At 35.7% G+C, this 65,750-nt stretch overlaps 3 protein-coding genes across 9 annotated transcripts; 1 reads left to right on the forward strand and 2 right to left on the reverse strand.

The window, feature by feature from the left end:
* Positions 1–2,027: 2,027 nt before the first annotated feature.
* Positions 2,028–28,468, reverse strand: ranbp3a (RAN binding protein 3a). Of its 7 annotated transcripts, none has more exons than XR_008638572.2 (19): positions 28,280–28,335; positions 27,547–27,634; positions 26,028–26,045; positions 25,870–25,906; positions 25,151–25,219; positions 22,754–22,825; positions 22,593–22,658; positions 22,330–22,422; positions 22,164–22,240; positions 19,479–19,586; positions 19,295–19,374; positions 19,119–19,194; positions 18,898–19,006; positions 18,699–18,823; positions 18,504–18,624; positions 15,085–15,227; positions 14,814–14,994; positions 14,590–14,702; positions 2,028–2,159 (listed from the first exon to the last, which is right to left on the reverse strand). XR_008638572.2 is itself a non-coding variant. In XM_055183638.2 (18 exons), the coding sequence occupies exons 2-18, from the start codon at positions 27,619–27,621 to the stop codon at positions 14,653–14,655; spliced, it is 1,500 nt and encodes a 499-aa protein (XP_055039613.2). In that variant the 5' UTR covers positions 27,622–27,634; positions 28,370–28,468; the 3' UTR covers positions 10,563–14,652. The 7 variants fall into 7 exon arrangements, 5 of the variants coding, with proteins under 5 accessions (XP_055039613.2, XP_055039614.2, XP_055039612.2 ...); XR_008638571.2 differs by lacking the exon at positions 2,028–2,159 and adding an exon at positions 10,563–14,371; XM_055183638.2 differs by lacking the exons at positions 2,028–2,159; positions 28,280–28,335 and adding an exon at positions 28,370–28,468 and having other exon boundaries at positions 10,563–14,702.
* A 1,551-nt stretch (positions 28,469–30,019) lies between these two features.
* Positions 30,020–39,028, reverse strand: ctns (cystinosin, lysosomal cystine transporter). Its single transcript, XM_073875839.1, has 10 exons — positions 38,699–39,028; positions 38,396–38,474; positions 38,213–38,300; positions 35,831–35,934; positions 34,800–34,941; positions 34,619–34,714; positions 31,636–31,755; positions 31,390–31,560; positions 30,881–30,998; positions 30,020–30,467 (listed from the first exon to the last, which is right to left on the reverse strand). The coding sequence occupies exons 1-10, from the start codon at positions 38,760–38,762 to the stop codon at positions 30,322–30,324; spliced, it is 1,128 nt and encodes a 375-aa protein (XP_073731940.1). The 5' UTR covers positions 38,763–39,028; the 3' UTR covers positions 30,020–30,321.
* A 13,574-nt stretch (positions 39,029–52,602) lies between these two features.
* Positions 52,603–54,357, forward strand: ccl25b (chemokine (C-C motif) ligand 25b). The gene is made up of 4 exons (XM_055183672.2): positions 52,603–52,747; positions 52,850–52,935; positions 53,488–53,605; positions 53,746–54,357. The coding sequence occupies exons 2-4, from the start codon at positions 52,872–52,874 to the stop codon at positions 53,843–53,845; spliced, it is 282 nt and encodes a 93-aa protein (XP_055039647.2). The 5' UTR covers positions 52,603–52,747; positions 52,850–52,871; the 3' UTR covers positions 53,846–54,357.
* Positions 54,358–65,750: the final 11,393 nt, after the last annotated feature.

Below are 65,750 nucleotides of genomic sequence, written 5' to 3' on the forward strand. Positions count from 1 at the left end.
ATTTGGTGTCATGATCAAACTATTACTTGTTTTTTTATTCATATTTAGTGTCTTTTGTGTTGTTATTGTTTTGGCGCGAGGTAAAAGTTAATAAAACTATACTCGATTATTATTATTAAACTTTGTTCTTGTCAGTACTATATAAAACGTTTTTTTATAAGTGTCAGAGAGATGTTTTTGCATGCTGCTTATAAATATACCAGTGGCGATATCTCATAACATGTTTTAATAGTCACGTCACGATAAAGTAAATGATCAATGTCCACATTTAAAAGCTGCGGTGCTTACCTGCAGTTCCACGGTGTTTTCGCGTTCTGATAAGAGATATAGCTCCAGAAAAAAACGAGTGTCTATATTCCTCTTTCCAAGTGTTAATCGTCCACACGATGTGACAAGACATTAATCCCATTAACTTTAACGTAACATCCAAGAGCGCTGATCTTTGACGGAATAATAACTTCCGATTGGGGATTCACAGACTGATTTATGAGCTAGTAAACTAATGAGACACACGGAGAGTGATTCAAAACAGGGCGTCTGTGTTTTTCCATTCAGAGATGAGCCTGTTTAGGACCTCCATTCACTAGGTGGCGGAATGATACGAAAGGTGAAGCGGTTACTGTGCCGTTATCAGTACAATATCGTATGGCTCTTAGCCAATCAGATTCGAGAACCAGAAAGAACTGTTGTATAAATAAACAATATCCACCTTTAGTATATAGACAGAATTTTATTGAATTATTTGTGTTGATGGATCCTACCTTAGATCCTCACGTGCAGAATGTTTTTATTATTGTGTTTTTTCAATGGTGATATTTGGCATCTCTATCTAAGTTAGGATCCATCAGTGATTAAACTAAATTTTCTAGCATGTGTTACCACTAACCCTCTGTTTGTTACGATGAACCCCACCTAAGGGATAAGTTGTAACGTTTGCACTCCTGTCACTTTCAGTGTAATTGTACGATAACGGTAGGTCCCACAAACAAACTTTAAGGGCTGTATAATACACCCGGCGCAATGCGCGACGCAAGTGTATTTCGCTAGTTTCAACTCGGCACAATGATCATTTTCATGTTTAGTGCCACGTTATTTAAATAGCAAATGCATTTGCGCCCAATTGTGCGCCCATACGCACAACCAATGCAACGTCATAGAATGTCTCTGAACAGGTTCACGCCCACTTTTGGGGGAAATCAGACTAGACCTTCCATTGACTTCCATTCAAAACAGCGAAACAAAGCAACCTTCGTACACAGCCGGCAGGCGCAAACAACCCACGAAATCACTCAGATCAAACATGTTGAGTAATTATCTGTCCACCCTGCCTGCCATAGAGCGCGAAAGATAAATTAACATATTTAATTTGGTCATAATAAAAACATGTCCCTTTCATTCTCCCAGCGTCAAATTTGTGGAAATTTGTAAAACAATGTATTTTCTGTGTTTTGATGGCTGAATGTCCATCACAGTACAAAGAGAAACACTCAAGATTAAGAAGTCTTTCCACCTAATACCACCTGGCGAGTGCTGTTCTCGGCACCCGCTACCAACAAGCAGCAATTCACAGTTTGTGGTACAGCTAAAGTCTTTAAGACAGATAATAAACCTTTAATTATAAATATCACATAAAAATATCCTTATTTATTAAGACAAAATAGAAAACTTGCCAAACAAAATGACAGAGTTTGAAATCTTACAACCCAATGACCCAGGATTACATACCAACCTATGGTAAAATGTAAAGCATCTCTATAAAATTTCTAGTTCGAAAAAGAGTTTGAACTTTGATCCAGTTGACTCATTCCAGTTGACTAAATCTGTCAAAATACTGCCACATGAATGAGTTAGTTTATTTCTCGATTTGTCTTGAGCATTAGCAGTTATGCCAAAGCTGTCAACAGCAACCGATGCACTTCACAGAGCACGAAACCAGACGTTCAGCTTTGATGAAAGAGAAGGTTGAACTGCATTATATTCATGAGATGAAAGAATATCTGAGATCTTTCTTGTTTAGAAATTTCATTTACCGGCTGTAGATTGTAGCCTCTTGTATATTTTATGTTTCCAAGGTTTCTAATGGTCAATACAAACTTTTCATTTCCAGCTTCCTCTTGTTCTGACTGGTGGATGATGGATGCAAGTTGTGAAACACGCATCTGTGGAGGACAACATATTTCTCATAATCTCCCACAGAGATCCAGCAGTCCTTAAGAAATGTCCAATCCTGACACATCTACTTTAGTAGCAACAGTTGTGCTTATACCAGGCTGGTCTCACTGTTAATACACAGTAATAATACATAACTTTCAAAACACAAAATGTACTTTTTATGCTTAAATAGATTCTGAAGTGTATAGTGTAGATGTATTTGCAACATGTAATTGTAGCATTATTTTTTTACAGAGCGTTTGATATTACCAACATGATCTCACATCATAATATGTGCATAAATGTCTTTTTCGTGACACTTGCACAAATCTCTATAAACAGTTTTTCGTGTCCGTGGCACAACTTTTTTTCGTGTCATTTTATGTATTGTTTTCTCTTTTTCCCCCTATTTTTAAATCACTGTCGCTTGGGGTTAGGGGTTAGATTTGGGGATTGGGTTAGGATGTACTTTTACCGTACTTTCCGGACTATAAACCGCACCAGAGTATAATCCGCATCATTCCAAAATGCGTCATTAAGACAAAATAACATATATACAGTCGTGGCCAAAAATATTAGCACCCTTGGTAAATATAATCAAATAAGGCTGTAAAAAATCATCTGCATTGTTAATCTTTTTGATTTTTGATTTAAAAAATTCACAAAAATGTATCCTTTCATTGGATAATAGGAATTTAAAATGGAGGGGAAATATCATTATGAAATTAATGTTTTTCTCAAATACTCGTTGGACACAATTATTAGCACCCCTAGAAATTCTTATTGGTAAAATATCTCTGAAGTATATTCCCATTCATTTTCACAATTTTCAGAACTCCAGCATGATTGTAAACACAAAATCATTCAGCTCTGGCTTCTGTTTCACAAAAATATAAAGAGGAGGGGAAACAAAGCCTAAATTCCCTTAATCATCCATCACAATGAGAAAAACCAAAAAATATATTTCTGATGTGCAGCAAAAGATAATGGATCTTCAAAAATTGGTGAAGTGGCTTTAAGAAAAGAGCTAGAGCAGTGAAAATGACCATTTCCATTATCAGGGCAATAATAAAAAATTTCCAACCATCAGAAAATGGTACAAAACTGCCTGAAAGAGGACGTGTGCCTATATGGTCCTAATGTGCGGTGAGAAGGAGAGTTTGAGTAGCTAAAGACTCTCTTAGGGTCACAGCTGGAGAATTGCAGAAAATTGTTGAGTCTCTGGTTCAGAAAACCTTTTAAAAAATTGTCAAACAGAACCTACATCAACACATGTTGTTTGGGAGGGTTACAAGAAAAATTCTCCTAGCTCATTCAAAAACAAACTAAAGCATATTCAGTTATCAGTCATGACTGGAACTTTAAATGGGAATGCCTTCTATGGTCAGATGAAACTAAAAAATGAGCTTTTAGCAGCAAACACTCAAGATGGGTTTGGTAAACACAGAGAAAAAAAGTACCCCATGTGTACAATGAAATATACTGCTGTGTTTTTTATGTTCTGGACATCTTGTTAAAATACATGGCATCATGGATTCTATCAAATACCAACAGATAAAAAATCTGTAAGTGACTGACTCTGTTAGAATTCTTATAATGGGCCATGTTTGGATCCTCTAACTGTACAATAACCAAAACACAAACCTCAAAAACAACACAAAAATGGGTCACTGAGCTCAAAACCAAGCTTCTGCTAAAGCCACTCTTCTGACCTGAACCCAACAGAAAATGAGAGGAGTGAACTGAAGAGGAGAAGCACCAACATGTAGCTGGGAATCTAAAAGGTCTGGAGTGATTCTGGATGTAGGAATGGTCTCTGATCTCTTGTTAGGTGTTTTCTTACCTCATCAGGCATTATAGGAGAAACTTTAGACCTGTTAAACTGGCAAATGGAGGTTTTAAAAAGTATTGAATAAAAGGGTGCTAATAATTTTGGACAATGTGTATTAGAGAAAAACATTTATTTCATAATCATATTTCCCCCCCTTTTAAATTCTTATTATCCAATAAAAGAATACATTTTTGTGAATTTTTTTAATGAAAAATCAAAAGGATTAACAATGCAGATGAATTTTCACAGCCTTATTTGATCATATTTACCAAGGGTGCTAATATTTTTGGCCACAACTGTAAGTCGCAGTGGACTATACGTGGCGTTTATTTAGAAAATTATTTCACAAAAACCAAGCTGAAGAACAGACATTTAATCTGGAAAGATAAGTTATTCAACTAAACAATAGCAGACAGAACAGCAGGCTGAATAGATGTTTGTACGTTAAAAGTAATATTATTAGTTATTTAAACGATAAACCATAACATACAAAACTTACCTGGAAGGTTGAAAAAGCTAAATTAACCGAACAAGCCAACTAGCATGAAGTTTGCATTCTTGTCATTCCACATTACTGAACCCATTGAATTACATAAATACAGAAGCAGCATATGGCGGACTCTCGCGGCTGTAGACGGTATGTTGTCTCTTGCCACATAAATGTCAAAATTAATTCATACTGACTTACAAGGCGCACCTGACTATAAGACGCAGCACCAACCAAGTTATTTAAAAAAAAACGCAGCTTATAGACCGAAAAATACGGTATGTATTGGTTTCTACATATTTTTCTTCCGCTTTTAAAACTTTTCTCGGCTGGAGTTACGGGGTTTGGGTTAGGATGTCTAAAAATGTAACAAAAAGTGACTCTAAGCCCAACCCCAAGCGACCATGGTAAGAAAATAGGAAAAAACTATGAGAAAACAATATAAAAAAAGACATGAAAAAGTAAGTCATGCAACGGACACGAAAAACTATTTTTAGAAATTTGTCCAAGTAACACGAAAAAGACATTCGTGCTTAAGGCATGAAAAAAAAGAATTTTGTGCCATGGACATGAATAAATTAATACATTTTTTGTGACTATAACACGACTTTCTGTGAGATCAATCTGGATATCACTGCCGTAAAGCTTCTTGGGGTGCAATATTTGAATTCAAATTCATAACGAATTCGAGATTTGACTTACGATCACTGATGAGAACTGGGATCAAGATCGCTGGATAAAGGGTTGAATTTGGATCTGTTCCTCACAATTGTCACAATGAGTTTTAAAGATGTGGATTACAGCGAAATTAATAAAATGAACATCTTTTGTGAATTATGTTGTGTTTTGACGCAATTATTGTTGCATAGGAGAAAACGTGTTTTGTGTGTAATGGCAAACAAACTAAATATTACAAAATGGTTAAATGATTACAGAAATGTTAATTTTAAGGCATTTAAGGTTTTAAAGTTTAGTCTATTATTTAATTCTCTTAAAGTCATGAACATTTTTTTAGGTAAATGCGTAAACGGACGTAAATACATAAATCAGAATATACAATGATTGAGACACCAATGCGCGCAAAATGAATATTTATGAATATAAATCCGTACAAATTTGTACGTCTGTAAAGCTGTTAATAAGCTGGTAATAATTAACATATTAGTCCTGTCAACAACTTAATATTATAAGTTTCAGTGTATATTCAAACGTAAGAAAATATATTTAACTTTACGTTAAAATACACACGCAATCACGTTGCACGTACAGTATTGTGCAAAATTTTACACCACCAACTTTGCTGTTTTAGCAAAGTTTTAATGATCATCCATGTTTATTTTTTATTCTCTTTTAAGAATACAAATAGAAAAAAACATGAAATATGTACACACATGTAAAAGTCGGGATGTTGAGGAGGGACAATTTTGGCATCTCTAATTCACCTAAACTGCATGTCTTTGGACTGTAAGAGGACACCAGAATCATGAGAATATTTACAGTGAATATATTTTTTATTTCATCTGGTAATTTTGGCCCTGGTGCACTGGGAAAAACTTTTACTTAAAGAGGACATTTATTAAGATGTCAAATAAATTCCCAGAGTGAGTATGTGAAGTTTTAGCTCAAAATATCATATAGATCATTTATAATAACATGTTAAAGTTGCCACTTTGTAGGTGTGAGCAAAAATGTGCCCTTTAAAATGCAAATGAGCTGATCTCTGCACTAAATGACAGTGCCGTGGTTGGATAGTGCAGATTAAGGGGTGGTGTTATCCCCTTCTGACATCACAAGGGGACCCAGATTTCATTGAGCTTTTTTCACATGCTTGCAGAGAATGGTTTACCAAAACTAAGTTACTGAGTTGATCTTTTTTCACAGTTTTTAGGTTGATAGAAGCACTGGGGACCCAATTAATAGTTATTGTTATTAGATTTTCATGATATGTCCCCTTTAAACTTAAATGATACAAAAGTCAGATGCTTTATAAAGGCAACGAGTCTTTACAAAGCCTGGGAGAGCCACTTAAGCCTTGGTCTGTTAAAACCTTTCTATTTTTATCTACAGGTAAAATAGATTCACTTCTTTTCTTATGTGGCTCTGGCTGTGTCCCGCGAGAGCACTAAAGCTATTTGTACTTTAATCTGTACTATAAATTAAACAATTTAGGCTTTATTTCCAAACATTTCAAACACGAGTGTGATGTAACATACGGATTGACTCTTGGCTCTGTGCGCGTTCTGTTGTTCATCTAGAGAAATGCACTCATCTCACTATATAAGCAAATAATGATGTGCTTCCAGGAACAGGTCAGAGACTCAGAGTCATTTGGATAGTAAAGCACATTGACCTGTGTTACGTTATACAGGTATCTCTCATCACACAAATATCATCTATCATTGCCAGGTCACTCTGTTTGGCTTGACTCTAATTTTATCATTACGAGGCTCAAATTCTCATTAAGCATCTGAGTGGAGAGACTAAACATCCCTGATTCATTATTTCCTGTAATAGAGCAGTTTTAAAGTACTTGAAATTAAGGGTTTCTTAACTTGAAGTGATGAGTTTGGTAAGACTTTCAAGCAGAGCGGTCTCATTATAAGCTCAAGTGATTTAGTCTTCCTGTGAATCTTATGACCTTCATTTGCTTAAACAGCAAAGCAGCTGTCCTGTCCTGTTAAATGCTTTTATCAGACTCAAACACTCACGTTCAGTTTTTAGGAAATACATGATTATCCAAGTACACAAACTAGCCAAACCCTATATACAGTAAATAAATAGAAAAATAATTGTCTTTCACCAGATCGGTTTAAGTGGAAAGAGTTGTGACACCGTCACACAAGATACATATTGTGCACTGTAAAAAAATGACTTGCAGCTGTTTGCCAGTACTGTAAATTTAAATTATGTTATTTAATGGCAACATTTTGTTCAAAGTTAAATGAACATTAAACATTAACAAGTCTTTGTCTTTACAGAATAAAACTAAAATAATAGCATCAAGCAAAGCATTCTGGGAAACAAAACCTGGAGCAAAAAACAGAAAAAAGGTGGTTCCCAGAATGCTTTGCATGAGGCTGTTATTGTATATTTTTATTCTGTAAAGATAAAGACTTTGAACAAACTCTTGCTAGTAAATAACATACATTTAAATTTACTGTAAGTAACTGGGAATTACTGTTACTGTAATTTCCAAGCAATTTTTCACAGTGTGTTTGTGACATTAGTTTGTCATTTCTTAAAACTAAAAAGTTAATGTTTTAAACATGAATAAATACTTCAAATCTGTGTAATAAGTGGGATAATGTACAGGCAGCTCTGAAAGAAAACGTATGTGAACCCTTTGGGCTTACTTGGATTTCTTCTTAAATTGGTCATAAAATGTGTTCTGATCTTCATCTAAGTCACAACAATAGAGAAACACAGTCTGTATAAACTAATACCGCACAAACATTATAAGTTTTCATGTTTTTATTGAACACAACATGTAAACATTCATAGTGCAGGGTGGAAATAGTATGTGAAACCCTAGGCTAATGACTTCTCCAAGAGCTAATTGGAGCCAGGAGTCAGCCAACCTGGGGTCCAATCAATGTGATGAGATTGGATGTGTTGATTAAAGCTGCCCTGTCCAATAAAAAACACATACCAGTTTTGAGTTTGCTGTTCTGAAGAAGCATTGTCTGATGTGAACCATGTCTCGCACAAAAGAGCTCTCAGAAGACCTACGATCAAGAATTGTTGACTTACATAAAGCAGGAAAGGGCTACAAAAGTATATCTAAAAGCCTTGATGTCCATGTGTCTACGGTAAGACAGATTGTCTACAAATGGAGAAAGTTCAGCACAGTTGTTACACTCCCTAGGCGTGGTCGTCCTGTAACGATGACTGCAAGAGCACAGCGCAGAATGCTCAATGAGGTGAAGAAGAATCCTAGAGTGTCAGCTAAAGACTTACAGAAATCTCTGGCACATGCTAACATTTGTGTTGACAAATCTACAATAAGGAAAACATTAAACAAGAATGGACTTCATGGGAGAACACCACGGAGGAAGCCACTGCTGTCCAAAAAAAACATTGCAGCACGTTTGAAGTTTGCAAAAGAGCACCTGGATGTTCCACAGCACTACTGGCAAAACATTCTGTAAACAGATGAAACCAAAATTGAGATGTTTGGAAAGAACACACAACGCTATGTGTGGAGAACAAAAGGCACAGCACACCAACATCAAAAACTCATCCCAACTGTGAAATATGGTGGAGGGGGCATCATGGTTTGGGGCTGCTTTGCTGCCTCAGGCCCTGGATGGATTACTGTCATCGATGGAAAAATAAATTTCCAAAGTTTATCAAGACATTTTGCTGGAAAACTTAAGACCATCTGTCCGCCAACTGAAGCTTAACAGAGGATGGACGATGCAACAGGACAACGACCCAAAGCATAGAAGTAAATCAACAACAGAATGGCTTCAACAGAAGAAAATACACCTTCTGGAGTGGCCCAGTCAGAGTCCTGACCTCAACCCGATTGAGATGCTGTGGCATGACCTCAAGAGAGCAATTCGCACCAGACATCCCAAGAACATTGCTGAACTGAAACACTTTTGTAAAGAGGAATGGTCCAAAATTTCTCCTGAAACAGTTGTGCAGGTCTGATCTGCAACTATAGGAAACATTTGGTTGAGGTTATTGCTGCCAAAGGAGGGTCAACCAGTTATTAAACCCAAAGTTTCCCATACTTTTTCCACCCTGCACTATGAATGTTTACATGTTGTGTTCAATAAAAACATGAAAACATATCATGCTTGTGCGGTATTAGTTTAAGCAGACTGTGTTTCTCTATTGTTGTGACTTAGATGAAGATCAGAACACATTTTATGACCAATTTATGAAGAAATCCAAGCAAGCCCAAAGGGTTCACAAACTTTTTCTTTCAACTGTATATTCAAAGAGTAATCTAATAATGTGGACTAAGTTTAAATGTTAGAAAAAGAAATACATTTTAAGACATCTTGACATACCAAAAGTGGACGTTATTTTATGCATATTACACATTTGAATGTTGTTGTTCATGGTCAGGGACTATTTTTTTCTAACGGAAGGAATGCTTTTATTGATTTAACTTCATGAAAGTTGAACTAATTTTTTTTTTACTTTAGTATTGTGTGGTAATCGTTTTATAAACGCAATAAGGTCTCGAGTAACGTTACTTATTCACGATACAGCACAGCCTCTCGTACCTTGCTTACATATGAATTTGTGAATTTGCCAACTCGTAAAATATGTACAAATTCTTGTTAGATAGTGTTGGCATTTTATCATAAAAATACAAGTTTACTTTGTGAATTTGTGTCTGTTTACTATAACTGTAAGAAATATCTAACAGTCTTTTTAGAAGGCAATTTAACATTTTACTTTTTTTCTGAAAAAGGTGACTTCTGTTTCATATTTTTCAGCATATTGATGTTTATCATGTCATAGCTGTTAACACTAGACACTTTCTCCTAAAAAGTTTGGGAGGAAATTATTCCTCAAGGTTCATCTAAACTCTTGCATTTATCACGCCTCAAAAACAGTACCAGAACTCACAGCCCACCAAAGCCGAAATCTCACACCCTCTCTGTTCAAATAAACACAACTGAAGCCTTCCAGATTGAGAGACGAGTTGGAAAAAACACGGAAAATTACATAAAGAGCCACAACGGAAAAGTGTAAAGATGTTTATTACGAGTTTGGTTTCCTAAAGACGAAGGGAGACGGTGATCATGGATCACTGCTAGATCATTGTAAACATTCATTTTACACAGTAACGTTATCTCAGTGTAGATTTTCATACGCTTTAGCTGTGATTTGAACTAAGGTAATCTACGTGTTGTTTATTTTGCTTGTTAACAGAAATAAACGACTCTAAAAGGACTTTGTTGTTATTGATTCTTTGCTTAAGTTTACTGGAAGTTACGTTTGCTCCACGAAAACCGTTTGTTTATGTTGTTACTGCTGAAACCGTCTATAAGCAGCAACAAAACAGCTGTGCAAGGGGTTGAACAGTTTGGATCATAAATACGAACTGTGAGGATATAATAAAAGACAAGATTATTTGCATTTTTCAGGTTTGGGTTTATAACGGTTGTTGGAAAGCATAAATATCCATTACCAATCAAACAGAAATCAACATTTTACAATGAAAACACAATTCAAAAAGTCACAATTACTCAACAGATGCTTTAGTCCAAAAGCAGCCGAATGTAAATCCCATCTCAACACTTTCAACAAGCCCAGTACAGTAAGCACTGGATCAGAAATAGCACCGTGTTCACAGTTTCCATACACAAACAAGCCCAAAACAAACAAAAATCAGGAGTGTCTCCTACAGCTGTAACACACTGAATGTAAACATTTACAGACATTTACAGCACTCTGCAAACATCCGTTTTGTAAACGTTTAGCCCTGCTAGTTTACAGCATGCTTCATATTGATGGGAAACGTCTCGTTCAGAAACCCTTTATGGAAATGTGCATTCATTCTGTGATACAGAACGTGACATTAAGAGGACAACATGTACCACACCAATAGGAAAACACAAAACTATAAATAAATGATATAGATACATACACAACAATCTCAGAAAAAAAAAACTAACTTACAACACTTCTTGGTTAGGCTGTAATAGCAACAACATATCTACATATTTCTCCTTTATTATTTTGTTATTTTAATTAAAATATATGTTTTCACATTAAAAGCATTTTTATCATAAAACTACTAAAGTTAACCTGTAATTTAAACACATCATTGGAGGATTCATTTGAAGTTTTTTGCAGTGTTTTTCACATGGTCGAATGGCCTTTAACTTTATAAAGGTTACATCAATGGCAGGATGGAGCAATAGTTTAACAGCTTTATATACATTTCAAAATGTGTTCAACCAAACAATGATGTGTAACATTATGTCACGGTCCATTTTCACATCAGTATAATCTACTAGAGATAGATAGCTGGCAGTGTATTATGGATATCCAGTAGCAGCAGAGTGACAGAAAGCCCTTTAACTACACAAGTTTGTGTGTAATATGTTTGGCAGAGGCGGACACTACTTGAGTATTTTAAGTAAAAATTTCCAAGCATCTGTGCTTTATTAGAGTGTTTGTCTTGGGAAAAAATTTACTTTACTTTACTAAAAAATGTTCACTACATTCTAAAGCATATATCATACTGTGCATTCCTTTTATATTGCATATTAAAATTGATTTAATACCTAATTACATAAAAATGTGTACTTTTACTTTACTACTTAAGTAAAAATAAAAACAATACTAGATGTTTAATGTACTTAAATATTAAATATAAACCAAAAATTTGAAATTATGAAATGTAGTGGAGTAAAAATTATGATAATATGCTTTGGAATGTATGTTTTCCAAAGAAAAACACTGATAAAATACGAATACTTAAAAATTTACTTTTATGTAGAAAGTAAAAATACTTAAAGGGGCCATGGCATGAAAAGTGTTATAATTGGGTCCCCAGTGCTTCTATCAACCTAGAAAATGTGAAAAAGATCAACCCAGTAACTTAGTTTTGGTAAACCATTCTCTGCAAGCACATGAAAAAATAGGTTGTTGAAATGTGGCTCCCCTTGTGATGTCATAAGGAGTTCTTATTATAATAATACCACCCCTTAATCTGCACTATCCAACCACAGCACTGCCATTTAGTGCAGAGAAAAGCACAATTGAGTTTTAATTGCAACAAACTATCATCATTGTGATCAGTGTTTGAATTTTATCAGCCTATTTGCATTTTAAAGGACACACCCAAAACAGCACATTTTTGCACACACCTACAAAGTGGGAATTTTAACATGTTATAATAAATGATCTGTATGGTATTTTGAGCTAAAACTTCACATATGTGCTCTGGGGACACCAAAGATTTATTTGACATCTTAATAAAGTCTTGTGCCATGGCCCCTTTAAGTAGTGTCCGCCTCTGATGTTTGGCAGTATCGTGCTGTTCAACTGCCTTCAATAACTGAAGATGAACTGATGTAGAAACAGTAAACCTAATAAAGATTGGTACAGGTCATATCTATCCACAATCTATTTTTATACCATTAACAGTTCTGCATTGTACGATTATTAATTAATAAACAAACTTCCAGTAAAATTCTCAGAAATGAAAAACAAATACATTATTATTTTAATTGTAAAGAGAATTATTTTCACGTCTTACTGTATTTTTTAACTTTTAACTTTAATTTTTGAGGTTAAATATAACTTGGACCTTCCTGATAGTTACCCTCAGACATTTACTTTAAAGCTGCACGCTGTCAAAATACAATTCAGTTCCTGTATACACATTGCTCAACCTTGTGAAAACAAAAAATAGCAAAAACTTGCCATTCCAATCTATTCAATGAGAAACATATTAAAGGGTTAAATCACAGAAAAATTAAAATTCTGTCATCATTTACTCATCCCCAAGTTGTTCAAAACCTGGATAAATGTATTTGTTCTGCTGAATACAAAGGAAGATATTTTGAATAATGTTTGTAACCAAATAGATCTGGGGCACCATTGGCTTCAATGTTAAAAAAAATTTACAATTAATTTTAACTTTCTTGACTAGTGAGGAGTCACTATAAATTAGAATTAGCTTAAAGGTGCAATGTGTAATTTTTAGAAGGATCTCTTGACAGAAATGCAAAATAATATAAAAAAACTATATTATAAAGACCTTTCATAATGAACCGTTATATGTTTATTACCTTAGAATGAGACGTTTTATCTACATCCTGAGGGTCCCCTTACATGGAAGTCGCCATTTTGCCCGCCATGTTTTTACAGAAGCTCTTAATGGACAAACTTTTCTACTTAGTTGTCTCTGGCGATGACATGTTTGATCGGTGGCGGCTACCGTAGCTTCTCTATGTGTTTCTAAAGCAAGAGGTGAGCAGTGGACTGAGCCTTTGGTTGCAATTTGCAACCTCGCCACTAGATGCCGCTAAAATTTACACAATGCACCTTTAAGTTATTTGATTTTATTATTTACTCCTCACTGTAATTTGTCATTTTAAATTCAAATTTTAAAAATGTAAGTGCAAAAAGGAATTTTTACACTTTACTGTAGGAAAAAATAATACTATGGAAGTGAATGGTGCCCCAGATCTGTTATTAACCTTTATTTAAATATCTTAATTTGTGTAAAGCAGAACAAAGAAATGTATACAGGTTTGAGACAACCCGAGAGTGAGTAAATGATGACAGAATTCAACCCTTTCGGCGAACCATCCCCTTAATGTTTTGCTCTAGTAAGGTAAGTTTCACAGTAAACCAATATTCAGGGTGAAAAACACTGCACACACTAAACAATCTGTAGCTCTAGTAACAGACAATTATCATTAATAAGACATTTCACTATAAAAGTTTATATCCTAAACTTATATACAATACTACATTAACTCTTAATATACATGACATGTTCATAAAAATATACTGTGTATGAAATAGTACTATTGCATTTACCATGAAGTGTAGAATAAATTACAGTAGTATTTATACAACAGTTTCACGTGTGGTGAGGTTCACTTTTCAAATAACTAGCGGTTACGCTAAATAACAGGAAGTACCGCCACCCCATAATGATGTTTAAGTGCGGCAGATGTTAAATAAAGAGAGGAAATGTGAAGAAAACGAATAAGGTCTTATCTTAATCAGAGCTTCTGATTGTGAAGTATTTATAAAACTCAAGATAAGTGCAGAAACATCTGTTTTGCTGTTTCACAGCGCTGTATGGAGTAATATACATCTCATGATTTAACTGAGGTCATTCTGAGAAGATCACAAGCATTGCAGGAGGAGGTAAGAGATGATTTTACAGATGCAGGAGGAACAGAGCAGAACTGTGATGAAACACGAGATGTAAAAATAAACATGTACTGCATGAATCCGAAACGCACAAACTAAGAAGTTCACATTTAAAATTATAATGTGGCCGTTGAATGAAACAATAAGAGTCTCTCCTTCTCATCAATATGATGATGCAGAGAGCGTTTTATGTGTGTAGTCCTTTTTTGCTGTTAAAAATGAAATAAAAGAGCAGGAGTTTAGAGAGATTCACCTGCATAGTATTTTCTAGAGGGCCTTCCAGTGAGGCATTGTGGGATTGAGATAAGCAGCAGAATCAACACTTTGTGTCCCCTGTGGATGGACACACACCTGCTTCTGGATTACCTGATAAAAATAAACCAAATTTTAAAAAGATAAGCAGTGGTCTTATTTTTATTTTTATTCAGCAGTAGCTGACACACCACACATGCAATATATCAAGGTATAAAAGATCACCTGATGCGGGTGTAGCTGTGGCGGGGGGCGTTCGGGATGCATCATCGTCACTGAAGCGGGCGACTTCACCACCCTCAGGGACAGCCGGCTGCCCCTCCGACTCCTGCCCGCCGGTGCTCCGCAGTGCCAGGGTGCGATGATGTAACGCTGCAAACAGCTGCGCAGCATCCTTAGAGCTAGACTGAGAGATGACAGCCACCGTAAGTTCAAACTTAATCCAAACAGCAGTCCTCTTACGACTCATATCTGTGGTGGTGGACTGTAATCTTACAGCGATGAGGAAGACTTTAACACCCTGCTCCTCTGTGTCCATGGCCGTAATTCTGAGACTCTTCTCACTGGCTTTATCCACCTGCATCTGAGGCCAGATCTTTGTGTTGAGAATCACTCGAAGACTTCCTTGAGTCCTCATGACTGCAACCCACAAACAAACACAGGTTTAACAAAAACATACAGGTACAAAAAAAAACACGCCGTCTCTGAAAGACTCAGATCTGAATGACATAAGTTAACGTGTAGGTTTTAAATGTGCTCCTATATACTTCGGTGCTAGAGCATTGTGTTAAACTTATTGGGTTTGAACTCAAGCAAAACACATGCTAATAAACTTGTACATTGTAATGCTTTGAATAAAAGCATCTGCCAAATGCATTGCATACATGACAATATGTGTCTCATAATTTAATAATGAGATTAGGAGCATCAAAGTTTGATTTCAATCTTCAGTCAGTATTAAATATATAAATGTTATATTTACACAGAATGTTCTGTACGTCTGTAGGATGATTTTATGTAGAAAAAAGCACACAAAAAATGATAGCTGGGTTTTTACAGGCAGAATCACATACTGTATGTGCCTGCTTGACTAATTAATAGAAGTGTTGGCGCCCCCTTGTGTTAGTCCAAACATCTGCATGCATTTTTTTCAATAGATTATGCAAGTTTCTGTTTTATAATGTTTAATTTCTCAAGATAAGTGTTAATTTCATGTGAACATTTTTATTTTATAAGATATAATGGACAATTTATACCATCCAGCCTAACCTAAAAGATTGCACGATTGCAATGGATTGTGGGCATCAAAATATCAGGCCTGGAATCAGACAATACAGTATCTATTTTTATATCTGTTTGTTTCAGTATCTATTCGAAATGCTAGGAAACCAACACGTGGAGGCGTAAAGCAGGGGCTTTCAAACTGTGGTCCGAGGACCCCAAGGAGGGCCCCAGAAAATGTTGGCGAAAAAAGACAAAAAGTCAAATTTATTTATTATGTTTATCTCTCATTTCTTACTACAGTATAGGGATGCACGATATATCGGCCGACATATCGTTATCGGCCGACAACTGCTTATTTTTAATATTATCGGTTATCGGATAAATGATGGATATTTTGGTTTGTTGAACCACTTCACTTGCTCATTGCTGGCCATGTGGAGTTTTGATTGGTGCTTTCTGTGACATAGCACGAAGATGACACGTGTTGCGGGCTTAAGAAGAGTATGCTAGTCTAGCGCAAAGACAAGATGTCCGCAGTCTGGGAGTTTTTAATTGTGAAATTAATAGGAATATTTATCGGCCTATATATATAATGAAAATGAAGCATTACTCTAATTGTAGCTAATTATATTGGTTATATAAATAAAAATATGTAAATTGATAGGCTATATAGTTTAATTAGTGGGTCCCTCACAAAAGGTTTATCATATTTGGAGGTCCTTGGCATCATAAAGTTTGAAAACCCCTAGTTTAAAGCGATAGCTCACCCAAAAATTTTAATTCTGTCATCTTTACTCACCCTTATACAAAAGACGATATTTGGATAAATGATGGTAAGCACACAGTTGATAGTAGCCATTGACTTCAATAATATTTGTTTATCCTACTATGGAAGTCAATAATTACAATCAATTGTGTGCTTACCATCATTTTTTAAAATATCTTCATTTCTGTTTATCAGAAAGTTGAGAACAACATGAGGGTAAGAAAATGATGACAGAATTTTTGGGTGAACTATCCCTTTAAGTTAAAATGGATCACGCCCACATTTTGGGACTTTAGCTTATTCACCATATCCCCCAGAGTTAGATAAGTCCATACCCTTTTCATCTCTGTGCGTCCTGTAACTTTGTCGGACGCACCCACCGTTAGCCTAGCTTAGCACAAAGACTAGAAGTAAATGGCTCCAGCTAGCATACTGCTCCCAAAAAGTCACAAAATAACACCAACATTTTCCTATTTATATGTTTTGTATAGTCACAGCGTGTACAAATAACAAGGTCATATGAGATATAGCCATCTTTTAACAGTATACATACTGGGAACTATATTTTCAGAAGGCGAAGCACTGCTACTTGGTCGATGTGATTAGTGCATCACTTGCGCGAACTCTCTGCTCCTCACTAGAGGTCTTCACGGGTCCACTTAGATCCGAAAACCAGAGGTCCGACCCGAGACCCGATCGGGTTCGGGTCTAAAAGTTTCACATGTACCTCGGACACGGGTCGGGTACAATAATAGCGGCATCGGGTCTCGGGTAATTTAAAATAAATGTGTTTTTGCTGAACGGACCCGAGAAGACCCGAACTCTCTCGCGTGTGTGCGTCAATGTCCTTTTCAAATCTCTCATCTGTTTGCCCAGAGCGCTTGAGACATTGCGTGGCTGGCGGTAGGTAATTTTTGTTGAGACAGACATGTCAGTCAATTTTAAATTTATATTTTAGCGGTTACCTTGGTGTCGTCATCAGATAACAAAGTAAAACAAATGGAGTAGCTTGCCAAATTGGTTGCAAGACCACCGGAGTTTCTATCTGTCTGACTTCTGCGTGTGGGTCTACATTTTTTTTTTAAATTGCCACTAGTTCAGGTCAGATCCGGGTCTAATTTTTTTGGGTTTGTCTCAGATCGGGTCTTTCTTTAAAAAAAAAATTATTTATGCACGTCGGGTTCGGGTATAAAGTGATTCCGGTCATTTCAGGTCGGGTACATTTCTTTGGACCCGAGACGACCTCTACTCCTCACCACGGGACTTCTCAGGTGCTACGAGCAAACCACTTCACCCACGTAGCAGTGCTTCGCCTTCTGAAAATAAATAACAATATATAAATAGGAAAATGTTGGCGTTATTTTGTCACTCATCGGGAGCAGCACGCCAGCTGGAGCCATCCACCTCCAGTCCCTGCGCCAAGCCAGGCCAGCGGTGGGTGCGTCAGAGCTACGGCACGCACGGAGATGAAAAGGGTATGTCTGGGGGATAGAGTAAATAAGCCAAAGTCCAAATAAGTCAGCGTGTTCCTTTAAGGTCAACCCTTAAGAGCATTTACAGCACTAAAACTAAGAACAAAGCATAAGTTTTTACTTTCATTTTGACTTGTCATCAATATTCAGTCTTCTGAATCTCAGCATATGTCATCCAAACCCTTTCTTACAGGAAAAGTCAATGTCTACATGTTTTTTTTTTTTACTTAAAAAATGTGTAATTACTGCATTCTGCAACCACACAGCAGCATCATATATTGTGAAGGCACGGGTAGTGTTGAAGTCAAGTGCGAGTCAAAACCAGAGGTCAAATGTCGTGTCCCAAACAAAACTTTATCTCGACTGGGTAATGACTCGGATTTGACACTCGATCTCTGATCTTGGTCATGACTCGACTACAACACTAGTAGGCACTAGGCTGTGTTGTGTTACCCAGTCTGGACTGTAGCATGCCGTCATCAGCGGATGACATGTCATTGAGTCGGAGCACTCCACATCCTCTCTCCACCCATGACTGCGAGACCACCTCAAACACAAACAGCTTACACTGCATCTGAAAACACACAGGCATCATCTTCTCATGTGCTTTGACCAAACGAAATGTTTTGATCTGAGAGCTGCTCTAACCTGTAGCACGTTACTCTCCGACTCCTCTCCCGTTTTGACCTCCACCCGCTCCAATAAACACTTTTGGGTTTTGTGGGCTTCGTGACGTGCTGCAGACTCCTCCAGAGAATCTTTCGTGCTGTCACCTACATACATCACATTATACAAATCAATCACAAACCATTCAAACTTGACTGTTTCATAACTTACAAACACATACCCTTCTCCAAGTTTTGATCGTGTGAGGTGAGAATCTGTCCGAATAGGCTGACGTCCGACTGCTGGTCTCTGCTGCCTCCTGCTGGTTCTGCGCTGAACTGCGGCAGTGTCTGGAATTAATAAATGTGGGTGGGATTGAGGCATTTGATTTCTTGTAAATTGGAAATCAGGGCCAAATTTTTACAAACAAGTCAACGATTAGAGAGGAATTTATTGCTTTACCAGGACTCGATCTGACATGTTCTGGCCAAAAACAAACTTTGCGCTTTTGGCATCGGCGTCATCGGCTTTCTGTGTGCTACGAGAAACAATATTCATGCCAAGAACTGTTACAAGTTTCTGCCTGAGGAGACCTTGAAAACCTTTTTTAAACAGGAAAAACATTTAAACTGCACTACCTGGAAGTGATGTACTGCAAGAAGTAATTTGTTTCCTTTTTGGCCGAAGGACAATTATCCTTAGATGAACGTCTATCCACCTACCCACAAACAACACAAATATATCTTGGAAAAAAAAGACAAAATGACTGTAAAAGAACTATTTAGTTTGAAATAGTTACAAATAACAACAATTCAGTCAAACCTTTACTCGTTCCTTCATATTTTGTCCAAACACAAATGTGGTTTCGACAGGAGCGTCATGTCCTTCAGATTTGCTGCTTGTCTTTTCATCAAAGCTTTTGCTGTTCTTCTTTTCCAGTGTAAAAAACAAAAGACAATTAAGTTGATTGTTTGTTATCTGTTTACTTTCATGGGTACTAAAATCATTGGGGAAGCCAAACATAACAAAGACGTGCAGAACTAGATGTCTTTTTGGAAGCTGAAGACTTGGAAAACAGAAAACGGACTTTGGACGGCAGCCCATGCTGCGTTCAAACTTGCTGACACCGACATTATGTGGAATACAAAAAATGCTGAGTTTAAACATTATGTTAATAAGCAGCTTGTTTGTTTTATAATTATTAAAAATATTTGAGTTACACTATATTTTAAGAGGTCACTGTTACAGTATTATAACACATTTAAGTACAGAGTGCTTAGTATAGGGTTAGGATAAGGTTTGGTTTAGGGTGACTTGCATGTACCTATACCTAATTTACCAGACTGATCTCACGTAAAGTCGTATTATAGTCACGCAAAATTTGATTAATTTATTCATTTCTGGGCATAAAATTCAGCTTTTTTTGTGCCTTGAGCACTAATGTCTTTTTCTATAAATAGTGTTTTTTGTCATATTTTGTAATGTTTTCTCATAGTTTTTTCCCATTTTCTTAACATTGTCGCTTGGGGTTAGAATTTTTAAATTCAATTCAATTTTTCTTATATATCGCTTTTCACAATTGTTAATTGTTTTAAAGCATCTTTACATTAATAGATGTAGGAAAAGCATTGAAAAAGCAAGCGTAGTAATAATGTAACATATTCCAGTGAAGTATTAAGTTAAGCCAATGGTGGCGGACTCTCCAGGGGATGAAAAAACCACCTAGGCGAAAAACCCTAGGGGGCTAGTCCAGGGGGAAAACTCCTAGGAGGAGAAAAAACCGTTAGAGAGATCCATATATATATATATATATATATATAAATACTATCGAGGTATGTGAACAGGTAAGCGGATTAAACTGGTTCCGCCGGTGGTCATTGGTCAGACATTGGCTGGGCATCACGTTGAAGGACAGTCAGTAGATCAGTGGTGTTATGACCTTCACAGCAGCAGAATCACTTTATATTACATTTTTAGACATCTTAACCCAAACCCTAACTCTTACCCCAACTCCAGGTGAGAATAGTTTTAAAAGCGGAAAAAAAACATCTAGAAACCGGGTGTGCCTCATATGTCTTGAAAAGTGAAGCCTCTTGCTCTTTGATCGCCCCCTGGTGACTGGCTGCAGTACAAGTCATAAACCTCGCCCTCTCCATTCAAACGAATGGGACTCTGCTCTAAATAAAAAAAAATTACACTTCCAATAAAAATTTCCGAAAGATGGTTTTGGTCCTTTAAGGTAGTTGTTATCACACTGATATATGTTAAATTGTTCATTTTTGTGATAAGTTTCATTTTACCTAGTAATTTAATGGTATAGAAACAGGGAGTGTCGTTATGATTGGCGTGGTTGAATTAGGCGCGCGAGTGTTTGGGTGGAAGTTTGATACCCTGGCTCCACGGACGATTCCTTCTGACGTTTTTACTTAACATGGCGGCGACCATGGTTGGACATTTTTGCCTTCAATTCATTACAATGGAGGGAGACGACGTCGCGTCGTCCATCTTTTTTACAGTCTATGGTAGAAACCAATACATAAAAGTACATCCTAACCCAAACCCCAAATCTAACCCCAACCCCAAGCGACAATGATTAACAAATAGGGAGGAAAATGAAAAAACAACACATAAAATGACACGAAAAAGAAAGTCGCGCCACAGACTCGAGAAACTATTTATAAAAATTTGTGCAAGTGTCACGAAAAAAATACATTTTGCTCAAGGCACGAAAAAAAGCTGAATTTCGTGCCACGGACACAAATAAATTAATAAAATTTTGCGTGACTATAACAACTTTCTGTGAGATCATGTTGAATTTACTGTTATTACTATAATATTTACATGTAACAAAGACACTGTAAAATAAAGTGTCACCGACATTTGTATTAGGACACTTGGATGTTAGAGGTTAGCAGATCGTATTACACGGCACAATGCTTGATTCTGATTGGCCAGTTATGTTACGGGTATGTTTCTCCGACATGGTAACCCGGATGCTGCAAATCATTTTGACAAGTACATTTTATTATTATTTAAAAATGTATATAAATATGCTGTTTAATAACATATTCAGCAATACATTTACAAATGATTAAACCAAATAGTGTGTTCATGACATTCTTGTCGTCTTATCTTAAAACCGAAATTAAATGTGTTTTCCCCTGGGAAAAATTTGCATTCCTTAAAAATGAGCAAATAATAAAATTTAAAATCTATATATACGGTAATATTCCTTACCTTACTTATGAGGTAAATAGCCGTGTAATAAGCAGGATAATGTACAAGGATCATGTTGTTATTGTGAAATAAGCCCCTTTAGACCCTCCGCATAGTGTCGGGTCCTGATCACACTGTCAGGGCTAACAACCTGCTGCCTATATACATTATCCCTTACATAATGAATGTGATACAGGTCACTCTGGGACACCTTTGTGACTCCTTTTTTATTACAAATGGGTCACATTTATGTGACTTAACTAGTGTTATGAGTAATAAGTGGTGGCTTACAGATGACGGTTGGTTATCCTGTGCAGCAGTACACGAGTCTGCATCTGAGGGCTCATTCAATCCATTTGAGCTTGTATCTGTGATGAGGTGAAAATCTTTAATAAATGATCTAAATTAATTCCTTAAAATAGATTCAGTTTTTTCCAGGCATGTGTCATGTACTTACCGCTCTGAGGCGGGGTTCTGGTTGGAGGAGGCTGCAGGACAGGTGGTCGCAGGATACTGCGTTGCGCTTCTTTGGGTTTAGGACTGGGGACTCCTGGAAGAAATGAATCAACCTTATGGTCACTCTTAACATACCAGGCCTGACAGTGATGTTTTCCTCAGACTGTCAGGCCCCTTGGAGGATCTCAGATTCAGAGTTCACCGTGGCTATCTACTGAATCATGACAAACAACAACTTCATTAAAAACAGATGTTAGGACTTACCAGCACTCGGCGCCTGCCCGTGGATCAGCGTTGGGGGCTTTAAGCGAAACCCCACTGTCTTCTCCTCTGATTAAAGGAGGCAAAGTCAAGACAACAACATTACTTATGTAATATGTCACATTTATCATAGCACAGTTTTGTAGCACACTTGAAGGTCTCACCAGGTTCTGAGTCAGAGTTTGACGTTGGTGACTGACTGATATTGGACGGCATGATAGTATTATTCTTAGACACTGCAAAGAGGGAAAATAAAGTCTGTCAAATACACAATTAACTAAAGAGCGTCCTTTATCTAATGTATCGATTTATCCACTTTATTGTAGATAAGTAGATATTGTGTAAATTTGTACAGTTCTCAGGAATAGTCAATTCTGATTGGTCTGATTTGTGTCTGTCCATATTGAACGCAAAAAAGGGATGTGGCACGACACAAATCAATCACGACATACCAGTCTATGTTTGGTGATTAAAGTGACACTCCACTTTTTTGAAAATATGCTAATTTTCCTGCACCCCTAAAGTTAAACATTTGATTTTTATCGTTTTGGAATCCATTCAGCTGATCTCTGGGTCTGGCGCTAGCACTTTTAGCATAGCTTAGCACAATCCATTGAATCTAATTAGTCCATTAGAATTGTGCTAAAAAATAACCAAAGAGTTTCAATATTTTTCCTATTTAAAACTTGACTCTTCTGTAGTTACATCTTGTACTAAGACTGACAGGAAATTAAAAGTTGCGATTTTCAGGTATGGCTAGGAACTATACTCTCATTCTGGTGTAATAATCAAGAAAGTATAGTTCCTAACCATATCTGTCTAGAAAATCGCAACTTTTAATTTTCCGTTGATCTTAGTACACGATGTAACTAAAGAAGAGTCAGGTTTTAAATAGGAAAAAATATCTAAACTCTTTGGTTATTTTTTAGCGTGATGCTAATGGTCTAATCAGATTCAATGGATTGTGCTAAGCTATGCTAAAAGTGCTAGCGCCAGACCCGGAGATCAGCTGAATGGATTCTAATACGATAAGAATCAAATGTTAACTCTAGGGGAGCTGGAAAATGAGCATATTTTAAAAAAAAAGTGGAATGTCCCTTTATATTATATTCATAATGCGCAGAACTTTCATTGAATGAGATCTCTGTGTAGGAGGAGCTATCAGACGTGACATCCCAGAAATAGTAACCGTTGGCGACAGGAAGTGCAATGACTCAACAAAGTTGAGAAAAGTTTCACTTTTTAACAGCTATCAGGAGTAACTACCAATGCGAACAAAGCAGTGGAGTTCTCATCATCCGTCTCTTGTCAGTTACAACATCTATACCCAACAACCTCATTGAAAGAGATGGACGACACACAGCAAGAGAGTCTCTGTTGGTCTGAACGGGGCGTAACATCAAAAAAATTTTATTGCATGTTGCTGCATTGTGTGTAAAGTGTAAATGTTTGTCACATTGAAGTGTGACAAACATGCAAAAAATAAAATAAAAAATAAGGAAGGGGGCCCACACTTTTTCACACCGATATATCGCTACATCCCCTTTCTTTCATGGTGTTATTAACTTCCCCGCCAGCATCTTTCAAAAAGTTGCCAGCCAGCAAATATATAAATAAGCAATATTTTAAATGAAAGATAGACCCTCTGCTTTTAAACAACAAAAAAAAACATTTCATCCGTCTTTATTTGTTCTCTTTTATCACTTTTTGAACAAAAATAGATAATTGCATTTTTGTAAAGGACTTTTGTTAGAGATCAGATTCAAATCGAAGATCAAAACAAACAAACTTTTTACAGCTTTTGTATCCGTAAATGTTGGTGTGTTTTATAAGGTGGGTAAGAGCACCTAGTGCATAATAGCGGAAATATGGATTGCCTTTTGACATGGAAGCGTTTTCTAGTAGCCTCTTATGGAACGGCTGAAATTCCACAAGGGAGCGTATTTGTTCCTCAGACGTTGCACAATAAACGTGACATCCGAATATATTCATTATAAATCGTGAATGAAAAGTGAGATTCGAGCGAATGTCCGTTAGTGAACTAATTGTATGCACTATTTATATCGTAACTTGGTCAGAAACGTCAAGATTGTGAGATGAACAAATCATTTTGGATTAAAAGGCTTGGATATTCCATTTCCTTGGACTTTTGGGGATTTATGAACAATTTGTTTTGGACAATTTCACCGAAGCGGATAAAGGGAAGATTTTGAAGGTAAGTAAATATCCTAAATCGGCGCCGCCCGGTTCAGGTAACTAACAACTAGATTACAGTTTTATGACTGCTAAAAATCATATTATGCTTTGTGTGCGCGCTTAATGGAATCCCGAAAGTCTAAGCTTTACAACGATGTGCCGCATGACCGTATATTTTGAAGATTTAGTGCTTCAAAGTTACAATGACGTAATGCAGCCTCACGTGCAAGGGACGGGGTGTGCCGTGAACGGCACAGTGTTCCTTATCAGGTTAATTTACAACATTACTGGTCAATGGCGGGACATATTGTCAAATCATTTACATTAAATCCACTGAGTATAGATAAGAATAATGTCAGGATTACCAGAATGTGTAAAAGGTGAAATTCTTCCTCTTTTGGCAGCATGGCAGTAAATGCCATCACCATCAGAGTCTAAAGGCAAATAGAAATATAGACTGTATTAGAAAGATATTACAAGAGACTAAGAAATGAAAAGCGAATAATGTAATACTTCAGTACCACCTTACATAAAGCTTAATAAGTTAACATTAGTAAATGCATTAGCTAACAATGAGCAATATGTTTTTACAGCATTTATTAATCTTTACTGTCAGTTACTACAGATACAATTGTTCAACTGTCATGTTTATTCATTGTGCATCAGCTAATGTTAGTTAATAGATACAAATGTTGATATTAAAAATGCTGAAATTAACATTAACTAAGATTAAAGATCCTATCTGTAACTTCTGCCTCTCTGTCGGCATTGCTGTATAAAACATTACATTAAAAAAGTTAATTATTGAATTATGTTCTACATGGGTTGAAGTTAAACTCATATTATAAATCATAAGCTTACAGTTATGAAATGGTGTATGGTAAGCAGACATTGATTTTTTTAATATACTTGCCTAAAAATTGATTTTTTGTTATTTTTAGTTTTATTAAATGTTGCAGCTTTTATAAAACATTTGCTTATTGTCAGTTTAAGTACCAAATGTGATTAACTAATGTTACCAAATTTAACCTTATTATAAAGTGTTATCACTTTACATCAATCAGTATACTGGAAAAAGTCTCACCCTCTCCATCCTCTGAGCTGGACCTCTCTGCTGACCTCTGCAGACAGATTCAGAATCAGTGTTATAAAATCAGTACTGAAGAGGTATGTACAATATTACACTTAATTCAATATACAGGACTGGAATCACACGAGTAAGTACAGAAATGTTGGTCTTACTTTTTGTGCTTTATCTTTCTGGAAGACAAACACAGAAGAAGCTACAACCGGTTTCTCTGCAAATTAACAGATGCTTAGTGATCATAAAGAACATGATATCATTTCATACATCATTTCCAAACAAGAACCATTTAAAACTTCCTTTTGCATTTACATTTATGCATTTGGCACATGCTTTTATGCATTACAATGTTGTGTGTTGCCCGGGTTTGAACCTGTGACCTTTTGCACTGCAAACGCAATATTCAACCACTGAGCTATAAAGGGGCACACGTCTGCATCATTTTAAGGACAACAAGAACAATCCTTTATCAAAACACAAGCTACCATCAACAATGTTATGGACCTCATTAATATACAAAAAGACTGTTATTTGTCAAATCAGTGTTAATTATCCTACATATATGCAAATAAAAACAAGAACCTATTATTCATCTATGCCTAGGTAAATACCCGGGTGATTCTCACGAAACCATTGAAACACCACGGCATTAATGATTTTAGCTTTAAAATGTGTAATATAGTAACATTAAAAAGCATCAGAATTAACACAATACTGTGTTCTAACCTTGCACAATGTGTGATTTCAACATAAGAATTTATAATTGTAAATTTTATCTCATTTTCTGCTGAAATTCTCATTACCGCAATGTGTCCGGCTGTGTTTGAACATGCGTTATGTTGTAATTTAATCAAATTAACACAAAAATATTAAGAAAAAAATAAATGGATGTTTTGCTAGACTACTTTAGATGACAGAAAAAATATTTACTGAATATTCATGTGTAATAATAATGAAGAAAAAGTAGGAAAATGATGTGTCCATGCCTGATGTTCTCATCCTCCGCAACACTTTTTGAGAACAGTTTAAGCACACATACAGAATTTTAATAAAGTTTGATTTTGAGTGACCAAGCACATGGACCAGTTACTTCAAAATGGCTACCAGGTAAGATCTTTTTTTACAGTTAATTTGAAATATTGTCTCGTCAGAATGCTTACACGACATTTTGATTATCATTACCGCAACAGATGCTTATTAAATGTTAATTTAATTAATAGAAGCATAATACTTTGATTTTAAATGCATGTGCAGAATCTCCAAATTATGTTCTTTCAGGTTTGTCATGTCATTTTGAAAATATGTCAGTGTTGATGTTTTCTGACTGTTGCGGTAATGAGATTTTTTAGGACTAATTTTTTAAATTATGTTACAAAAAGTGTTAAATGATAAGTAAAAGTTTTTAAATTAATGTTCCCATTTACTCCAGACTTCGTTTTTCAATGTCTGGTGGGAAAAAAAGTAAATTTAAGCAATTTTTACATTTTCATGCTTGACATTTTTAAAACCAAGTTTTCGTGAGAATCACTGAAATACAATTTTACATTACACTATACCTTTAAACATGCAAATGTGCTATTACGTAATGGAAATATTTACTTAAAATATCAGGGGCGCTAATGGGGTTTGTATGACAGAAGAGTTTGAAAACATTTTGTTTACATAAACACAACTCACCGTTCTCATCTGCCATCCTGAGTCTGTATCCCTCCTTAAGATGATATCAAGTTGTTCTGAGTACAGTATCACCATCAGAGACACAACACTTCACACAAAAAAAAAATATTTATTTAATGCAATGTCTTAAATCCTTAAGCTATTTATAAACAATGCACATACTGTATGAGCAACTGACATGCTATACTTCATCAAAAACTATTTCAAACAGCATAGTTTTAATCCTTGTACAATTATTAAAGTATTATTTTATTTTTATTCACCTGATATTAAATTAATAGCGCACAAGACATTTTTGTCACAACTCAACTAGTTAAATGCAAGAACCTAGTGACCAAAACTATTAATGTTAATACATTTATAATATATATTATTTTAAATGTATTCGTCAAATAATGTTAAACAGCAGATTAACTAATGATGTTTTAATACATGTTATGAACATGAGGTGTGCTTTTAATAATTTACAACCAACTGTACACATCACAAAAGACAGACACATATTCATCATGGTCCCATATCTAAAACCTGCTAGTACATTGAAAGTCAGTACTGTATATACAAACCAGTAAAATCCAGCAGCACACATAACTTACTAGTAAAATGCAATCAAACAGACGCATGTAAACAAATATAAGCACATCTGTATGTAAACATTGTTCATAGCTCTTAATAATAGCGCTGCGTTTATATGTTGACAAATACGGGGCGATTAAAACCAACACGCACTTACTCAATTTCAAACACTTTAATACTTCCCAATGTCATGAATTACAGAGATTAAATGCGAACTGAGTTAACACACTGGTGTTTTGACACTTACCCTCAGCTGTCAACCCTGCCGCCATCTTACTTCCGCTCTTTCCCACAATCCTCTGCGCTGACATCCACAGCGACACCACGCGACCGACGCGAAATTTCGTTTCGTTTTTTAAAAGACTGGTAATAGCTCTTTTAAAACTCGGTATAAACGCTATTACAGAAAATCCAGTCCAAAGAGAACAAATAAATTACAACAATAGTGAAATAAATTATACTAATGTTGAAACAGCAGAAGTGAAACAATAGTTTCAATGGAAGTGTTACAAATTTAAACCAATATGTATTGTGATTGTATTTTTTTTTTACAAAGATTAGAAAGATTTGTACAATTTAAATTTATGTCCAATAACATTTTTTTTTACAATCAAGGCATTATGATTACAACAATGAATATATACAAAATAAGAGCACAAACTCAACATTGACCAAATTATAGTAAAAAAAAAATGAAATATAAAAATTATAAAAAATAACATCACAAAAACAATATAAGAGATGCTTACTCAAATTAGCTTGTATGTATCACAAAGGAGAATCAATTTAAGAGCTTTTTTATTATTAGCAGCAATTTTAAAGATTTGTTTATAAGTTTAATCTTATTTAACCACTGATTAAAGTTGGGTTTGACTTGTACCATCTACATTTATGAATAAAAAACTTTGCAAAACAGATCAAGAAGTTGATAATCAACTGTAAATCCTTGTTTTTCAAAAATATACCAAATTTGATTAGCTGTATTGTGAGGGGTGAGAACACTTTTAAGACTTATTCATGTTATTTCACAGAAGGGATTGTGGAATTTTGGCGACAGTTCAGCTGATCCGTCAAATATAAGTAACATGATAAAAATGAGTCTGGCATTATCAATAAATGGGTCGGTGACAAAAATGGTTTGGCAAGATGAGAAATTCAAAAATCTTTTTGAAAAACTTGTTTTAAAAGCATGCATCAGGTTTATTTCAATGCACATAGTTTATTTATGTTGATTTTATGCAATAAAAAAATTTATTTGAACCATTTTTATGAAAGTTAAGACTGAATGAATCTGAAAATGTCAACCGCCAATTGTGCCAAAGAATGAGAAATATTAAATATTTTATCCACCTAGATGGCATGTAAGCGTAATCATTAAGAAAACATTTTTAAATATCATTTTATTAGTTATTTCTAAATGTAAATTTTAATGTGTTTTTGTAATATTTGTCCTGACATTTTCTAAATAATCTTTGACAAATGATGTAAAAATGTATGCAAAATAATCATATTACACTAAACTAGATGATTATTTTTTATTTCACATTTTTTATGATTATATTTTCATTAAAAAAATACTAGTTACACCAATTGACACAGACCGGTTACACCACAGCGACATTTTTGCAATTAATCCCCAAATATTTTTTCAAAATGAAATAAAACCAGAAATTTTAGACTGAAAGTGTGCAATTAATCTGCAAATTTATTTTGAAATTTAAACCCTTTTAATTGAACCATATGAACACAAAATAATAAACGTCAGGTCATTGACCCAAATATAATAAAAAAATTAAATGCCCTAATGTCAAATATGCAGTACGGAGGATTCATCTCGTAGTTTATTTTGCATCAACCAGATGTTAGGCAATAAATTCACACATACAATTTTACCCTGTAGTGTTTTATTAAACACTTTATTTAATTCATTGAAATACAAGCGCTAATTGTTTACTAAAGACAGTATTAAATTATGAAATCCATAATACAAATTTACAAATCTATAGACTAATATAAAATTAAATGTGTTTTCTTGCTATTCAAAATGCAAAGGCTTTGGTCAAGCTATTGTTAGCTTTAGTGTAAGTGTTCATAATTCCCTTTTATACAGTAAATAGTTCACACTTTAAGATTTATTAAACATTATTAAAAGTATATACAAAAAAAAACATGATTTAAGGCTAGTGAGGTGCTGATAATCTATTTCTGATTATCCAAGTCATGATACGCTTGATCTCTGTTCCTATACAGACAATAATGCTGTATTATAAAAATAATATCAAAAAAGATGGAGAATATGCCCAGTCCAAACTTTGTGGGATCCCCAAATATAAACTTCCATTTGTCTGTGAAGAAAATACATAAACAGATTAATAGAGGAAATACTAATATATATATACTACTGAACTGAGGCTGGATAACACTCAGACTTCACCTAAAAACTGGACGTCATCTATTGAGAATCACACATTACACAACTGTCAATAAATCACAGTTGTTTGGTGTATGACTTTAGATCTCAACCGTGGAGCATTATATGCCGAGATGTCACTCAGTTGAAAATATTGAACAAACCTGTAATTGAATCTGTACCTGTGAAATCAATCATCTTTGAATGCTTAACTAGATCTGACTTGCCCTGACTGCAAAATGGTGCAGAAGTAGCTTAGTGTAATCCAGCCTTTGGTCTAAAAAAAATCATTTAGGTATATATTGAAAGTGAGTTTGTTAACTATAAGAGTTGTTTGTGTGGTCTTACCGTTGTTGAAGGCCTCAAGAAACATCTGGATTAAACTACAGCTGCCCCCTGTGGAGTCCAGCAAAATACCTCCAATGCTCCATCCCTCAGTGCTCTTTCTGCGGTAGTTCATATAAGCCTAAAAAAATCAATAACAGATGATCACAAACATACTCGTTGGAAACTCTTGCTCAACGTACTTTCACAGGCCATATGTTTAAAAGTGTTTGGAGAAGTCATATATTTCTATTCTTAATACAGGAAGTGTGAAATCAGTGTTATTTATATTGTACAGGATGTCTTTGAAAACATAGGGCTACTGCTCTGGTACAAATGTTTTCAATAAATACATTTTATTCATTAAAATGTAGGAACATTCAATACTATAAATGTAACACCTTTTAAAACTAAGACCACATTAGTATAACTTAATAGTTTAGGTTCAAAGCTTGATGAAAAAGTCCCAGTTGCCATTATTATTCACTGAAACTTCAATGTAAATGAATGCTATTGTAATGTGAGTTCAGTACCTGTGGAATGTATTTGACAAGTGTAACACCCAGTTTAATATAAGAGAAGTAGTACAGATACTCCAGCCAGGTGATCTTCTGTGCCACAGCAACAAAGAGGGAGACGAACGCAAAGGTCCAGGCAATCACCAATAACCCAATGGCTACTTTGGAAACTTTTTGGCCACCTCTCTACACATCAAAAAGCAGAAAGGAATATGAGAATAAGCTTTAAGGAACCTTAAAAGGTGAAACGTTAATACTCACCTCATAGACGACACACTGGCAGATGTAGACGAGAGTAAGAACTACAGCATGAAGGCTGAAGAACACATCGTTGGCGTCGACAGGAATGACTCCGTTTGGATCTTTCTTCAGGAACTCCTCCTGTATAATAGTGTGATATTTATGCATTAATTCAGCACTTTTCCAATATTATGCTTATGAGAACCAAGTTAGTTTATGAAAGGTTTAGTCCTGAAAATCTGTTACGGTTTTCTTTGCTAAAAAGGTTTACTACTGTACCATATGTTTAAAAATAATATAAAGTTATTTTTTATTATTAGCCCAGTTTTATTCTACATGGGATAGGTTACCATATGAGGGTCGACAAGTTGAGATCATACATGACCAGCTAATAATACTACTACTAATTTTATCAGGGTAACTCTCTTTGTTATTGGACACTTGGATAATAAAATGGAGAATAAATGAATAAATTAATGAAAAAGTTAATCCCAAAATGAATATTAGACCATATTTTATTTACACTCATGCTATTCTACACTGTAAAAAATCCTTGTTGCAATTGTTTAACTAACTTGAATTTACAATTCATTTACTTTCTTGATTAGTAAGGAGTTGCTATAAATTATAAAAAAATGCAGTTAAATTAACTTAAGTTTTATAGCAACTCCTCACTAATCAAGAACGTTAAAATGATTGTAATTTCACATTGATTAAAGCTAAAAATGTTAGTGCAACAAGGAATTTTTACAGTGTAGGTGTATATAACTTTCTCCTTTCAACCAAACCCATTGTAAGTTTTATGAAATTATATCCTGGGTCTTTACACATTTATAATTGCATTGGATAGTGTTCAATTTTTAAAGCTCCAGAAATGCGCCCATTCATCAAAAACTAATCCATACATTTATTAAATGTCTTCTGAGGTGAAGCAATGGCCTCAACTCTCTAGTGAACATATGGCCATAGTTTATTAAGTTTAAAGGTCACATATTTCAAGGCTTTTTAGGGTTATATTTTAGGTTTTGATGTCCTTAAGAATATATATTTGCAGTTTACGTGCCAAAAACAAGCTCAAAATTTTTTACAGCTCTTCTTTCAGGAGCTCTGCTAAAAACAGGTCGTTTTGGCCTGTAATAAGTAATACGAGTAAAATACGCAGTTGAAATAATGTTACCCATGGAAGTACACAAGTGTTCATTTCTGTAAACTAATACATGTTAGGTTAGTAAACCAACAGACACAGAGACTAAGAGATTTTAACATATAAATGTTTAACTCGTCTCTTTGCCTAGAAAGATATTTAATAAACATATAATTCGTTTTTAAGGACACTGTGTGTGCCATTAACATTTAAGCAATGGGTGACTATCCGTGAAGCCAACACAGAAGTGCAATTCATCAACTGGTCGCTAGAGACTGGCTCCAAAAGAGAATCAATCCCCATATACCCCTACAGTATGTTAAAATGCCTAACTTTACCGCAGATATAAATATGTACAAAAATGTACCAGGCTAATCTATATAACTAATTTTACCCTTCGTGACAACTGTGAAGGGGGTGAATTCTTTTTTATAACCCATCCATTGAAATTAAATCAAACCTTAAAGTTCTGCATAATTAAGGGCGTGGCCACTTGAGTGAGAGGTGAACTGCGACTGCTGTCACTACTGTCGAGCTAGGTGGGCATGGTTACAGCAGCCAGGCACCTCAGCTCTACCCGCGTCCCACCTTTTTGCCATTTTCGGTTATCGAGTGATGCATGGTGACCAGTGGCGGCTAGTGATTGCTCATCCGAGGGGCGCAAATTCAGAATATGTGTTCAGGGTGTCATGTGTGTTGCTCATGTTTTCAAAATGTGTGTTTGTTGCGCCATGCCAACCATGTGCACCACGTGTCCCGTCAAAACAAGTGCCCGCTGCACACGCGCCAAAACCGTTTGTGATAAAAGAGACGCTCACGTTCACAAAATACTCACTTAACTCATTCACCGCCAGCCTTTTGAGAAAAGTTGCCCATCTGCATTTTTGTGATTTTAACAAAATTTTCACAAAATTCCTTGCAGGAAAAATTATTTTCTATAAATATATAAACATACAAATTATATCAAATTAAAGAACACACCCTCTGCTTTCAAACAAACAAACAAACAAACAAAATGGGGAAAAAACGTTTCATTATATATTTACTTTTTCTACTTAATTTAACCACTGATATATGGATATTTCTCTTCAAAAATACAACATTTTGAACAAAAAGCCTAAAAAATTGCGTTTTTGTAAAGAAATTTATGTCAGAGATCAGACTCAGAATGACTATAAAAAATAAAGGCAGTTAAAATAAATCATTACATCTTTTAAACTTCCATTTTTGATCAATTCGGTTTGGTGCCATCTGGTGGATAAAAGCGGTATTACACTTTCACTTTGAAATTCGTCCAGAAAGGCATATTTATTAGCTAAATATGAACTCATAAATGACGAGATAACTAGTCAATGGCGGTGAATGAGTTAACAGTAAACTCTGATAACGCATGAGATTATGCGAGACTCTGGCAAACGCGAGCATCTCTTTTATCATAAACCCTTTAGACGCGTCTGCAGCAGGCACTTATTTTGACAAGACACGTGATGCACATGGTTCACATGATGCGTTGAACACATATTTTGAAATGATGAAACAAACACTTGACGGGCTACATACATGTTGTGACAAGCTTCACATCATGCGCCCTCGAAATAGAAGTCACCGGCCGCCACTGATGGTGACATGCTGCCAAGATGCCAACGGCAGGCCCAGCCAACTATTGGCTTCCCAAAAGCTCTCCACAAACCTATGGGTGATGTCACTAACACTACGCCCATATTTTTTTTACAGTCTATGCATATAAAACTAAACAAAAACTTTACCAGTGTCACATACTAAACTGTAAGTACACAATATTGCAATACAGCAGGTCGACAGATCTAAGACAAATTAATGTAACATTACGTCAACTCTCACCTGTATATATGGCACCCAGAACAAGCCAACATTGAATACGCTGTAGGCAATGAATCCGGTTAGGTTGAGAACGATGAAATCAAAATTGAGCCCCACCACACTGTGCGGGAAAAAAAGTGTGTTATTTCTTTAATCATTTTTATTTGTTTATTTATTCTTAAGTCTCAAAGAGAAAACGCCTCACACTGCGTCGCCTCCAGTTCTCATATGCTTGTGGGTAAAATGACACAGACCAGGCCAGAAAGTAAATCCAGCCAATAACCTGGTTAATGATGAAGAGTACTGTGCTCCTCACAATCAAGAATCTGATTCGAGTTTCAAAGCTAAAAGAAAAAGATTTTGTGTTAAGAAAAAGATTTTGTGTTAAATGCTAAAATACCAAACATCATGTATAGCTCAGTGGTAGACTATTGCAAAACGCCATGGGAAGACACATAACGAAAAAATTTATGTACTTAAGGCTGGGTTGGATAAAAGCGACTGCCAAATGCATAAATTTTAATGTAAATATACCCTTGGGCTCACAAATGGTTTCCAGGAACTGGATTTTTTTAGCATACGTTTTATAGCCGTAGGCTATGTATGAAATATGCAGCTTCTTCTGGGGCTAAAATTTTACATATGATTTTAATGGCAAAATGGGACTTAATGTTGGACTCTAGTTCTTAAAATCTGACCTGCTTTAAACCTGGCACAGTGTTTATTGATGCAAGTGTTAAGAAATGCAAAACAGGCGCAGCAGAGACAACAATAATGAAACTGATGTAGTAAATTTCTTGTAGTGTATTTCGCCACCTGTGAGATCCTAAAGCTTGTGTTCTGTTACTTTGGTGGGGTGACGTACATTTTGGAACACAAAAATATTTTTAACAAACGTTGAAAATCCCTGATCTACATGTAAAAAAAAAGACATGTTATTATAAAGTATTAGGATTTTGACAAGAAAGATGTGCTTCATTCAGCGGGTGACAGGTGCCGGCCCCTCTAGCTGTTATTTTAAGAACACTGAATACATCTTGTCGGTTAACACACATCTGAGACTTACAGTTTATTGGGAAATAACATCAACAGAACTTGTTTTGCAAAATCCTGATGCATGAACCATGAACCATGTTAACCACACCATACACAATCTGAAACCACTGCTGTATCTTCTTGCTATAAATAAAATAAAGCTATAGGACAAGATTGATGAGTTAGTACAAAACGCACCTTTTAACACGAGTGTCATTGCTAAAAAGGTAAGTTGACACCTGCCCGACCCCCTTCGCCTGCACTTCAAAAGTTACAGATGTGTTTCCTGCAGGCACAAGAATCTGGGGAAGATGAGAAAGACAAATGTAGCTGCTTACCCTTGCTTACATTGACAAGGAGACTATTCATCACATTCAAATGAGCGATTAATCTCTAAAACATTCATTTAAGCTCTATAATCATTCATGACCAAAAAAAAAACAAGATGATGCCTGTAGGCTACATTAGAAACCATTAGAGGTAACAGAGATTGATTGCTATTTGACACAAACTAAGATTATGGATGCTTTGGATTAGGGATCTTAATGTTGAAAAATATAAGAATTTATGACTGATTAATATTATCAGTTAAAACAAACAAAAAAATTGTGTGTATAGACACGTGCCTACAGACATTTTGCCACTTTTCTATCCTTAATTCGTGAATGGCCTGTAAATGGGGCAGATTGCTGCCCTAACGGTCTGGTAAAGTAATATTTTTTTATGAGAAATCATTTGTAATTGTACTGAATATATATCCATGCTTGACTATGGTTTTGAAGCTGTACGGATATGTGCGTAAAATTACGCGTCCGTCTTGCGTGCGTCCGGACAGATCTTCACTGATTGCCTCTGTCCTAGACCCTGACCATAAACATCTCTCTTTTTGCACAAACAAAGAAAGAAAAACTTTTTTTTTAAATGTGCCCTGCATAAGAAATGGCCACTGTGGTAGATGAAAAAGAGACAATCTGCCCTCTTTGGGTATTAATACTCTGGACTGATCGTGTGCTTTTTGATAATGTAATGTTGCGTGAAAATTTGATAATGTATGAATCCTGGTTCTGTTCAGGGCTCCAGACTTTTTTGCCACCAAAATTTGAGAGTGTGCCACTGAATTTTACATCCAGTCGCACATGTGCGACCAGTGAATTTTACCTTTCTTTGTAATGCGACACGGAATTTGAAACAGCACATTGTACTTTCTGCATCTATCATCAAAGTATTTATTAGTAATACAGTGGAAATTAGTAGAAATTTGAATATTTGGTTAGCATGTTGATTTACAGTGTGTGCCCCTAAATTTTCTGGTTGTGGCCCTAAAATTTTCAGTTGGGGCCACTGTGCTCCTAATGAAAAAAGTTAGTCTGGAGCCCTACTGTTGTTGATCTGTTTGCATGTTCAAATTAAATTAAATGTTTGTATTGTTATTATTGTTAATGTTTGGTTTAACAAGCTGCGGTTGTCAGTCGGTAAATTAACTAAAATTAAAGGTGCTCTAAGCGAATTCACGTGTTTTAGACCATAAACATTTTTTTGTTACATCTCCTCACTATCTGCTTGCTACCTGACCGCTGATCACACTGTAAAAAATGTGATCGCTGTAGAGAGCCCACAAATTCCACAAACGGCAATAACTACACAGTGGCCAAATCTAGCGCCACGAAACAAAACAAAGCGTTCCAGCCAATAAACGACAAGAAGGATTTGAGGGTGGGGGTTGGGCGCATTCATGAAAGCACGGAAGGGAGAGGGAGGAGTTAGCTACGCTCCGTTTGTTTGAAAACAGTTCAAACATCAACAAAAAGTGACGTCGCACAGATTCGCTTAGAGCGCCTTTAACTTTTTTAAATATCTAGAAATTTATATTGCAAGTAAAGGTTAGGGAATAAGCTAGAAGTTGCTGGAATGTGTTTTTGTAGGTTAGAAAATACCAACTAATTCAGACCACAGGAAATCATGATTTTCAGCTATAGACGGTTTTATCGGACGCACGTGCAGTGACGCGATTACGCGTCTGGTCAGAACTTTACTTCCGGTTTCTGTTTGTTTAAAGGTCTGGCTAGTTGCTAAACTGAACTCTTGAACAAATACCTCGTCGAAAATAACAAATGTTTTGGTTTGCTAGGTAATATACACATTGTTTATTTTGCTTGTTATATAAATAAACTACTTTAAAAAGGACTTTGATGTTATTTATTCTTAGCGGATTTTACCAAAAGTTAGGTGTTTTCCACGAAAGCCGCTTGTTTATGTTGTTACTGCTGAAACCGTCTATATAAGATACTTTTTTTAAAGTTTTGTTTTTTGGGACTTTTTGTTTCTTTATTTAGACAGGATAGTGTAGATTAGACAGGAATGTGTTGGGTGGAGATAGTGATCACCAAAGGACTGCAGAGATAGAAATCGAATTTTGATACTAAGCTTGACATTACATCCGTGTGCATCCATGCATTAAAGGTACTTTTTATTTGGGAGTATCTATAACAACCAAACTCTTTGAAACACTCAATAGTTGATTAGATGTTTCTGTTATATGTTTATTGGTATCTAGTGTTGTGTTATAGTAAGTGTACATACCTCATCTGGTAGCTGAATTATTAAGGAGACATTTTTGGATGTATATGTGATGTTAAAATAAAGTGTTACTGATGTGTTCAACTGCGAACTGTGAAAAAAACAAATGTGTAAAAATGATTCATCATGACTATATTAGCAAGTGTCATGTACACTTAATTCATTAAATATACATATATCTTATACCTTAACGTAATGGTGATGTTTTGTGAGGATTGTTGCTGTAGATCAACTATTGCTGGAGCTGTAATGGACACTTCTGCATCCGCAAAGATTTTAAAGGCAATACTAACATTCATTGCTCATCTACAAAACATACAAAACTAAAACTAAAGTAATGTGATTCGCTTAAAAGCACTTTTAAAATGAATGAGCTTTACTGTAAAGCTGCTTTGAAGTAAACTATTTTGTATAAATAGCTATAGTCTATAAATAAAAGTGACTTGAATTCTTTATTTTTATTTTCATATTAAAAAACAATGTACTTACCCGCAGATGCAGTGTACACACTCACAGATAGCGTTAGGAAAAACAGCAAAACTCGCTCTTTCATCTTAAATAACGTTATAAATAAATAGCATTAGGTTTACTGTGTTAATGTCATGCATGAGTTAACAGCTGTCATAAGGAAAGCGCAACGCTCGCTCCACTCGACGACTGTTGAAAGTCAACGTAAACAAACGACAGATCTGCGACCCCAAAAATGTAAAATCTGTACATATAAAACAACGATGAAGAAACTAACGTCTTTTAAAAGAGGAAACTAATTTGAACTTCCTTTTGTGAGATGTTTGATCACATGACACAGGTCAGCTGACACGTGTATCTCGCTGTGTCTGACGTCATGGGTTTCAGTCGATTTCAAGGATGCAGATACTGTAAGTTTTAATCTATTTTTTACAGTCTATGGTTTTAATCAGAAACTAGATCAAATATCTAAAAATAAAGTTAAAGCAGGATATGCTTGGTGAAGGCGTAGGCTACAGTAATTTTTTTTTTAAAAAGGATAAACTCAAAGGAAATATATATTTTTAAATCCGGATTTTTTTACAAAAATTCTAAAACAATCTCTCAGGCTGTAAGCTTTTATTAAACATGTTATAAAAAATAACATCTAGTTTTAAACCTTTTACTTCACAATTATAGTTCCATTTTATTTATTGGTTGTTGTTACAAGCATTCGATTCAACATTTGACCGACCAGTCATCTTTTACACATTTTCTTGTTTTTATTGATAAAAATAAATGATTATTGTCTTTGATATAAATTTTAAAGGGACATTCCACTTTTTTGAAAATATGCTAATTTTCCAGCTCCCCTAGAGTTAAACATTTGATTTTTACCGTTTTGTAATCCATTCATCTGATCCCCAGGTCTGGCGCTACCACTTTTAGCATATAGCATAATCCATTGAATCTGATTAGACCATTAGCATCATGCTAAAAATAACCAGAGAGTTTCAATATGTTTTCTATTTAAAACGTAACTCTTCTGTTACATCGTGTACAAAGAAAGACCAACGGAAATTAAAAGCTGTGATTTTCTAGGCAGATATTCTTGAAATTGAGAAACAGCCTATTTTCGGGCAGTGCATAATATCACTACGCCTGCTGCAGATGTTACTTCAGCAAAGTCACTGATTACTACGCCAGTTTGAGAGTATAGTTCCTAGCCAATATCTGGCTAGAAAATCGCAACTTTTAATTTTCTGTCGGTCTAGCCGGAGATCAGCTGAATGGATTTCAAAACGGTAAGAATCAAATGTTTAACTCTAGGGGAGCTGGAAAATGAGCATATTTTCAAAAAAAAGTGGAATGTCCCTTTAACATAGCTATTTGTACAATGTACAGTGATTTTAAAGGGACATTAAGTATGATTTTAAGTGTTTAATTAATCAAAATCAATGTTTTTATTCAGAAATATGTCCTCATTGGTGTCAAATGACCTCTGCCAATGATCTGATTTTTCTTTGTAAGCTAAAGCTATGTTTATATTCGCCGCGTCCGCAGGGGCGCATTGGTGTGCGCAGCAAAAATGACGTCAACGCGGAGTGGGCGGTCGTGCGCGTTGGGTGCCTGAGACCCCATTTCACGTGGAGGTGTGCACGGCATTTCTTGTAACCGTGCGCATGGCTCTGCATCCGAAAATGACCGAACTCGAGGCGATTCTGTCCGAGCAGGCAAGCCTGTGACGTATCTCTTTGATCAATCCAAGCAAAACAATGCATATATTTATCTGACACTCTGGAAGTAAAGTATGGAAACTTTGCAGTTTAAAACACGAATTCTTTTACATGATTCAGAATGTTTGTCCCACATTTGCCTTGAATGAACCACTGGACGAGGAACAAAACACAAACCTTAAAGCAACACTATGTAGTTTTTTTACCTTTAAATAATGCAGTGCTTCTCAAATAGTGGGGCGGGACCCCCAGGGGGGGCTCGAAGCGACACCAGGGGGGGGCGCGCGAGACCCCGGGGAAAATACTTTTTCAGTAAGTGATTTTTTTTGCACTGTCACTTAAAGACATTACACCCCAATCACGCTGAAAAGCCGCTTGAGTTTTTATTATTATTTATTGATTATATTTAATTACATTTTTCAGTATCAAGTGGTCAAAAATATTATACTTTAAATAAGGATTGTTTTTTTTTTCAGGCAAATTGATACATTTTAAGTCTTTTTTGTTAAAGACTAAAAAACAATGTTAATATTCTTTGTTGTAAGTTGATCGATATTTCCATTTTTGTGTTTTCTTTAATGTTAATAAAGATACAATGTTTTGCAGATGTGTCATTTTATAGACAAAGTATACTATTTACAGTCGCGGCGGAGAGTTGGGGGGCGCGAAATGTTTACTTCTTCCTGGGGGGGGGGGGGGTGTCGTGACAGAAAATAATTGAGAAGCACTGAAATAATGTCTCTAAAATTGTTTCAGTGATAGAACAACTTCTAACTGGACAAATTGTACTGTTGCTGCAACCTGAGCAGCCTCCTAGCTGCTACAAGCACACTCTGAAAGTGGCGGTGGCGGGTAGGAAACACAGCCCCGCCCCTCCCCCTGCCAGCAGAAGAGTGTCTGATACCAGGCACTGTTGCGCTTTTCAACCACATGGGGGAGCTGTAAGTCATTTTTACATGGAAACTACATAGTGTTGCTTTAAGATGTCTGTACTGTTTGTTTAGTAAAAACTTAAATGAAATGATAATGTTTAATAAAGACATATATAAAAGATTGTTGTTTTATTTATGTTCTCATATTTATATATTAAACTCTGATGTTAAAAGCAGCAGGGTTGTTGTTCCAGCGGACGACTTCTATCCTCTTCTTTGTGTGCGAGCATAAACAAAGCTTAAGAATTTCTTCTCTTTACTTATATTGAACGGGTGTCCAAGGAGACTTTCATGTCATTCCGCCATACTGATAAACTATAATAGCAAAGAGGGACAAAAACAACTAGTCTGCCAACATGTTTCCACAACGCATTTTCATTCAGAACACGTGAACCAGCTGAGATCAGTGAGTATATAACGGCTACCGTAGTTGCAACACGCATTTCGAAAAGGGAGGCGCTAGAGAGCAATATTCGTTTGAATGCAAAATACAATTTCACTACTAGATGGGAGAAAATCATACTTATTGTCCCTTTAATGCTTCTATTTAATTTTTTTGAAAAGCCCCTTTTTAAAGGTGTCAAAACACTGTAGCTCCCTTACTTCAAGGAATTTTATTTAACAGAGAAAGAAAATGTTTGCTTGCAGATGACAATCATATTTTTGAGAAATATGACTAAAAAACTTGGAATGAAACAATGCAACGTATCCAAACAAAATGAAGGGGCTCATTTCACAGAAATAAGCCTTGCAGAGTGAAAAAAGACTCTTGTCTCATTTTGTTTCGGGTACATTGCATTGTTTCATTCCAAGTCATTCCAAGTCACAACACAAGTATGATCAGGACCTCAATATTGGGTCCTGATCACACTGTCGGGGCTTATTTCTTCGATAACAACAGACTGCCTACAACATTATATCTCAAATTATTTTTTTACTGAATCAGTGGTTGCCTTTCTCCTAAATTTTATATTTATAAAATCCTTATTAAAAGGCAAACTCTATAATATTACATAAACTTTAAAGTCTAAATATAATGATTACTTAGATGAATCAGTCAAACAGCTAAAAGCTATTGAAAATTGAATTTCCAGGACCAGTGGAATGAAACTTTTATGATTTCTATGAGATATTGTGTTACTTTTAATTTAAGGTTTAATTTTAAAAGTATTAATAAATAAATAATATGAGGACCTGCACACATCAAAAAATTAACAACAATTTATTATGCAGAGGCCTCAAATAGATAAAAGTGCAAAAAGTGGATAAAGTGCAAATTGGTCGAATGGTTCAGTCAAATGTTAGAACAACCATGACATCAATTATTCAAAAGATTTGTAGACAGAGCACTTAGGCTATGTATATTACAGTGGGACACTTGAATGCTAGGACATACAGTAAATATACTTTGTACAAGTACTTACTGTAACACACAAACACATCCATTTGTGTCATGATCCTGGCATTCATGGTCATAGTTTTGTTCTAGTTTTTTGAAAGGATCGTGACAGCCCCACGTATGTTACGTGTAGCACATGGTCGTTGTTTGTTGACTTTGACCATGTGCTTCTTGACCTCGTCCCCTCGTCTCCTCATTAATCATACTATATTGTTTCAAGATTATCAACTGTTGCCCTCTCCATTTGTCCCTGTGTTTGTTGTTCTGTGCTAGTTTGTTTTGTAAAGCGTCTGTGTGTGAAGTGTTAAGTCTTGTATCTAGTTTATTGGAAAGTTTTGTTTTATCTGTTCAGTGTTTAGTCTGCTGTATAATGTCGTTTAACCTCCTTGTGAGTTTTATTTTACAGTTTTGTTTAACCCTTAAGAGATCCTTAGAAAAACGTATGAATTTGTCCCTAAGGCCAAAACATGACACCTTCCCAAAAACGGCACTAAATATAAAAAAAAATCACTTTAATTGATTTGATTCAATCTTTTAAAACTACTTCTGCCTGAAACATGCATACCAAATATTCATAAAAGTTGTGAAAATTTAAACTCTTTATATGCCAGTTGTTTACATTAATCCATGTTTTTAACATAAAATGTTTATTTTCCAAAAAAAACATTTGAATTACCATTTGATTTGTTATTATTAAACCCTTAGATGGGTCGGAGATTGGTAGCAACATTGATTTTGATGTGTTGTTATTTTTTGAACAGGGTCAGATTTTATTTTAAAAAATTCACCTGCGATCCTATAGGCCAAAATGACACCTTCCCAAAAACTGCTATAAAAATATATTACATTAATATTTTTCCTATCAAAATTTTAAATCTACTTCTACCTGAACATTCATAATAAAATATTAAGTAAATTTGTGAAAATGTAAACCCTTTATATGCCAATATGTTTACATTACAGTTTTTTGTTATGACAGATTTTTTAATACTTTTAACAATGAACTTATTTTACACACAAGCTCAAACAAGACCAAAACAATGTCAAATTTACAAATGCTTTCACACAGTATGTCTAAACAGATAACATCATGTGCTAATCCTCACTTATTGTCAAAGTAAACAGCTGTTCGTCTTATGAATTGAAACACAAATATATCCCCTGTATTTGGGAATAAGAACAGCTGGTTGTACCAATGCAAATATATAATTCACACCTGATTCTCATCTAAGAAACACACTCAGGTTCTTTCAATTGCATGACAATATGCTATACAAAACAGTAAAAGAGGACCTTGAGTGATCTTGTGTGAAAAGGAATATGAGCAACACAAAGTAAGATAAATGTCTGCATGAGTCAGCAAAAGACCACCAGGACAAGGGAGAAGTTTTCCTTAAGTCCCACGGATGCAATAGATGGTGCAATCCCAGAATTTAGTAACCTAGTTGATTTCCACTGAAATTTCCATAAAGTTGACCACTCTTCATCAGTAAAAATTATTACACTTTCTGTCATCCAATCGGCTTTATGCCCAGCTGCACTACTTCCTGAACTTCAGCCAGCTTTTTTTTTCCTGTCTGCCATTATTGGTCAAACTGATTAATCCAGGTGTGTCTGATTATTGTTGTTGTGAGGCACACCTGGATTAATCAGTTTGTCCAATAATGGCAAACAGGAAACAAGGAGCTGGCTAAAATTCAGGAAGTAGTGCTGCAGCTTGGCATGAAGCCTATTCTCTTTGATATAACTTGTAGAATGTTTCTTCATATTTATTACAGTTTTTGCCCGTGCTTGAACACTATAGACCCATGCTTAGACTAAAGTAACACAACTTGAAGGTTTTGTTACCATACCTCAAACACATGTACCCATACCTGCGCTGATTTGCACATTTAGTTGCAATTCTGCAACACACTTAATCCTTTATGCAACACACTTGGTCCTGCATTACACTCTATTTCATACATAAGACACTTCGTAAAATAAAAACTCAGGGTGCCATTTGGAAAAGACATGTATCAAAAATGCAAAACACACCGGGTAATTGCAACCACTCAAATACACATCTGAAGGCACTTACTTGCTAAACTGAACACCAATCAGGAGGGAGAGCAAGAGGAAGAGGAGGAGGACAAGGTCAAGGTCAAAGAGGCCATGCAAGGACCCCTATAAGAGCAACTTTGGTGGAGCATGTCATCAACCATTAGTAGTAAATCGCCATCACCTGCTTTCAGATGGAGCAGATGTTTGCTACAAAGAGACGAATTTCACCAAGAAAATTGCAAAATCACGTTCATAATCGTGAGAAATCACCTCTGATATTGTATGCGATTTTGTCTAGCTTCTGAAAGCAGGTGATGGCGATTTACTACTAATCACCGAACCGGATTCACTGAGGAGACACGCACAAGAATCGCAGGCAATTTCTATATATGACCGCCAACCACATGCCCACATGCCTCTTCTGCAGGCAATGGAACAGGCCTGTGCAACGACATTCAGGTGACAGCAATCCATGGATGGTTTCGACATGCAAGGGGATATTTTCCCCAGTGCCTAGAAGCACTGGGGAGAAGAAATTGCTTGCGATGTCGATGAGGTCCTGTGGCCAGACCCCAATAGATGGCGGGATACATGAGGCCATGTATGCACAATTGCCACGATTTTCTGCATTTACAGTATAGTGTTTTTTTCTTTTATTATTATTATTATTATTTTTTGCTTTATCTGAATTCATGTTACTGCAATGTACAATATTGAGTAGGCCTATATGCATTTTTGGTTGTTTGAAAATATTCCTCTGAAAATATGCCTTCTGGATAAACAATGAAAATCAAAGACTGCAGTGTTTTATATAATGTAGACTTTAGTGTTCCCCCTGATCTGAAAGTATATGCATATGATGCAAGTATTTGTCATTTTGTCATTAGAGTTACATTTTGACAAAGGAATGTTTTTGATAGCAGAGTTTAGGTTTTGATAGTAGAGTTTCAATTTGACACAGATGTGAATGGTATATTTCCCAGTGTTGTGTCATGTTTATTTGTGTGTAGAGTTTTGGCACAATGAGCGAAGTTTTGCAAAATGTGTTCAAGCAACGGGCTAAAACTGTAATTTTTCTCAGAATGAGCGAAGTTTGGCAAAAGGTGTTCAAGCAACGGGCAAAAACTTAAAACTCTTGTATATATGAGAAACTATATACCTAATGTATATGCCTTTCAGGCACACAATTTTTTAACATCAAAAGTTTATCTTTTCAGAAAACAGCAAAATGTTTGAAATTTTGATGCGTGCATGGAATGGTGAAACATAGCGCCACATGGTGGACAAGTATAAAAATCAAAACTTGAAGGCCTGTAGTTCAAAATGATATCTTGACATAAGGGTATGCATTAGTTTATGTTTAGATAAATGGGGTGGTGGGGTCATAAATGGTAGTTATAATAGTTTTAATTGGGCATTTTCTGTCCCTAGGATCACATGTGTCGGTTTTTGCGTAGCTTAACCATTTCAGGCTAATTTAACAAACTGTAACCAAAATTCTAAAATTCATCAAAATTTATTAACCAAATTTGGGCAATATTCATTCAATACAGTCAAAATGTAGCCTGGGAAAACCCAGACAACTTCCAGCAAATTTAGATTTGCTCTGGAACATTTACATACAGTTACAGTTACATTAACAAGTACTTGCCATATGTAAGTAAACATAGAGTACAGGTATGAAATATTGATTTGAAAGGCTTAAAATTTGTGAAGTTAAGACAAAATTCATACGGTTCGGTACGATTTGTTTTTGTGATGTTAGGTTTAGGGGTGGGTTTTTTCTAAAACCGTCCATTTTTGTATGATTCTGCTTATACAAATTCATAAAAATCGGTCAAATCATAAAATATGGACATATTCCTGTGAGACCACTCGCTGATCCTGGTCAAGATGACTTGCAGTATCCGGATGATACCGGCTGTGTTATTAGTTTCAGGTGGTTGTTATACAACAAACCTCGGAATGACGCCACTAGCCAATCAAATATTGTGTAACGAACCTAGATAAGACTGGCCAGAAGCTAAAAGTGAGGTCAAATGTCATCGACAACACTACTATCAATGTACCAGGACAATTAAATGAGTATGTGTGCTGCTTTTTCAGAGCATGGTGTGCTAACTCATCCAACAACACATCATCTCTTCACCTTCATAGAGAGAGGTCTGTTTCCCATTTCCCATGTATGTAATATTTTGGGATAATGTGAGATTCCATCACTCTTTTGGACAGTTTAGGATCCACTATAGGATTACTGATGTAAATCCTCCCATTCTATAACGCATTCCTTAACACAACTGAGGTCTTTTCAGTATGGAGGTGGAAGATCTATGACAATACACACATACTTAGATGATCCTACTGGCTGCAAACATAAATTCAGCATGTGATGCCTACATAGCAGACACTTAACAGAGGCTGGATAAGACATCCAAGAAAATCTTTCCACACTGCATTGCAAGGAAGGATATCCGTTGGGACGAGACTCTGGCCAGACATACTGGGATGTAATTTGTACATTTTGTACAAAGCTCATCGATCTGGAAGGTGATTGGCCAGTTGGTCTGTGCATTGTGATTGTCCATACCTCTGACGTCAGCCGGAAGCGGGAGGAATTGTGGTGGTGTCGGTCTTGTCTACGTCACCGGTCCCAGGAGGTGAACTGTTGCCTACAATCCATGTGTTTGTTGTACACTCAAAAAAATGATTCAAGCCCTTCTTAGAAATGACACATTAAAATTGTGTTGAATTAATTTAAAATACATCACTAAGAGCAATAAGTATATATATTTAATTAGTCTAATACAAAATGAATATACTATAATTTATTGATTTCTTTTTAATTGCGTTAACACAATTAGTTTGAGTTTGGGTTCTGGAAAAATAATTTCCCAGCATGCTTTGCATGCAACTGCTTTTGGAGAGTCGTTTTTTAAATTAAGTTTGATTTAGAAGCGTTTGTGTTATATTTTTTAAAATTGTTTTGTTACCATCATGCAGAAGAGTGGCGCTTGTGGTTAGGTTGTGGATGTGACGTATTTCTCTCAATGAGCACTAACTGTGTTAATGCCTGTTTGGAGATCAGTCTCTTCTCACATGCTCATCCAAAAGTATCATATGTTATTATTATAAGCATGCTAACATGTGCTAATGCTAATTAGTATGATATAAAAATGTTTTATATAAAATAACAGAATTGAGTTATTCAGACTACCCTAAATCGAGTTATTTAGATTAGTGATGGGAAGTCTGACTCTTTTTTGTGAATCAGTTCTTTCGGACAATTCGTTTCAAAGAACTGGTAAAAAAACGATTCACCAATTCTTTAACATACTTTATGTAATGACGTCATTCGCATCTCATTCTATCATCCAGGAGGGTAAAATACTTAAAAAAATGTTCAAGTAAAGTCGTGTATAGTTGATTTATTATTATTTAGTTGTCCAACTAAAGCACTTTCAAAAACTTTTAACAGAAATCATGATCAAGCTCATAACAACAATATAATCTGCACCTAACAAATATATTTTAGTCAAAATGGTGTTTAATATAATTAACTGTACCATGCATTTTTTCCGTAAGTTTTATGGTAATAAATAAACTTACTTTATGTCTGTCAATCATTCATGTAGGCTATAGTATTAGCACAGCAACTCACTGATGTCCATACTGTTTGGTTCACGCATGCTCAGTATCCACAGTTCTTTGATTAGTTCTTCGGACGCGTCCGATAGAAACTGTTCTCAAATCGGTGAACTGGTGACTCCATAAATGCAGCAACCTGTTCCTGACTCAAGAATCGCTGTATCGTACTTTTCAGTAACACATGCACAGTATTAACGGCTCATCAAGTCAGACGCGTCCAATAGAAACCGTTCTTGATTTGTGTATTCAGTTTATCGGTGACTCTGGAATACCAGTATGTTTGCTGTGCATGCTCAGTATCAACAAAATTCACCATGTCTCTGTTCAGTCAGTGATACTGTTGGAGAGAGCTTCTACAAGTTTAGATACGGATTACTCACTCTTATTTAGAATCGGAATGACTGTCAAGCACATCTGAAAGTGAGTAACTTGTGGATCATTGCTGTCTCGAGAGACAAACTGTTTAAATGATTCAGTCCGATTAGGTGTACTGATTCAAGTCGTTTACTGAAAAGAACCAGTTCAAAAGAACGATTCGTTCACGAACTGGACATCACTTATTCAGATTACACTAAATTGAGTTGAGGCAACTAATTGAGTATTGCCATTTACTTTTAAAGTGAGTTGGACTAACTCAATATATTTTTATTGTGTAAAGCAGTTTTTTATGAGTTAGGGGTACACATTCATATTGGATGGAAATCCTGCGTTGTAGACGATAACTCGCATCATCGTTTACTTTGGGGTTTGTACCTTTTGCATATCGTTAACATGAACTAATACACACTTACGCACCAAAGGAAATGTAAAATCGTGAATTGGATAATTGGTGCTCTTTAAATAAAAAATACTAGAGTAAAGAATTTTTTTCAATAGAAACTGATTTTCTTTACATTTTTGTTCAGACCTTTGATATCTGTATAAACATTTGTCAATATTATGAGACAAATGGACAAGAAATACAGACAGGCAGATACACTGTTAAACATGACAAAGTTTTCTGAAAAATGATTCATTCAATTTACTCAATTTTATTAAATTAAGTGGTCGCAAGCAATTTATTTAAGCTACATTTAAAAAAAAAATAGAAAAACAAAACCAAACAAAAAACTTTCGTTTAAATGTAGCTTAAATAAATTGATTGCGACCACTTACTTTAATAAAATTGAGTAAATTAAATGAATCTTTTTTTTTCAGTGTTCAGAGTACTCAAACAGTTGTTGAAACCGATGACCTAAAAACATTTAAGGAAATCAACTTAAAATTTTAAAGTACACTGTAAAAAAGTCCTTGTTGCACTTAAATGTTTAAGTTTAAACAACTTGACTTAAAGAGCAACTATGGTCCGATTCACGATTTTACATTTTGTGTGTGTGTATTAGTATGTTAACAACATGCAAAAGGTATAAACCCCAAAGTAAACGATGACGCGGGTTATAGTCTCCAACTTAAATCTCTTTTCTTGGACTACAACAAACACACGGATTGTAAGCAACAGTTTACTTTATGGGATTGTTGACATGGTCAAGACGGACATTATCATAATTTATCCCGCTTCGGACTCAGCCTGTAAGTTAACTCCTGTTAGCATTGCATTGTGAGCGAATCTTTCAAACATGGTAAAGAGCGTCACATTTCCGTCACATTTCAGGTATTCAGGCCAATCACAATGTACAGATTAGCTGGCCAAGACACAGCGCTTTTCAAATCAATGAGTTTTGTACAAAATCAGAGCGTTTGAGGAAAGCAGTATATATGAAGCTACAAAAAGTGTATGGTATGTGGAAAATAATGTGTTTTTTTAACCATAAATCATGCAAACACATTGTGTTATACCAAATACACAAAATAATGTTGTTTTTGGCAATGAAATAGTCAACTTTCTTGACAAGAAGTTGGTATAAATAAATAAAAAGTTAATACAACTTTATTTTTATAATTTATAGCAGCCTATAATTAGTCAAAAAGTTTAAATGACTAGTTTAAGTCAAGTTTTTTAAACTTAAAAATTTAAGTGCAACAAATAGTGTTAATAATATTTATAAATTACAATTAATCCAAGCTTAAAAGTTTATATTTCATTTAATATTTAAGTACACTATACTTAAAACAAGTAGGGCTGGTTTCCTGGACAGGGATTAGTTTAAGCCAAGAGGACTTAGTTTAAATAGGAAATATAACTAGTTTTAACAAACATGCCTTACTAAAAACATTACTGGTGTGCATTTTGAGGCAAAACAAAAGGCACTGATGTATTTTAAGATATGTCACTGTAAATTGTTTTCAGTTTAGACAGCTCTAACATTTATTTGAGTCTAGGACTAGTCTAATCCCTGTCCGGGAAACCGCCCGTAGTGTTTACCATTTCATTTTTCTTCACAAGTCACAGAAACAGACAATCTGACTCGTGTGTATGTAAGTGTGAAGAAACTGAGCTCAGTGCTGGCATTGACTTCACACAGTTATTGTTTATATAATAAAAGCAAAACATATACGTGCACAGGCACTACACTTCTGAACAATGGTAACCACAAAACCAATAAATAGCAAAGTCTTCTAATCTCCAACATAAATGAATATTTAACACTATTGAGTCTTTCTCTTTACTCAAAACCACATAAAATATTACTTAATTTGAAAATAAGCTCTCGTAATGCAGAGCATGCTGGAAACTGGAAATCCTTCTCAACCAATCATGTTGATTTAATGATAAACTGAAGTGAATTTTCAGTGCCAGAATCTTTAGTGTAACTAAACTTCATCGCAGCCACCACAAGTTTGTAAATATTTGCAATGTTTGTGAGGCTGTTGTATTGAATTGACTCCGTTTGGAAGTTAATAAATACATTTTTTTGAGTTAGTTCTTTGACGCATTTTATTTGAGTTTTAAGAACTCAAGTCGGTGTAATTGTTAAACACATAAAACTTTTTTTCACTGGTTTGAGTACAGGTCACTCATTTTAAATGAGTATTGTACTGTTTAGGTTAACAGTGATATTGCTGGGAAACTGAAAGAGTTTTTACTTTAAAGAGGTCAAGGCGTCTTACGGAGAAGTTAAACACAAGTAAGTGACCCTTCAGACAGACTAAATAATATGAAACCCACTTTATTGTCAAATCTGAACATTGTGATGTGAAACTAAACCAATGCTTGCAGCAGTGGTTCTCAAACTTTTTTAGCATGCAACCCCCCTTGTGTACGGTGTGTTTCACAATTTTATGACAAAAAACTGATCTAAAACTTAATTTAAAAATTAAAAAAACATTAAATTATACAAAGTAGTGCCTTATTTTTTTATTACACAGAATTCATGATGAATTTATGTATTTTTAAAATGTCATAAAACTGGGACCCCCCTGGCACCATCTTGCGGCCCCCAGTTTGAGAACCACTGGTTAACAGGACATCCAAAAAAGTGAGCTCGAGCTAAGGATTAGATCATGGCATGTATGTGGTGCAGAAAGAAATTTAATAAGAGTCACTACATGCAACAGAACTGAGCTGTTGGCACGATATAAATCTAATGCCATGCCAGATGGGAAAAAAATTGCTCGCCGTTACCTGTCATTTTTGACAAGACGCAGGCTTAGGCATCTGCCTATCGAGATAATGCCAAACTTCAGTTTAGGTCGGATTCAGGTCAGTGATGAACAAAATAAGAGTTTAAATTACAGAAAATAATTTCTTGGAATTTCATTTGGGTGGTATACATTACGCAACAATGCAGCTTGATGTATAGTTCAGGGTGTTCATAGTGATTGGTCGTAAATTACCAGCAACTATAAGGGAAGCAGAGATTGTGTTACATAAAAACATGACATGCCCCACTGGACGCATTTAAAAGTGATCAATTTATAAACCCTTGCGAATCCCATTGCACAACATTATTCTTGATAAGTTTTTCTCTGTTTTTATTGGCACACAGATCCAAAAGCTAAAGCAGATGTTTAGGGGGAAAGAACTTGGCAAGGACTTCGTATTGTGCAATGATGAAAGTCAACCAGGGTGAGCAATGGGGGATGCAAAAATTCCCGACTCCCACTTATCCATTATTTGACCACATATAGATGCTTGAGATACTGCTGCAGGCATCCTGTTTATGTTTGTAGAGCGTGAACTCATTTGTCAAAACAACACGAAAAGTCCATCAACACAATTTACTTTGGTTTGAAGATCATCTAGTGAAACAAAATGAAAAGTGTAAGCAAAATGTAAGGGGGCGTGGTGGAGTCTCAGGTTTAGTTGCTACAGTATAAAAAGTGTCAACGAAACGGAGGAGGAGAAAAGAGCTGCTTTAGCCCCGAAGACGCCCTCATTCATCTGAGACTATCTGAGGTAACGATCACACATGCAGTTTATTAACCAGCGCTTAAATGCTTCTTTAGTTGGTGGAGATAAATCAACAGAGAATTTAACATTTTATTATTTTCTTTGAAGGATAAAGACTGAACATTCAACCATGAAGTTTCAAATCTTGTTCTTTATTCTGCTCTTGGCTTGCATGTATCCCAGTTTGGCTCAAGGTAAGGGTTTGTTTCTTTACTGTAAGTAGATGCTATTATTATTATTAAATATTGATGTTTTATTTAAAATAATATTACTATTATCAATGATAATTATTATTACGTTATTTTAAATTTTAACAAAATCTCAAAATGACTACCATATTTGTAGACAACAACTGCTTAACAGGAATTTAATAAATGAAAATTTTTATAATTGTAGCATGCAAAGGTACCAAGAATAAATGAAGAGTTTCGTTGCAAAACGAGATAAATCCATTTTTTTAATTGTTCAGAAATGTCGTATTTTGGTTGTGCATTACAATTAATATCAATTCAACTGCAATTGGTTTGTTTTGATTTAAACCTTCATTACCTAAAAAATACAACTAAGTAGCACCATAAACAAAATAATAACATGATAACATAATAATAAACATGTTTTGACAAAAATGTTAAAAAATGAATTTATCTCGTTTTGCAACGAAACTCTTCAAATATATAATGATAGAATATAACGTAATGACGAGGCAATAACAAATATGTAATTTTGCCCTTTTAATTTATTCTTAGGCTCATACGAAAACTGCTGTTTGAAGTACGTGGTTGGCATTAAAAAGCAAATGCGAAGAAATATTGTGGGTTACGTCAAACAGGAAACAGATGGAGGATGCAATATTCCTGCGATTGTGTGAGTATTTCTTCATAAACATCAAAGATTTCATCAAAACACTTTTACACAATTGCTTGGCATAACGCTGGAACAACACTTCCAATTATTAAACTGCTTTTGATTTCAAAGTTTTTCTTTTTTTATTTGTCTTTTTACAGGTTCAGGCTGAAGAAATCAAGGACGCTGTGCGCTGATCCAAAACAACCATGGGTCAAAGAGCTGATTGAGAAAATTGATAAAACTTACTTCCCTGCGTAAGGAATGAATTCATAGAAAGCTGTTGCAGGACCAATCCCTCTGTGAATGACTGTTTCATCAACAAAACAGCTATATAACAACAGCAATGTTTGTTATTATTTGTTGTTATCACTATAAGTCCTTCTGATTCATTATTTTTCCACCAGACTATGAATTTTTATTTTCATGCGAAGTTCATAATGAACTGTGTTGTAGATGCTTGTCTTCCTGTTCAATGTATAAGCACAATGCGAATGTACGAACTGTGAATGTTTGACCTTCATGTCCCCATACTCCATATATTTTTTTAAAGATTTCATTTGAATATAACCTGTGAACTGAATAGCCTATATGTAAATGTTTGTGGGTGCGTGCGTCCGTGTGTGTGTGCATGAGAGAGAGAGAGAGAGAGAGAGAGAAAGAGAGAGAGAGAGAGAGAGAGAGAGAGAGAGAGAGAAAGAGAGATAAAGAAAGTGCAGTACATCTACTTATATTGTTGTTTTCTTACTATAATAAAATTTTACTATTTTACATTTAAAGTTGTTATATATTTTTTACATTTATGCATTTTGCAACACTTTATCCAAAGCAACTTACATTGTAATCATTTCAAAATGTTGGGTTGTTTTTAACCCACGGCTGGGTAACTATTAGACAGAACACATTTCTGGGTTAAAATGACCCAAATAATGGGTTGTTTTTACCCAACTGCTTGGTTATTGTAAATCAACCATGTTGAAACAACCCAGCAGTTGGGTTAAAACAACCCATTATTTGGGTCATTTTTACCCAGAAATGTGTTCTGTCCAATAGTTACCCAGATCTGGGTTAAAAACAATCCAATATTGTTAGAGTGTTCCCATGACCTTCTGCATTGCTAACATAATGGCTACCACTTGAGTTACTTTCTAAAAAAATGCTGGGATATTTTTAACCCAGTGTCGGGTCAGAAAGGGACACACTTAGCCGTTCGGTTAAATGAACTCAGATAATGTTTATTTTTGAGCCAATAATGAGTTAAAACCTTTAGAATGAAACAACCAAGGCTAGGTTACATTGGATCAGGTTTATCAAACGTTGGGTGAGTGTAGGGGAGACCGGGGTTGGTTGTCACAATTTTTACTCATGCATGAATTGCTCATCTTCAAAAAATCTTTCAGCAGTAATTCCTACATGAAATGAAACTTTGGAGTCTTGGCTTTAAATGTGTATACTTTTTACTTTTCAAATGTATTGTAACAGGAAGTAATTAACCATCAAAGACACTCTGACACAATGTGACGGGGTTGGTTGTCCCAATAGTGATTCAATAGGATTTCAGTGATAAATTTGGATCTGAAAAGGTAATGTGTAACTTTTTAGTTTTTTAAGCCAGAAACTGCAAATAAGTTTTAATATGAATTCACCCCTATGATAGTTGTTATTAATGCCCCTTATGTTTAAACAATGGGATTAAAGTGGGTGATCAGTTACTTGAATAGGCTATATGCCCAGCTGCACTATGGGCTTCGGCCAGCTCCTTGTTTCCTGTCTGCCATTGTTGGACAGACTTAGTCCAGGTGTGTCTGATTGTTGTTGTTGTGACTACTGAGGTCAGGCACAGCTGGATTAATCAGTTTGTCCAATAATGGCAGACAGGAAACAAGAAGCTGGCTGAAGTTCAGGAAGTAGTGCAGCTGGGCACAAGGCCTATTGTCTACTGTGTTGAGAAATAAAATGAAATAATTTTTAGTGTTAAAACCTTTTTATTTAATGCTTTATTTTATTTTAGCAGCAAACAAAAACAAACAGACAAACAGTCTTAAAAGGTCTACATGTCCAATATTCTTATGTGACAACCAACCCCGCAAGCTATGAGACAACCATCCCCAACTGACTTCTTGACAAACATGCTAAGCTAGCTGCCACACGGCTTTAACTTGATCGCTTAAAGATGACACAAAATAAAGCTACTACTTTTAGCTTTTTAATGAGTGTTTTGTTTTTGAATGACTAATATCCTACAAGATTTCAACACAAAAACAACACCAACATGAAAATTTACTCTGACCCATAAAAAAAAAAATGTCTCCTAACCTCAATGTTTTGTGTCTGCTCAGCAAAATTTCAAGTGCAAATGAGTAAGCTATTAAAGGCTAACAAATTGATATCAAAATTGTACCACAGTGCCATGTAGTATGTCTGGAATAAGCAGTGTGACAACCAACCCGTGAGACAACCAGCCTCGGTCTGTAAAACTTACCTATATAGTTTCTTGGCGAACAACTTTGGTCCAGATTTGTTTTCTGATTTAATTAATGTTTATTAATAAAAATAATTAAAATACTTTTTTAGATTATTTAATTTATTTTTAAATTTAATTTTGAAACTTTCATTACTGAAAACATATGATTTGCGTAACCAAACTTGAAACATTACATTATTGTAAAAAAGCCTTCAAATGAAACATGCTTAATAATTAAATAAGCTCTGTTGTGTATACTGAGCTGTTATTCCCCAAAGCGAAAATGTTTGGCTGATTGGTTTTATGCCATTGAGCACATGCTTGTTCTTGTGAGAGTTTTTTGTATTGATTCAGGGGAGTCTTATCTTTGTATCTCTTAAATGGCAGGTCTCATTGTGAGGTGTGACAGGTGCAGTCTAAACTTGCTTGGGGAAGAAGAATTATAGTTTTTTCTTCTCTGTTCTATGTCAAATAGCTTTGATTCAAACACATTCAATTCGGATCTGTCATCACATTCATTTCATCTTGCTGTGAGGGGAAAAAAATAGAAGTTGAAGTCAGCTTGTGTCTGCTTCAATGGTGATAAATATTTTTTATGCACACCTGACTGTTTAACTGTGTCTTTAGGAAAACATTGCAAATTCTCTGGAAAAGTTTCAAAGCTGGAAGTCAAGTAAATTGCAGTGAAACATCTACGAGAAATGTTAAAGCCTCTGAATCAAATAACCTGCATGACTTGTGACCTGTTTAAGAGAACTAAGAGTACTGGAATGAACCTACAGCAGTGTAAAATGTGAATGTTGGATGTACAGGTTTGGTTACACCTAAGCATTTAAGCTTTATCAACTTGCAAATTAGCTGATGAAATGCAAACACTGATCGCCATAATGATGGTTTGTTGAAATTGGAACTCAATTGCGCTTTTAATTATTCTCTCTCTCTCTCTCTCTCTCTCTCTCTCTCTCTCACTCTCTCTCTCTAATAAGATCCCCTTTTGACATCACAAGGGGAGCCATATTTTAATTATCTATTTTTTTCACATGCTTGCAGACTGGGTTGATATTTTTCACATTTTCTAGGTTGATAGAAGCACTGGGCAGCCAATTATAGCACTTAAACATGGAAAAAGTCAGATTGTCATGATATGTCCCCTTTGAAGAAAGAACTTTTTTATTTTTAAGTTAATCCAACTATTCCTTTTTACAGTGAGTACGAATACGCCACAGTGTACACAAATATCAGCATTTTCTGAGCGATATGATTATTTACAGTATGTGAAAGTAAGTTCCCTTTCAGTTGGTCAGTACGACGTCACGTCGTGACCGACGTATTGGGAACGCGCTTCGCAGGACCAATCAATTTCGAGAAACTTGTAAAATGCCAATGAATATTGGCAGGTGCAATTCCAAATCGCTATTTTCGCTTCGAAAGCTGGCAGTCAACTGTCGCTCAGACGTGTTCACTAGTTCACTATCGTGGGTTAAGGAACAAGTAGTGACCGGCCTTCTGCTGTAAGCCCAGAGTCTGTATCTTCAGATCTAGAGATGAAAGGTTTACGCAGGCATTGCCAGGGTCGGCTTCATTGGCGCTTTGGTAGGGATTCCCAATTTGTCAATTACAACGTGATGTCGTAGTGACCGACTAAAAGGGAACATCTCGGTTATGTATGTAACCCTCGTTCCCTGGAGGAAGGGAACAGAGACATCATGTCCCGTCACCACAGTTTGCTGTACCATTGCTGATATCGACCGGGCACTATATGCTAGAATAACTGATTTGGTATTGCACATGCCTCTCGTTTTATACCCGTGCGGCGGCGCCAGCAGATGCAAATACTGCATGCCAATGTTCAATGGTGTTTTACAAGTTTCTCGAGGTTGGTTGGTCCCGCAAAGCACGTTCCCAATTCGTTGGGCACAATGTGATGCCTCTGTTCCCTTCCTTCAGGGAATGAGGGTTACATATGTAACTGAGACGTTATATAAAATAAATAAAATGATCGAATTTGCAATAAGTGTAAAATGTAGTAAATGCTATATATTGACACATATGATTTGTACCTCTGTATTTTTTATAGATTAACAGGATGCAATAAGAACATAGTGTGACTTTCAGAAGGATCTCTTGAGAGAAATACAATATAATCAACATAACTATTTTACCAGATATAGTGTAATATCAAGCTCTGGTCTGCCATCTCCATTTTTGACTGAAACTGTTCACGCATAGAGTGTGTAATTCTACGTTAATACATTCAGTTAAATGCAGTACATTGTTTTTTTAACATCTAATTAATTCAGCTGAAAAGTAACTTGCATTACTTTTTTAAAAAAGTAACTCAAATATTCATGTGTATATTTATAAAGTAATGCGTTACTTTACTCGGTACTTCAGAAAAGTAATATTATTACGTAATGCACAGTACTTGTAATGCGTAACCCTCAATATTTCATGTTTCTACAGTAGGCATAAACAGACAAAGCGTATTTCGTCCCAACATTGTTTCAAACGACAACATGTTTGTCTAGTGGCGGCTACCATATGCGTTTAAAATTGATGGGTGAGCTGTTGGTTACATTTTTATTCAAAATCAAAGCCATTTCGATGTGAAATGAGATAGGAAAAGGGATAAGAGCGAGGGCGGATTGCAGTGTCATCGTATCAAAAGCCAGTTTGACAAGTTATACGCTCTAATGCCTGAACCACTGAATAAGCCATTGATTCCAGTACGTCATATTGAAACTTTAGTGCAGACGTTGCTAGCCCTTGCCAACAAGAGTTTTGTGCCAAAACGAGATAATTCCGTTTTTAAAATATTTGTCAAAATGTTTATTTTTATGTTACAATGTTTTTATTGTTTTATTGTGCTACTTAGCTGTATGTTTTTAGTACTGAAGGCTTAAATTAAAACAATCCAACTGCAGAATGATGCACAATCAAAAAACGAGATTTTTGAGTTATCTCGTTTTAGAACCAAACAGTTAATTTGCACTGAATGTAAATAGACGCTCCAATTTTTGAAATCCTGGCTGATTCTGAAATCTGATTGCAGCGCCTACATAAGGAGAATTACGGGGTGTAAGATTTTATCTATAAACATCACACATTACAAAGTAATCTGATCTTAACATCAAAATTGATCAATGTTTTCGTGGATTCTCAGGTGGAGGGGAAAATTGTGGTAAATTCAGGCCAACATTCCTGTAGAGCCAGGCTTAAAATGTTCATTGTCACGGTGTAAGGTTCCAAGAACCTTTAACCTCTATTGCAGAAAAGTTTCTTTGTAATGAAAAAAGTTGTTCATCACTGCAAAGCACAGTGTTCAGCATATTTGTTTTTTAAGTGTTAATGCCAAATCTCTTGTAATAGTTTATCTTCAGAGTTTAAATAAACCTTAAATGGATGAAGGGTGTAGGAGAGCTAAAAATGGTTTCCTGGAAAGCACTTTTGCATCAACTTTAATGACGTGTCATTGTTGTGCAACTGCATACATTGCTTTCTTTTTCTGTCAAATAAATGAAACCTGGGAAAAGATACATTTCAGTTCTTGATTCTGAAGGCCCCCTAGATGTGTCCATTAAGGTTTGGATCAGTCCTTCACTATGCTTCCTTCTCTGGAATTTCGTTTCTGAGGAAAAAATTTCATGTAACGCCCCATGTTTTACACAATAGGAAATTAGGAAAATGTCCATGTTGTTCTTTTAGTAACAATGACAGCACACATTGTCCTCAGCTGTCCAAGCTTGATCAAAGCTCTGAAGCATGCATCACGTCTGGGTATGACGTTTGGGTTTAATGTTAATTATTACAATGAACATTGATTATGGACAACTATTAATGTATGCCTGATGAGGTTTTGTAAGTGATTGTGAGACAATATTCATACAGAAGCTATTGCGAGGTCAGCAGTTATCGTTCTGACTCGGTTCCAGAACAATATGTCAATGTGTGTCAAATCCTCCATCAACGTAATGTTGTTACTTTAATTTATGGCTGACTAAGACAATAAAGATGACTGTGTTGGCCATTAGCCATGAGAAACATTACAAGTGCTCAGAAAGGGGATTTTGAAAAGCATCTGCCCGGTACATGGACTATTTCACATGGTATTAGCCCGTCTGTGATTTAGATAACAGTGGGATCTGTGATTTAGCAAACAGACTGAATCATTTATAAGAAAGTCCTGTGTTTCATTAAAACCAAATTTTCTCATGAATTTTTTGCATTCACACGTGGGAGTTTTACGAAAACATCTTCTGCTTATTCGCATTAACCAAGTTTTTTGGTCTGGGATCACACATAAATAAATCTCTTGTTTGGGAGGACGACTGTCACGTTTTCTCATGTTTCTCAGATAAGACAACGCATGTGACTTCCTATTCCAAGAATTAAAAACTCCCTGAGTCATTAGTTGAAACAACTCCAACTTTTTAAGCAGTACATAAGCAGATTGTAATGAATCTTAACGACGTGACAAATTAACATTCATGTGTTGTGAAATGAAACAATAGCATTTCAAATTCTATAAAAAATTTTCACAGAGGACAGTGCAATAACAATACAACACGCTACCATAACTATGTAAGGAATAATTGACGACAGGCCATTGAATTATTCAAAAATAATGCACACCCAAAGTGGTAACGACGCGAATTATTTTGCTTATACCACGGTTACCACAGACATTGCTCTGGTGGTTATTTTGTGGTCATTTTGGGTAAAAGCATCAGCTACATTGGGATGTCAATGGGAAACAAGCTATTAATTGTTTGGAACATACAGGTACTTGCATTTTTGCTCTATATCAGATTATATCAGTGATTCTGTGTGATCTTTCACCATGTGCATTTACTTTATGCAGCATGTGTGAACATGCAATGGGGGTGGAGGGGTCTATTAGAGTATTGCAAAATCCATACCTCTGTCAAACTGCCAATCACGGCGGAAAACCATAAAAGTTGCAAGCACAAACTAGTAGGCTACAGGAAAAAAAGTATTGTGAAATTGTGGTAAAAAAAAGAGCTCCGGTAAAGTAAGACAAATGAGAAAAGACACATTGTGTTCTGAGGACAGCAAATCTTTGCCACGCTTTGCACATCTAAACGGGATTGAAAAGATTGTTTACCCAGAGTTCTTCTTGCAAACTCTCGAGAAGACGAACTGTTGTGAGAGATGTTTATGTTAGAAACTTTTCCAAAAAGTCTGACATCTCACACGCTTATCAATACTGGAAAAGATGAAAAATAACAGAATGTCTGTAGATCTTCTCACGATTAACTGTGTTAATGTATTGGTTGGCAAGAGCTCAGGACAGTTAATCTGGTCTCACACTCTTGTTTGTTTAGATTGGATTTCTTTTCGCGTTGCGGTAATGAATTTTTGGGTTCCAGTAAAAGGGATAATTTTGACGGTTGCATACATGTAACACATGGGGCCCTATGTTGCCCCCAGCGCAATTGACTTTCCCTCCACAGACGCACGTCGGCAAACTAGGGAATGAACTTGAGCTCCATCTTCCTATCCAATATCATTAAAAAATTATTTACAAGTATCTAAGAAAAGGTTTGTACTCTAAAAATACTTTATTTGTAACAAACAGGAGATAAAGAATTAACAAACGGCTCTCCTCATGTTTCAGCATTTTGGACAGCGTTTTTTTAGCAAAGAGTTTTTTTTAAGCATTACTTAAAAATGTTTCTCATCTCACCATATCCACAGCTACAGAGTCATCATATACAATAAATCCGTGAGGTAGCATTAAAAAAAAACATTTAATAACAGACGCATTTGTTCAAAGCAAAGCATGTATTTACTTACCAGGCTGCAGGTGAAGCAGCTCTTTGCGCCTTCTAACTCTCATAATTAGTCCTCATTTATGTCCAAGAGACTCAAAAATAATCTTTTACATTCAATCCTTTAATCTTTCATATTTAAAAGCATTTTTGTGCTGCTGCGCATACATGTACTTTGTGATAAGCAAACCCGCGTTGTCATCCCGTTTATAGGGGCATATACTAATGCGCTCTTTAAATAACATAAAACATATTGCGCCATTGACTTTAGACTTTAGACCAGGTTTTTGTTGGTCAATGACGTAGTCTATTTTAGTTGCCTCAAAATAGCAACGCGCCAACAATGCGCCTGAACACACCTCATTTTCAGACCAGAACGCCCATGGGCACAAAAGGGGGCGCCAATGCATTTGCTATTTAAACAACGTGGCGCTAAACGTGAAAATTAGGGTGGAAACTAGCGAAAGACACTTGCGTTGCGCATTGTGCTGCATTGCGCCGGGTGTAAGATAGAGCCCTAGACTATTTTTTTCTGGTCAGTGGCGCGTTGCGCGTTGTTCATTATGCTATTTTAAGGGCGCATGCTTGACCATAACGTATAGCGTGCACAACGCGCACACACTTTGCTTATCTAATCTACACAGATGCAACAGTTATTTTTGCAAATCATAAATTGTTACAATAAAAAACATTAACACATGAGATAAGGGAAATCATAGTGGTGAGCATTGTGGTGATAGTTTTTATTTATTTTGTGTGGCTGCGTAAAAAAATTATCATGCAAATAACGATTAAAATATTTTCATAAGTTTTTTGTGTGGCTGTATTACGTTTATTTTATGTAAATAATAATTAAAATGTTTTCATAAGAAACCTTAATGTATGTGAACTTGATTTGTAAGTGGACTGCTTGCGTTTCTTGGCTTTCAGCGGTGAGGGTGGACGCAGCGATGTCCTCTGCTGGCGTCAGGTCATGTGTAGAGGCAGATCCACCTCCCGTTACACGGCGTGCCCGATTAATGCTGGCAAGCTTGGGATTCCCCCGTCTCCTGACATCCTTGTAGCGCTTGGCACAATGATGGGGATGCCAGCTGATGAGACAATTGTGGCTATTTCGTCCCACGCCTGTTTAACCGACACTGATTTGGGCGCGTTTCTCCCATCCCCATACAAAACAACTTCTCTGTCTTTGACTCAGTGGCGGTTCTAGACAAATTTCACTAGGGGGGCCATGGAGGGCACAGTGTTTTACCAGAGGGGCACATAAAAAAATGGCATGAAAATATATTTAAAGATGATAGGGGTGGTTACAGGAATTAGTTTAAGACAGGAACCTTAGTTTAATTAGGAAATATAACTGGTTTTAACAAACATGCCTTACTAAATAAATTACTTGTGTGCATTTTGAAACAAAGGGCACTGATGTATTTTAAGATATGGCATTGCAAGTTGATTTCAGTTTGGAGAGCTCTTACATTTATTTTAGTCTAGGACTAGTCTAATCCCTTTCCGGGAAACTGCCCCGTAAACTTTTTTACTTTACAATCATATAAATATTTATTTTATACAAGAGTGAGTGCAGGTGCAAAAGGGGAGCTTGGCTCTTTTATAAAGCCCCCCAACCGAAAATCATGCGAGCCTACTCAATAAACTTTATGAAATGCAAACTTTTATAAAGATAAACGTGTGTTTTAGTTTACATATAAATACACATTGCTAGACAGTTAGGGATCACAATCTAATCAGTAAAATCAAAATAAATGTATAATTTTTATTTGGTCAGCACGGGGTGGCCACAGGGGTGGCCAGGGACATGTCTACAGAGGCACGGGCCACCCTTGGCCTCCGTGTAGAACCGCCACTGCTTTGACTGCTCTTACAAGAACGTCGGTCTCCTCGGCTGTGAACCGCTCCTGGCGTGCGCCTGGTAAATCCATCATAATAATAGCAACCCGCCATGGAACTTGCGCCCTTGCGTTTAAAGGGAATGTTGGATAGCGTTTTGATTGGTTTATTTGACGTTACGCCCAAACCACACCTATGAAAAATGAACCTACTTCAGACCAACCCCTTATTGATTTGCGTCTGGCGCAAGAGTTATTTGTCCCGTGGGAAAATAGCAACAGTGCCCAAGATCCGCCCACAAAGTCACTTGCGCTTTGCGCTTCGCACTTGCGTTTCAGATCGTTAAAATAGGGCCCATGGTGTCAAAGCTGAGGTCATGGTTTGATTCCCAGGGAGTGGCATGATGCTTAAAATGTACTGTAGAGCTACAATGATTTTGGTACAAAATGTCTTGCAAATGCAACAAATTCATAGTTTGTATAGTTGATCATTTTATATTTTATATTTATCACAAAACATACAAATACATAATACATTACATAATTGATTTCTTAATATACTTAATTCTTGTTGATCAGGTGTTGCTCCACAGGAAAGGTGACTGCATAAAATGCATGAATTGTTAAAGCTTAAAGGGATAGTTCGGCCAAAAACGATACCAAACCCACGATCCACTCACCCCCAAGCTGTCCGAGTTGCATATGTCCATCGTTTTTCAGACAAACACATTTTCGGATATTTTAGAAAATATTTTAGATATTTCTGTTCATTAAATGTTATGTTACGGGGTCCAGCAATAGTCCACGACCTTCAAGTCCAAAAAAGTGCGTCCATCCTTCACAAATTAAATCCAAACGGCTCCAGGATGATAAACAAAGGTCTTCTGTGGGTAATCCGTGCGGTGTTTTTGTAGAAATATCCATATTTAAAATGTTATTAACTTTATAAACTAGCTTCCGGTAGCGCCGCCATTTTGGAGTGATGCGCATTCAGGATGAGAGCTTACGCAGCGTACAGAGTTTCTCTGCTGCTGCTCGGTGCCCCCGCCCTCCGAATTTGTCATACGTCACTAAGAAAAGTGCGTACACTACGCTAATCCTCTCTCCTGAGTCTAAGATGGCGGCGCTACCGGAAGCTAGTTTATAAAGTTAATAACATTTTAAATATGGATATTTCTACAAAAACACCGCACGGATTACCCACAGAAGACCTTTGTTTATCATCCTGGAGCCGTTTGGATTTAATTTGTGAAGGATGGACGCACTTTTTTGGACTTGAAGGTCGTGGACTATTGCTGGACCCCGTAACATAACATTTAATGAACAGAAATATCTAAAATATTTTCTAAAATATCCGAAAATGTGTTTGTCTGAAAAACGATGGACATATGCAACTCGGACAGCTTGGGGGTGAGTAAATCATGGGTTTAATATCGTTTTTGGCCGAACTATCCCTTTAAGAACACTACAAGGAAATTATTAATATCACAAATGCGTGTTAATTCAGATTTTATATATAAAATATAAAAAAGATTATTATTAAAAAGAAATCAAAATTTATATTTTGCATGAAGATACTGAAACATTTACCTATACTTTTTTATACTGCACTGTAAAAAGTGAAAGTTGGTTCAACTTAAAAAAAATACTTCAATATACTAGCACCTAAAGAATTTAAGTTTTTTTGCAAAAATTTTCCCTAAAGTGAAACTTAAAATATAAACCCTTGCACCTAAAAAGAGTTCATATCAATACCCCAGAGGTAGATATCTGTACCTAAATGCAACATTTTATACTGCTTTAAATGATACACTTTACAAAAATGAAAAAAAGTAACCTGCTTGTGTGGTTGCCTTAAAATTTTGATTTAACTTAAAAATATTAGTTAACTTTAAAAAGTGTACAAAATTGTGTAAAAACTCTTTTTTTACTCAACTAAAATTTTAAGGCAACCACGTAATCAGGCTACTTTTATAAGTTGAACCAACTTTTTTTACAATGAGATCTTTTTTAACCTTAAAAAAGTAACCTGGTTGCCCTTAAAAAATATTTAATATGACAACTCA

Source organism: Misgurnus anguillicaudatus, chromosome 14 (genome assembly GCF_027580225.2).
Source record: "Misgurnus anguillicaudatus chromosome 14, ASM2758022v2, whole genome shotgun sequence".
NCBI classification, from domain to species: Eukaryota; Metazoa; Chordata; class Actinopteri; order Cypriniformes; family Cobitidae; genus Misgurnus; species Misgurnus anguillicaudatus.

Coding starts and splice junctions, on each gene's coding strand:
- ranbp3a (XM_055183636.2), bottom strand. CDS start 28,314: ATGACATTGGGAAGTATTAAAGTGTTTGAAATTGA. Junction 22,659..22,753: donor AAACTCTGACTCAGAACCTG/GTGAGACCTTCA, acceptor TCCTTTAATCAG/AGGAGAAGACAGTGGGGTTT. Junction 19,375..19,478: donor ATATGAAGGAACGAGTAAAG/GTTTGACTGAAT, acceptor GTTTGTGGGTAG/GTGGATAGACGTTCATCTAA.
- ctns (XM_073875839.1), bottom strand. CDS start 38,762: ATGAAAGAGCGAGTTTTGCTGTTTTTCCTAACGCTATCTGTGAGTGTG. Junction 35,935..38,212: donor TAATTCAGCTACCAGATGAG/GTATGTACACTT, acceptor CATCTTCCCCAG/ATTCTTGTGCCTGCAGGAAA. Junction 31,756..34,618: donor TCTGGGTGCCATATATACAG/GTGAGAGTTGAC, acceptor ACTATTATACAG/GAGGAGTTCCTGAAGAAAGA.
- ccl25b (XM_055183672.2), top strand. CDS start 52,872: ATGAAGTTTCAAATCTTGTTCTTTATTCTGCTCTTGGCTTGCATGTAT. Junction 52,936..53,487: donor GTATCCCAGTTTGGCTCAAG/GTAAGGGTTTGT, acceptor ATTTATTCTTAG/GCTCATACGAAAACTGCTGT. Junction 53,606..53,745: donor TGCAATATTCCTGCGATTGT/GTGAGTATTTCT, acceptor GTCTTTTTACAG/GTTCAGGCTGAAGAAATCAA.